Below are 70,027 nucleotides of genomic sequence, written 5' to 3'. Positions count from 1 at the left end.
TGTGTGTGTCTGGTGGTGGGGAGTTGTGTGTGTGTGTCTGTGGTGTTGGGGAGGTGTGTGTGTGTGTATGTGTATGGTGGGTTTGTGGTGTGTGTGTGTCTGTGGTGGTAGGAAGTGTGTGTGTGTGTGTGTGTGTGTATTGTGGGTTTGTGGTGTGTGGGGGGTGTCTGTGGTCGGGGGGTGCTGTGTGTGTGTGTGTGTCTGTGGCGGGGGTGGTGTCTTGGGCTGTCACGCAGTGCTCAGCCCTGGCGCAGGGGTCACGTGTCTGGACAGTGCGCAGTGCAGGGCGAGGCCTGGGCGCGGGGCAGACAGGGCCAGGCCCCCGCACTAGGCTGACAGCAGAGCTCTGTTGAGAGGCCTGCCGTTGTGGTCCATTTCTTGTCCAGGGAAGAAGCTGCTGTTCTGTTCACTCTGAACCTTTCGCTCTTTGTCCTGAGGCTTAAGTGAGCTTTGGTTCATGTCCCCAGGCCAGTGGCCTCTGCAGGAGGAGTCAGCGGCATCTGCAGCCCCCTGAGAGGGTGGCAGGTGGAGACTGCCCAGCTGTCGGCCCTTGGGGGTGCGTGGCTGCCTGTGTGGAATGGCAGTGCCTGGGGCCCTGCTGGGGTGGCTGATCCCACACTGCTGCCGGCGTCCTCGTTCCTGAGCTGATCATTTGTCACCTTGGCCAAAGATGGAGTTGTATACCCTGTCTGCCCTCCCACAGCAGAGGGGCCCCTTGAGCCTGAGGAGGGCATAGCCTGGGCACTGGTTGGGGAGCAGGTGAGACGGGAGGCTGGGCTGGCGGCAGGGGGCCCGGACCAGCCTGTTGGGCTACCTCTCTAACGGAAGCCCAGCGCTCTGTTCCTCTTTTTTAGGTTCACAACAGAAATCAAACAGCAAGGTGTAGAGATTTCCCATACACACTCAGCGCCCACTCACTCACCCCAGAGGAGGGATTGATCTGTGTATTTATTTATTAAAATTTTATTTATTTTTGGCTGCACTGCTCGCTGCTGCTCGGGCTTGCTCTGGCTGCAGTGGGAGGGGAGTCCTCTCTAGCTGCGGTGTGCGGAGTGCGGCCTCTGCAGTGCAGGCTGTCGCTGTGGGCACGGGCTAAGCCGCCCCGTGGCGTGTGGGATCTTCCTGGCCATGCCTCTTGCATTGGCAGGTGGATTCCTATCCTCTGTGCCACCAGGCGCCTGCGGTTGATATGATGCTGCACAGACTCGGCGTCCCCAGGGGCTGCAGGCTGCGTCTGGCCTCCCTCTGGGTGCTGGCGGCTCCGTGTGTGCTGCGGCAGCTCCCCCCACCTCCCGTCTGCACTCTTGCCTTCTCCAGAGCATCCTGTGGTCAGGCTCATACCGCCTTCTCAGGTTGGCTCCTACCACTTAGTAACGTGCATTTAAGGGGCCTCAGTGTCCTTTCAAGGCTTGATAGCTCATTTTTCTTTTTCTTTTTTTAGTGCTGAATAATAATAATAGCTCACCGTCTAGATGTTCCGCAGTTTATTTTCCCATTCACCTACTGAAAGGCATCTTGGATCACTTTATTGTCTCTCTGGTCTTCTCGGATGGGAAGTACACTGCTGACCTCTGAACTCAGTTCTGACCTCTCTGTGAACTGCTTGGAAAAGGGGGCGTTGCCACCTGGACACTTGTCCTATGCTGTCCTCCATTTCTGAGAGCCCTGGACTGTGCGGGATGTTGCTCCAGAACACTGCCGCCCTCCGTCCAGGGGACTCCTGAGGTGGCTCTCAGGGAAGCCATCCCCCCAACAGTGCAAAGCCGGTGATGGGCAACAGGGAGAAGGATGGCCCAGGCCCTGGTCTCCAGGGTCTGAGGGCACGCACCCCAGTCCAAAGGTGGTGCAGGGCCCTCACTGGGCCCAAGGGAGCCTGTGTGCCTGTCCAGTCAGTGTGCTTTGGGCCACACCACTGAATTTCCCTTTCAGAGACTAGACTAGCAGTATTTAGCCTGGGCTGAACCATGTAGAGTCATGAGGTCTGTAGCCATTTGCGTGCTGCCAGTCTCCAGACTCAACCCACACTGCGTTTTCGAGAGTGGGCTCTGCTCCCAGACTCAGCAGTGGGATTGATGCTCGGGGCCTGAGCCCTGTTCTGAAGCAGGTCTGCCCGGTGGTTCGGATGGCCAGCTCAGGGACCGTCCATCCGCCCCTGTTCTGCAGCTTCAGTGCAAGGCCTTCATCCCTGTCTGTAAATGACGAGATTCTGGACCCTTGCATCCTGACCCTCAGAGTACTGAGTGCTGGGTCTGCACAGGGGTGCTGGTCAGTCTGCTGAGCAGGAAGCACGCAGGCCCGGTCCTGCCTGCCCGGGGCACAGGCCCTCCCGCGTGTCAGGGGGAGGAGAACCGACAGACAGGCCCGCGTCCCTGCTCCAGTCTCCTCCGTCCACACGGCCTTGGGCACCAGCTACCACCAGGGAGACAGAAAGCCGGCGCTTCCTGGAGAGAGGTGCTCAGATTTTGTGTACGTCCATCTTCTACTTCTTCTCACACACACGTATTAAAGGGTCACGTTGTAGGTGTGGTCTTGGGAGGGTCTGTGATGGAATGGGGCCTGGAGTAGGCATCTTTCCTGCCCACCCGTGTTCCTGGACCCTGTCGTTTTGGGAACTCTTCATGTTGGGAGCCCCGAGGGGCCCAAATGAGTCCTGTCCGTGTAGGGACATCTATCAGTTAAAACGCTCATTTACTCATTTCGTTTAAAAAGTAGGAGTAATAAACCCATTGTACGTTATTCTAAATAGCACAGCTTTACTCAAAAACCACTGTATTTTCCAAAATGAAAAACTGTCATACGTTCCTTTGGTTAAAGTATACCAGAAAACATGTAGTTGGAATAAGGAAGAATATTTGAATAGCTTTTTTTTGGGCCACACCCTGTAGCTTGCAGAGTCTTGTTCCCTGACCAGGGATGGCACCCAGGCCATGGCAGTGAAAGCACCAAGTTCTAACCACTGGATCACCAGGGAATTACCTTTGATAGCTTTCTGGTACAGTTTTGGAGGTGTCGTTTGATACAATACTGAAACCTAACGGATGGCCATGTGGTGAAGGTCAGAGGAAGTGCAGGGTCCTGCCCTAGGTCCCAGTTAGTTCTTCTCAGCCGCGTTTGACCCTTTGGTCTTTTTTGCACTGTAACCAGACCTTTTACCTGTTTTGAGTTGTGCAGCAGTGCCCATGGGCAGCTGGGCAGCTGTGGTGCACTCAGTTCTTTCCATCTCTCGGATGCTAACAAATTTTATTTTGCTGCTTTTGTTTTTCTTACTAGCTCTCTCATCAGAGGAACCTTTAAGCCACCAGAAGCTGTCTGTTCATAGAGTTTTCCAAAATTCTGGTATTTGATCAAATACTTGAATTTTAGCATTGGCAAATTCCCAGTGGTTAGGACCCTGAGCTTCTGATACTGGGGGCCTGGGTTCAATCCCAGTGTGGGGAAATAAGATCTATCAAGCTGTGCGGCCAAAAATAAAAAGTAGAATTAAAACCAAAGTTCAGGTGTTTTCCTGGAAGTGGCAGTCTCATTTTGTTCATTTTCTAGAAGCAGTCTGCCAAATTCCTGTGTCTCTAGAGCCTGCCTGTCAGTCATTCTTCCATATAAAAATGGTGTTCCCTGAAAAAAACGCTTTTGCTGGAGGCGACTATTATTGGTACACAGAATAAATGTTTCATGTGCATTTCATATTTTGTCACATAGAATATGAAAAAGGCAGGTATGGAAAGGCCTGGTATTTAATGAAATTAACAATTACTACTTCATCATGGAGGTTCTTAAGCAATTGGACCATCACCTTTGTATCATGAGTGCAAATATCACCCCAGCCAAAGAGGCAGTGTTGCTATGAAAAAAGTTTCCAAAGTGGGTTGCCAAAATTCCTTTGGGTCCTTGGACCGCATTTTATAAACAGCTATACTGAGCTCTTCAGCCTGTATGAGAAATCGTAGTTTAACAAATCAAGTCAGCCTATATGCCTGTTGTTCACTCAGAATGTGACAGCCTCGGGAAACTCCCAGAGTATGCATTACTTCTCCCCAGTGCATCAGCACCTGAGTCTGTGTGCATTTTCAGAGGGCTCCTGATTCGGTAGAGCCTTGTCAAGGGGACATGAACATTGGCCCCCTTTAGGTGTCTGCATGTGTCTCCCGGGTTGGTCTTTTGGAGAGCACACATTCTTCGCTGTGGGTCAGTCCCCTAAGCTGCTTTCCCTTTCTCTGGCCTCCTCTTTCTTTGCAGACTGGCAGCAGAAAGGCAGCAGAAAGCCGAAGGCCAGGCATCCTGTGTGCCTCTGCTCCCGGGTGCCCGGGGCTGGAGGGGCACGTGGACTCTGCTCCCAGGACAGGTTGCTGGGCGCCGTCCCGCCCCTCCTCTAGAAGCGCCCGCCCCTCCCTGGGCCTCAGCGTTTCCTCGCATAATTCTACCTGCGGAGAAGCTGTCTCCAGACTGGCTGTGCGTCTCACAGCTTTAGACACTGATTCTCTTGGTCGTTTGAACCATGTAGCTCACACTTGGCTGACTGAAGTTTTGTCTTTTGTGGTTCAGCCTCGTCACTTGATCTAAAAATTTGTCTTTGTTTTTCCAGATTTTGCAGATCTTTTAAGATGATCTGGATTGTGATGACTCAGAATATACTGGTACACAGTTGCTGGTTTGGAGTTCTGTATGATGTTGTCCAGTCATTAGGTTGTGTCTGTTTGTGACCTCTTGGACTGCAGAACGCCTGGCTTCCCTGTCCTCCATTATCTCCTGGAGTTTGCTCAGATTCATGTCCCTTGGGTCAGTGATGCTGACTAACCATTTCATCCTCTGCCTCCCCCTTCTCCTTTTTGCCTTCAATCTTGCCCAGCATCAGGGTCTTTTCTGCATCAGGTGGCCAAAGTACTGGAGCTTCAGCAATAGTCCTTTTAACAAAGGAGCAAACATCTTTTAATTTCATGGCTGCAGTCACTGTCTGCAGTGATTTTGGAGCCCAAGAAAGTAAAGTCTGTCACTGTTTCCACTTTTCCCCTTCTGTATGCTGTGAAGTGGTGGGACTGGATGTCATGTTCTTAAGTTTTTTGAAAGTTGAGTTTTAAGCCACCTTTTCACTCTCTTCTTTCTCTTTCATCAAGAGGCTCATTAGTTCCTCTTTATTTTCTGTTATGAGAGTGATATCCTCTGCATATTTGAGGTTGCTGGTATTTCTCCCAGCAGGCTTGATTCCAGCCTGTGACTCGTGCAGCCCACTGCAGGCTTTTGCTCGTTTCGGCGAGTGGGGCTGCGCTCTAGTTGTGGTGCACGGGCCTCTCATTGCAGTGGCTTCTCTTGGTGGGGAACACGGGCTCTAGGGCTCCTTGGCCTAGTAGTTGTGGCACATAGGCTTAGTTGCTCTCATGCATGTGGGATCTTCCCAGACCAGGGTTATCAAACCCGTGTCTCCTGCATTGGCAGGCGGATTCTTTGCCACTGAGTCATCAGGGAAGCCCCAGTGAGTATAATTTCCGAGAAGTGAAGGCCTAGTCCTTTGGTTCTGTGTTCTTGTCGGGACCAGTTTATTTGCCCTCTTTCTTGCCATAGAGGGCAGCCCTTGGCCAGCCTAGGACATGGGAGCCTGTCTGAGCCTCCCTCCTGTGGACTGGGGTGTCTCCATCTCCAGCAGGGACGGGGCAGGCGGGGAGGCTCCTGGGCTGAGGTCTCAAGATGCGAGCACCATGGGCGCTGTAGCTGTCTGGGGAGTGCATTTACTCAGATGTTCTGGGTCCCGGCCATGGAGAATTGGCGTTTCTTTGAACCTTCTCTCTGAGCCTGTGTTCAGAAAAGCGAGAGTAGAGGAGCAGTAGGTTTTGTTCGTTAGGTGTTGGCTTCGGGGCTGCCTAGAAAGCATTTCGTTGGTGTTTTCTTTAACGCAGTGGTCCAACTAGAAAGTCATGAAGAGGCTAGAGGTTACAGGTGGCATACAGCATCTGTAGGTTGTACGGGATGTGGGGTTTAGCTGCGTTTCTGCAGCAGAGATGGCGGCGGCTTGGATGCTGCTGGGTGCCTTCCCTCATGCGGCTCATCTCTGGCTGGAATCCAGCCAGGCTTCCTGGGAGGGGTTCTCTCTGTGTGGGGTGCTCTGTGCCACACGCTGCCCTGTGCTGGAGGACAGATCTCGTTTCCTTTTTATGGCCTGGAAGCTCTTGCCTCTCTAACCAGCTCTGCTGTGAAAAGTGGCCTCTTGATGCGTGCTTGTCTGTGCTCATGCATGTGCACACACACAGGCTGTCACGTGGGCACCAGCAAACTCCTCACCGACCTTCCGTGATGCAGACACCCATGGGGTGTGAGGATTGAATTCTGCATATACTAAATGTGGGCTGCTGTAAAATGTTGTCAAACCAAAGGCCATGTGTTTGAGGCAAAAGGGAGGAAAAGATCATTCCCTGTCCTTAAGTTTAAAATTTTTTTATGTTTTATTTCCCCCCAGTGTTGTCGAGACACAGTTGACGTTTCACCTTGTGTAAGTTTCGGGTGTGCAGAGAAATGACCCCATGAAGTCTAGTCATCTTCTGTCACCTCACACAGTGGTAAATGATGTTTCTTGTGATGAGAACTTGTAAGCCCGCTCTGCCTTTTCTGCCATCTCCTTCCTCCACCATACCTGCCTCTCTGTGCCAGCTGCCTCTTGTGGTCTCCCTCTCAGCTCTGTGTGTGTGTCGATCGCTGTTGTGTTCTGCATCAGTGTCCATATGGAGCTGAGGCACACGCCTTTGTCTCAGAACAACTTCAGTGCAGGTCCCTGCATACGACAGGGGAGGTTGCAGACGGTCTCACCTGCTTCCTGAGATGTGCTTGACCTTCTGTGCGGGCGAGCAGGCTGTGGCCAGTGACTCCCTGACCCTCCAGGCAGGCTCTGGGTTTGGCTCAGGGCTAGACTTGCAGGTGTGTCAAGCAGCGGGCCAGTCCCTTTGGCATGCCCTGTCCCAGGGTCTGAGGCTGGAGTCTGGGACAGGCTTCAGCTTAGGGAATGTTCTCCTTCTGAGGGGATCTCAGGACTCAGGACAGGTGAGGTGCTTTAGGTTCTTTATCTCACCTGTGGCTCTTAGAGCACCTCTCTCTCTGGGAACAGAGCTCTGGTGAGTGTGACCACTGTCACCTCCCCTATGGGCATGCTGTGGGGGAGGTGGGAAGGCGGGTGGGTGGAAGGCTCTCTCCAGGGTCCGTGGGGCCTGCATGGGTGCACTTGGTGTCTGCTTCTTGACTCTTTCCCGTGGGCTGTCCACCCGCTGTGTCTGGATGTGTGGAGCACTGGGCCCCCACTGCTGCCCGCGGGCTCCACTGCTTCTGGCCCAGCTCTCACTGCAGACACAGGTTAAATGGCAGGTGTCCACATAGCAAGACAGGGAGGCTTGCAGTCAGACAGAAAGCAGCCTCAGGAAGGGCCTGTCCCCGCTGTTCCAGCAGAGGTGGGATGTCCGTGCTCCCTCAGGGCTGCCTCCTGGCAGGTTCTTGTTCTGTTGGAACGTTCGTCCACAGGCTCACCCTCTCCTGTGTGGCTCCTCCACTCCTACGCCAGGTAACCTCGGTCCTCAAACCTGTCTGGACCTTAGTCAGCACTGGGACATCTTCTGCCTTATGTCACAGGTGGGCATTTCCAAGTGGCAGGAGGCTACTGGAGAACCAGGCAGTGGTGGTCCGAGGAGGGGGACGGGGCTTGAGAGGGACTGTTTCCTGAGGTTGTATTCCAGGTGAAGAGAGTGCGCCCCACAGCCTGGGACGCACACGTTGTCCCCCGCTGCTCTGAACAGAGCAGTGGGGGAGGCAGGGCCTGATGACCAGTCCTGGCAGCTGCACAGGTTAGTGTGGAGCCCTGCAGGTCTGCGGACTCAACCGTGTGTTCCTGTGTTACTTTAGGGAAGGTTGCTCCTGAGTAACACTAGTAATCATAAGTGGAGAGGGGGAAACAGTGATTCATTGTTTCGCTGGAGACTTGAAGGTGGGGGATTTGTCTTTAGTTTTCTTTTAGTGTGTCAGTATTACCCAAATTTTTTACAATGAAGACAGATCCTGCCTCACCTATCTTACTGTCTCAAGCCCTGAGCCCAGCAACTGGACTGTGTTGTGAGGGGTTGGGGGCCTGAGTCCTTGGAAGAAAAACTACGACAAACCTAGGCAGCGTGTTAAAAAGCAGAGACATTACTTTGCTGACAAAACTCCATCTAGTCACAGCTATGGTTTTTCCAGTAGTCGTGTATGGTTGTGAGAATTGGACCATAAAGAAGGCGGAGCACCAAAGAATTGATGCTTTTGAACTGGTGCTGGATAAGACTCTTGAGCATCCCTTGGGCATCAAAGAGATCAAACCAGTCAATCCTAAAGGAAATCAACCCTGAATATTCACTGGAAGGACTGATGCTGAACTCCAGTACTTTGGCCACCTGATGCAAAGAGCTGACTCGCTGGAAAAGATTGCTGGGAAGATTGAAGGTGAGAAGAGAAGGGGACGACAGAGAACGAGATGGTTGGATGGCATCACTGACTCAATGGACATGAGTTCGAGTAAGCTCTGGGAGATGGTGAAGGACAGGGAAACCTGGCGTGCTGCAGTTCATGGGGTCCCAAAAGGTTGGACATGACTTAGCAACTGAATAAGAACAACATTACCTGTTTTAAGATAATTGACAGGGGTATGAAAGTTGAAAATCCAGACAAAAAAGAGTTATTTGACAGAGCATAGTTGAATAGATAAATGGCCTTGTGTTTTAAAGACTGCGCTTGTATTTTTGTGTTAGGCTAAAAGGCCAGGACAAACTGTTGATCTCTAGGTCTGGAGAGCCTGGTGCAGTGGAGCCTGCAGTAATGATTGCTTTCAGCTCCGCCTTGGCCCCTGCACTGGGCACGGTCTGACGCATCTACCTTGGCTTTCTGGGCTCCGGGGAAGGAGGAGGTGTGTCTGGGCAGGGGTCTCTGCCCCCTGCTGTCTCCCCGGCCTCCACAGTATGGCCACACGGCACCTGGACTCGAAGGGTCCCCAGTGGTCTAGGGGGAGAGAGCAGACATGGTCTGAACAATGCGGGGAGGCCACGCCCCAGAGGGCTGGGCCTGGCTGCACTGTGTCACCCGGTGGGTGAGCCAGGCCAGGGGCAGGGTGAGCCAAGCCAGGCCCAGCCGTCGTCCCCCCCGCCTGACATCCATTCCTGGGGCTGAAGATGTTCACCAACCCTGGATGGTGAAGTGAGTAACTTCAGGGTGTGTGTCTGTGTGTGTGTGTACACAAACATGTCTACCAACAGAAATTCTCCAGGCAGGATCTGAGTAGTCATGGGACATTCCTTTCTTGTGAAGAGAATTCTGAAGGTTTGGTTCTGTGGCTCGTGTGTCCTGATAAGCCTGTGGACAGGGCTCTGCCTGGCCAGGACAGGGGCCTGAGCTACAGGGCGGGCCCTGGGCCCCTGCTCTGGCATTGGGGCTACAGTCGGTGTGGCAGTGCTGCGGTGCGTCCCTGTTGGGCGCTTGACAGTCCAGCTCAGCAGGTCTGATTCAGGTGTGGCTTCCCCTTTGCACGAAAGGCTTCTTCTGGATGCGTCCCGAGGCGGCTTCACGTGGAACCAGCTGCCAGTGCAGACCCTGGAGACGAGGCGACAGCGACCGGCACGTGTCTGCGGTGAAGGGGCGGCGGGCGGGGCTGTGTGCTGACTCCCCCGTGTGACTGCCCCGCGGTCCTCGGTGCGGGAGCAAGTCCGCCCGCTTGTGAGAGCTGAGAGTGGGCTATCCCGTGGAGTTGCCTCACCTGGATTTTGGACGGAGTGCTTGTCTCGTGTGGCTCTTTGTTGACGGCGTACGACTGAGGGGCAGGCCGCAGGAGAGCCGCTGCCCGTTCGGACTGCCCGCCCAGGGGTGTTGCGGTTTCTTCCTGCAGCGCTCCCTCGGTCACCCAGGCCTGTGCAGCTGTGTGGGTCAGTAACTTGCTCTCCTCTCAGGGTTGGGCCCTTGGACCTGTTGGGGCCGTGCCTGGCATGATGTTTGTTATCGGGGCTACATTTCAGGCAAGACCCACTCAGCCTCTCTCCTCCTCTAGACAGCAGACCTCGCGTGGGTCACTCACGTGGAGACTGGCAAGCGCACTGGGCGGTGCCTGCGCGTCTTCTCTTGGCCCAGGAGCCTGTGTGCTCTGGGTCGTTGCTTTTCAACAGAGGCGGCTGTGGCTTCCCGTGCACACGGAGACTGTCCACCAGCCAGGGCACCTCCCTCTGGGGCCCCCGAGAACGCAGGTGTGGCCACCAGGGGCCCTGGCAGAGCCTGTGGCTTAGCCGGCCTGGGAGCGAAGGAGTTAAAATCGTATTGGTGTTCTGTACCTGGTGGCCAGAAATAACCATTTGTAGAAAGGAGGTGCTTTTATATACCTGTTGATCTTTGGACCTAAATTGAGTAGTTTTGGAGATGCAGAAAATGGAGTGTTTGGTAAATAAAGATGAAAGTGCACGATGAGGAAACTGAAATGGCACGTGTCTGTAGCAGGTCATTTCCTTCTAAATTTTTTGTTCTTCTGTTTACAAGAATCTTCGATGAAAACAATGACGTGAATGGAGCTGATACCTCGTTTACCCTCTACCTCGGTTCCCACTTCTGTAAGCGCAAGGGTGCGCACCACACATCACCAGGACCTAGGCCAGCACCGCGCAGCAGCCACTGAAGCTGGGCACTGGGCACGGCTGGCCTCCGCCCACCCGCGTCCAGGCCGTGTTTCTACAGCCCAGCGGCCTCCTAACCCCATGTTCAGTTTTCAGGGCAGACCAAGATCCCTGTTCACTGTTCGTTGACATTTGATTTTTTTTTTTTAAATAATTATCCTGAAGTTTTTCACTCCACTTAGAGTTCTTGGTGGATTAATTCTTTTCCTCTGTTCTGCTTGGTCCCTCAGTGCACACATGGAAGTCTAGCACTTTTGATGGTTGCTAAGTTGGCCGCAAGCGGCGCCCTGTGTCACAGTAGTTACGGTGGTGATTCATCGAGAAGATGCCTAAGTGTCGGGTGGCCTGGTTCTCTGTGTTCAAGACATCCTTTCTTCTTCACCTTTTGGGCTTTCAGAGCATCACCTTCTGAGACCTGTGTGGAGTGAGTGTGTGTGGGGCCTATCCCCAGCACAGAAGCCTCTGGGCCTGGGTGCTCTTGCTTTGAGAGATGAAGTTCAGAGAATGTCCACACAGGCCCCCTCTGCTCACATAGCAGAGCTGAACATCAGCTGCTGCAGTCTGACCTTTCTGAACAGAACACCCGCTTGGTTGAAGCAGAGCCTCTGTGGGAGGCCCGTGGGGAGGGCCATGAGGGAAAGGTCTCACCCAGGTTGCTCCCAGGGGCCCAGTGCCAGCCTGGTCTGGAAACCTGGTCCCAAGACCGAGGCACATGTGCACTGCTGCCTGTGTTGTCACTGATCTGCACACCTGTAGACACGGGGAGTAGGTGTGGGTGTGAAGCCTCTGTGACATGGGCAAGAGCCCAGAGGCTGCAGCCTCGCTGTTCGCAGGGGCCTGTGGAATGGGGCTGGAAGTTGCAGTGAGACCCACAGTCTCTCCTTCATTAAACCCAGCAGCGGGCTGTGGCTATGTGTGTGGAGTGGGTGGGGTGTGTTTATGTGAGGGTGTGTGTGTGGAGGGGGTGTGTGGATGTGTGTGTGTTGTGTTTATGTGAGGGGGTGGGTGTGTGTGGGGTATGTGTGAGTGGGGTGTGAGGGTGTGTGTGGCGAGTGTTCCTGTGGGGGGCCGGGTGTGGGGGTGTGGAGGGGTCTCTGGGACTCAAGGTTGTGGATGTGCTTGTTGCTGGTGGCGTGTGAGGAGGTCCCTGCACTGCATGCCCCTGGAGGAGCCTGGGGGCTGTGGTTGTGAGAAGTGGGTGTGGCCTCACAGAAGGAAAAGGACCAGACGTCAGCAGTCAGCACAGAAAATGCGCCTGCCCCGCGTTGTGAAGGGCTTGCTGCTTCTCACTGCTGTCAGCGCAGTGTTCTTCCCAAAAGGATGGAGCGGAGGAGGTGCGCTGGGGGAGGGCGGGGTGTCATCGGCCCCTCTCCAAGGTCCTTCCCTCACCCAGAGCACCCAGCTTGCTCCTGGCTCTGTCGCCCCAGTCCCAGGACAGAAGGAGCAGCTGGGGGCAGCCCCTTCCCGGCTCCCTTGCAGGGTCGCCTTCGGGAGGACCTCTTTGTGCTCCTCCTTGTCCAGAGAGAAGGGCCATCCTGCCAGGGAAGGAGGCGGGCTGGGAGGGACTATGATGCCAGAGTTAAAAATGGCCCTTTGTCATCCCCTCTCCTGTGTCTCTCTGTGGCTTTGACTCTTCCAAGGACCTCACATCCGTGGAGTCTTACAGTATTCGTCTCTGTGACTGGCTGCCTCACTGAGCATATTGTCCTCAATGTTCTCTGTTCCCCAAAATCCCGTGTGGTAGCATATCGCAGGATCTCCTTCCTTTTTAAGGTGGAATGATGAATATTCTGTTGTATAGATAAACCACATTTTGTCATCCATTCATTTGTTGATGGACACTTGGGTTGTGTCCATGTTTTGACTCTTATGAGTAGCGCTGCTGTGAACGTGAAAGAGCAAATAACTCTTTGGAACCCTGCTCTCATTTGTGGGGAGGGTATGTGCTCAGGAGTGGACTTGTGGGGTCACATGGTAATTAGGAGTTGGCCTTTTTGTGGACCTTCCCAGTGGCTCTGGTGTCTTACATTCTCCCAACAGCGCACCATGGGTCCAGGAGCCACCCCTGCCAATAGCGTGTCCTGGGCCTTGGAGGTGATGGCTGAAGGGCCTGGGATCAGCCCTTGCAGGCAACAGCCTGGCTTCTGTTGACATCTATTATGTGTGATGTCCTTTAAAAAAAAAATTATTTGGCTGCACTGGGTCTTAGTTGTGGCATGCAGGATCTTCAGTTGCAGTACATGGGATCTAGTGTCCTGACCGGGGGTGGGACCTGGGCCCTGCATCGGGAGTGCAGAGTCTTAACCACTGCACCACCATGTCCTTTTGGGGGAATCCCCAAAATTGCACCATACCTTTTTCACAGAACTGATACTTGAATCTGCACTGTTGTTCTGGAAACAACAGTTCAACCGGCATATGAACACTTTTATGCCAATAACTTTGACAACTTAGATAAGATGGACAAATTCCTTAAAAGACACAAATTACCTAAGCTCACTGAAGAAGAAATGGATCACCTGCGTAACCCTGTGTCTATTAAGTGAAGTCGCTCAGTCGTGTCTGACTCTTTGCAACCCTATAGACTGTAGCCTACCAGGCTCCTCTGTCCATGGGATTTTCCAGGCAATAGTACTGGAATGGATTGCCATTTCCTTCTCCAGGGGATCTTCCCAACCCAGGGCTCGAACCCGGGTCTCCCGCATTATAGACAGACACTTTACCATCTGAGCCACCAGGGAAATCCTATTAAAGAAATTGAATTTTTAATTAAAATCTTGACACAAGCCTTCAGTCCCTGGTGTCCTCACTGGTGATTTCTACCATTCCTTAAAGAGTGGGGAGCATCCGTCATACACAGGCTTCCCCTCTGTCCTTAAGGCAGGGTTACCTGGGTTCTGTAATCAGAGAAGGTCATGCTGAAAAGCCACAAGCCAGTTCCCACATGAATGTGGCTGTAAAAACCCTGACTTTGAAGCAAAGTAGATTAGTAATTTAAAAGGATAGTGATGCAGGTAGGATTTATCTCAGCAGCTCATATTGGATTTAACATTCAAAAATTAATCACTGTAACATGCCAGACTGACACCTAGAAAAGAAAAAGTGGGAGATCATTTTGAAAGACGCAAAGTAAAGAAAGTGGCAAAACCCCGTACCCCTTCATGCCGCGTTGAGAAGGCCTCCTTCCATCTGCTGAGCCGCCGGGGGCCCGACCATGGCTAGATGCGCTTACCTGTGAATAGCTCGGCTGAGTCCTCTCCTGACACCAGGTGAAAGTGGGCTGCTGCGAGCACCTCTTTTGTTCTCTTCTTAAAAATAAAAATAACCTTATTGCTGAACCAATACTCTGCATTGTGGAAAATTAGGAAATAGTAATAAGGAACGATAAAGCATAAAATACCATATTTTCATCATTTGGAGGAGAGATCTTGTGTGTGTGTTTACACATGTGTACATACATGCAGAGATGGGCACAATAAAGGGCAGAAAAGGTATGGACCTAATAGAAGTAGAGGAGATTAAGAAGAGGTGGCAAGAATATACAGAATAACTATACAAAAAAGATCTTAATGAACTATACAAAAAAAGATCTTAAAGTGATGGTGTGATCACTCTCCTAGGGACAGACATCTTGGAGTGTGCAGTCAAGTGGGCCTTAGGTAGCATCACTATGAACAAAGCTAGTGGAGGTGATGGAAATCCGGCTGAGCTATTTCAAATCTGAAAAGATGATGCTGTAAAAGGGCTGCATGCAATATGCCAGCAAATTTGGAAAACTCAGCAGTGGCACAGGACGGGAAAAGGTCAGTTTTCATTCCAATCCCAAAGAAAGGCAATGCCAAAGAATGCTCAAACTACTGCACAATTGCACTCATTTCACACGCTAGCAAAGTAATGCTCAAAATCCTTCAAACTAGGCTTCAACAGTATGTGAATTGAGAAATTCCAGATGTAGAAGCTGGATTTAGAAAAGGCAGAAGAACCAGAGATCAAATTGCCAACATCTTTTGGATTATAGAAAAAGCAACAGAATTCCAGAAAAACATCTGCTTCATTGACTAAAGCCTTTGACTCTGCGGTTCCCAACAATCTGAAAAACTACTACAAAGATGGGAATACCCGACCAGCTTATCTGCTTCCTGCGAAACCTGTATGCAGGTCAAGAAGTAACAGTTAATACTGGACATGGAACAGTACTGGTTCAAAATTGGGAAAGGAGTCATCCTGCTTATTTAGCATATGCAGAGTACATCATGAGAAATGTCAGGCTGGATGAAGCACAAGCTGGAATCAAGATTGCTGGGAGAAATATCAATAACCTCAGATATGCAGATGACACCACCCTTATGGCAAAAAACGAAGAGGAACTAAAGAACCTTTTGATGAGGGTGAAAGGAGAGTGAAAAAGCTGGCTTAAAACTCAACATTCAAAAAATGAAGATCATGGCATCCTGTCCCATCCATGGCAAATAGATGGGGAAACAATGGAAACAGTGACAGACTTTACTTTCTTGGGCTCCAAAATCACTGCAGGTGGTGACTGTAGCCATGAAATTAAAAAACGCTTGCTCCTTGAAAGAAAAGCTATGACAAACCTAGACAGCATATTCAAAAGCAGAGACATCACTTTGCCGACCAAGGTCCGTCTAGTCAAAGCTATGGTTTCTCCAGTAGCCATGTATGGATGTGAGAGTTGGACTATAAAGAAGGCTGAGCGCTGAGGAATTGATACTTTTGAACTGTGGTGCTAGAGAAAACTCTAGAGAGTCCCTTGGACTGCAAGGAGATCAAACTAGTAAGCTCCAATACTTTGGCCACCTGATGCTAAGAGCCGACTCATTAGAAAAGACCCTGATGCTGGAAAGATTGAAGGCAGGAGAAAGAAGGGGATGACAGAGGACGAGATGGTTGGATGGCATCAGTGATTCAGTGGACGTGAGTTTGAGCAAACTCCAGGAGATGGTGAAGGACAGGGAAGCCTGGTGTGCTGCAGTCCATGGGGTCGCAAAGAGTTGAACACGACTGAGCGACTGAACAACAGCAAACAGCAGCAGTGTATGTACTGTATGTGTAAGGCTGCAGGATCCAGGTGTTCCTGCACTGGTCCCGGTACTGCTGTGGAATGTGGGCAGCTGTGTGGACAGCCCTGTGGTCAGTGGTCAGTGGCTGGGGTGAAGGAGTGGCCTGATTGCATCTGGGGGAAGGCTCCTACTCAGGGCTGCACTCACGCTGATTCCTTGCAATAAACCTCTTAATATGCATATCTGTGTTTCTGACAGAACCCTGGCTGACGAGTATATAATATGTATTTATTAATTTTGCAGTCGGTGATTGTTGCCTGTGTGATAGCGAGCTCTGTCTCGTCTGCTGTGGGACTGTGGCGAGGCCTCCAGGGTGCAGGGTCCGACATCCGGCCTGCCCCCGGCCCTTCCCTGACACAGTTCCCGCCCTGCCCACCAGGCCCTGCTCTGCCTCTGCCCTTCGGCGCTAGTGCCTTGGCCCTGCCTTTCCATAGCCTGTTTCATGGGTCGTTGGAATGGAGTCCGCTTGTGACTGTCAGGCTCTGTTACATGGCCGTTTTTTATTGGTTTTGTGTTGCTACCTTCATCACGTTTCTTCTACGCTGTTAAGATATGTTCTGATTTGAAAAGCCTCTTTATTGAGATATTTTTTGGAAGTAAACCCTTTTTCCTCTTAAGAATCACTGTTATCGGTGTCTCCCAGTTAACTGTGTAGCATTTTGTCACCCCTGGTTTTAAAGACTTAATTCCCAGTGTAGTTTCCTCTCTCTCTGGCCCTTGTTCTTAGTTCTCTGACTTAAACTGTCAGTGGTCTCCCCACCCCACCACGCTGCACTCCGGTGTTAAGAGGTCGGTCCTTTCAGGTTGTTAGACTTGCTCTGTGGGCCTTGGTGGACAGTTTTCATGACTGCTTGTCCTGTGTCTTTGAAAAGCAAGGGCACCGAGTGATGACTGGCTGGGTGCTGTGTGTGCTCGTTGGTCGGACTGGCTACTGAGTCCCAGTCTCCTGTGTTCTGATGTTTGCTGGGCTGATGTCCGTGGCCCGTCAGCTCTTGTAGGGTGCTGTAGCGTCTGTTCTGTCATTGTATCAGGGTTTGCTCTTGACTCCAGGGCATCCTCCCGTCTCCTGAAGGGAGCCTCTGCTCTGCAGGGGTGGCTGCTTCCTCCCTGGTTGGGTCCAGGGCTCTCTGCTTGCTGTTTAGCCCAGGTATCTTTTTTGTCCTCTCAAAATCTTCCTGGGTTGTTAAGTTTTCAATGTCCCTTACTCATTCTGAGCTAGGCAGATGCATTTTCCATCCAGGCTGGCATACCCTGTCTTCCAGCTGTTTCTTAGTCCTCTCACTTCTGTACTTAAGAAACATTTAGTTTTGTCACACTGTCACACTTGACTTGTTTCTCTTTTCTTTCCTATTTTGCCTTTTTAGTTTTTTTCTCTACAAGTTTGGGAATTATACATTTTCGTGGTCACCTTGAAAGTGATGTGTGACAAACCAGCCTTTCTCTTGGTTTCCTGGTGGCTGTACGGCTTTTGGAGATTTTGAAACTTGTACAGCTTTGAAGAAGTTCAGTGTCAGATGTAGGGAAATGACCCCCTGACTCTTCGGCCCACCTAGGACCTACAGCCCGCTTGCCCTTTCTCATAGTTCTCATCTCCTCGTTTCCTGTCCTGTGTGTGCTGTGTGTGTGTTTATATATTTTCACCTGCAACTTCCACTTCTTCCGAATGATCTTTACTGAAGCTTCATGATGAAACCAGAGAAGTGCACGTCAGCGTTTCCTGAAGGTGAAGACAGAGTGGAGAGCCGGCGCTGACCTGTGCAGGCCTCATCTGGGCCTCTGCCTGCCTTTGATGCAGACCTTGCTCTCGCCCCTGGTTCTCCTACTCCCAGATGCCTTCTCCAGGCTGTAGAGGAATGCCTGCATTTGTCCCCAAGACTCCTTGATTCAGCATAATTTTGGAAGATGGAATTCTTTTATCCTCTCAAGTCTGTGTTGGTCGGTTCACTGGGAGCTGCTGGCCCAGCGGCCGTGGTCCTGAGAACTGATGCTTGGATGCCCTCCCTGCACAGAGGCCTGGTCAGTACCCCCACGATTACCTGAGCCTAGACAGTACCATCTGTTCAGCTGAGACTTGTCAGGGGCTGTAAATAAAATAACACTTGAGAATACAGCTCCATTCATATACAGGTAAAATGGATCGTTAAGGCCCACACGCTCCCTGAGGAGTGGGCGCTGTCATTGTTGATAGTTGCTGTGGGTCCCGGGCACTTGCCTGGGTCCATGTGGCCCTACAGGGCAGTGATGCCTGTCCTCATTTACAGACAGGGAGACGGATGGCGGGTTGAATGGCTTGCTCACGACTTCAGCCCGTGAGCACGAAGTGTGTGCCACGGCCACAGCCACCCCCCAGGCGGTGAGGGGCCCGACTCCCTAAAGCCCTGGCCTGAAGCAGCCTGTCGTGCAGGCCTTCACTCCCTCTACTTGGTCTGGTTTGGAGCCAGAACGGGAGGGAGCCTTCCATGGTCCTGGGATTGTCTCTCAGGGCCCCAGGCACTGCTGGGAACACCCGGAAGCAGGAGCAGTGAGTGCTGGCGGTGAACCTGGCTGGCCGCAGCCTCGCTCACGTGTGCTTCCTCCCTGGCGTGGGCTCGGGACCAGGTCCTCTCTCTGGAGCAGGCTGTTGACGGGGGGCGGGGGGCTTGCCTGCTGCAGCGCCCCGCCCCGCGCTGGCCGCCTCGTGCATGGGAACACCCGTGTTGTGACTTACACAGATCACACAGAAGGCAGTCTGAGTTGATACACGCTTTGAAAGAATTTGCCACAGATGCAGTTTAAATAGCTGAATCTTTAAAACAAAGCACTGGAGTTTTTAGCTGTTGATTTGTATGTCTGTTCAGAAAGTTAGGTATGTGAGTGGTCGTGACTAGAGGTCCTCCTGAGTCCAGGACTTGCCCAGGCCCCTGTCCACACCTCCTCTCTGTCTTCCACCCCTTCGCCATGTGGAGGAATTACTGAAGAAGACACTGAGGAAATGAAAGTTTGGTTAAAAAAAAAAAAAGAAAGTTTGGTTATTCTATAAAAACAATTTCCCAGAACATTTTTAACAACTTCATTTTAACATACAATTTTTTCTTCCTTGGAATATTTAGTATTTGATTCTAATGATGACTATACTGAGAAGTGTATCTGTAGGGCCCATAAATAGATTTTTGCAACATGAAATATCAGGTTTGTTTTTTCCTCTTAATAATGTGAACTCATGATCCAGGGGTTTATTTGCTTTGCGTTCTGTACAGTGGCGTAAAAATATGGTAGGAAGAAGATAGGAGAAAAGTATGTTTCTCTTCACCACATCTCAGACTGGAAGACCGAAGGGGACAGGGCAGACGCTTCCGATCCACGGAGACGGTGCTGGAGTCGCGCCAGGGCGTGCCTGCTTCCCTTCTGTGCTGTTTGGTTCATGTTGGGCTGTCTCTCTGCAAGCCTGTCAGGAGCTCCCCTGTTTATACCGCTGGTTTATCCTGGACTGAATGGTTTGGCTCCAAGGTCTCAAACTCTCCAAAGATGAAATGGCCTCTGTTTTCCAAACAAAGTTGAACTGGGTTCTGAGGCTCGAACCTTAGACAGTCTGGCCTGGGCCCTTCCTCAGGCTGTGCCTGCCCCCCTCTCTTCTGGGACTTCTGGCTGCCTGTGAAGCCGGGTGTGGAGCCAGTCCTGGGAACCTTGGACCCGGGCCTGGGGAGGCTCAGGTGATATGTGGGCAGGAGGACTGGACGCCTCTGAAGTGGCTCAGGCCCTGTGCCTCGAGGCTGCCGTCTCGTGGCCACTTCATGTCCGTACACGAGTTTGCACAAAGATGGTTCATCCAGGGGCTTTATTTTGCTTCTGCAGGTATATAATTTTGCAGTGTTCAGGGATTGGAAGGCATGTTTGCATACATGGAATTACTTTCACTGGTACCAGTGGGATTTAAGCAGTGGGCAGGGTAATAAGGGGAGGGGATGGGTGCTCCTTTAATCTGGAATTCCTTTAATCTGGAATTTTTGTGACATTATCCTCTATTTACAGCTTTCAGAAATCGTCTGGTGTCACGGCACATATGTTCAGAGCTGTTGCCAAGGTGACGAGCCTCTTCTCACCACCCACACAGTCCTGCTGGGAGGGGCTGCCTGGCGGGGTCTGTTCAACTAAGAGGTCCACAGGCTGCCCCCTTGTAGCTTGATGGCTCGACTGCTTTCCTTGGTAACTTAAGAAGAAAAATCCTGTGATGCGTTTCCCATGGAGCGAAGGGGACCCACGTTGCCTCTGCGGTTTTCAGCCGACCTCCTTAGAAACACACAAGTGACTTGGGCTTCATGTGTTTGTCAGTGGAAATATCCTTTAAACATTCAAAAATATTGCACATAAGCAACTTTAGTCATGGCCTGGGTTATGATTTATGGTTTTTTCCCTGGGTTAAAGGAGTCTGAAGTGGCGTCTATTGCAGCGCTGCTCCTCCAGTCCGCCTCTCTGAAGGCTGCTTGCACAGTCAAGTATACTTGGGTGTCATTCGGGGCCTTCTCCTGTTCACCTGCCACTTCACTGCACTTTCAGGAACAGGAAACCATCAACCGTGTTTGTGTCCTGAACCCTCTGAGGATTGGGGCAAAGCTGTGAATGGATCCTCTCACTGTTCCTTCAGAGTTTCTGGGGCCTCAGGGCCCCCCTGACCTTTGTGCTGTCACCTCTGCTGCCCCTGAACTTGGTCTCAGAGCTTCGAATTCAGTTTCTGTTTAGATGAAAGTTCCTGATTAGTGACTTTGGGTAGAACCTGGTCTTATTCCACAGAAGACTCTCTTACATGCAGAGTTCCTTTTCCCCTTTCTCAGTCAAGATCTCTTGATAGTTTTACAACTGAAGACATATGCGACCACCAGAAGTGACAGAAAGAGTGGTGTGAATGACTGTGCCAGTGTGAAGCTGCGTCAGGTCTTTCAGAGAAGTTTGTTTATTAGCTGTGCTGGGTCTTGGTTGCTGCGCGAGCGGGGGTCAGCTGCAGTGCTCGGGCCTCTCGCTGCAGTGACTTCTTCCATCGTGGACCACAGGCTCTAGGGCAAGCGGGCTTCAGTAGTTGTGGCCCCCGGGCCCTAGAGCGCAGGCTCAGTAGCTGTGGCACACGGGCTTAGTTTGGTAACTGCCAGGCACCATGTGGGGTCCTCCTGGATCAGGGATTGAACCCGTGTCTCCTGCATTGGCAGGCAAATTCTTTACCACTGAGCCACCAGGTAAGTCCTGCTTCAGGTTTTTACAAGGGTTTAGTTTCTTGTAGTTTGATTTCTAGTGGTAAGCCTTAAACTTTTAGGTATACGCGTACAGAAGTGTAGACGGCTGTTCACTGTAGCACTGTTTGTATTGCCAGAGTTGGAACAACACAAATGCCAGTCAACAAGAGAAAATAAATACCACACTGCAGTCATAATAAAGTAGAACTACGTTTAACAGAAGCCTAGATGAATCCTCAAAAGCATTCTGGAGGGCAAAGGTGTATGAGGATCTGTGCAACCTGTTTCCTGTAACAATACCACGTCATGTGTAGAGGCTGGCAGTGTAGCGTTAGCATGAGTGTGAAGACATGTATGGTGAGGATTAGCCTCAGAATCCAAAATCTTCAGAGAAGAGAGGAGGAGACAGCAGGCTTCATCGGGGCTGCAGCTACGCATGTATTACTTTATATAATGCATTCCAGACCAAATATGGCAAAATGAGCAGACGATGGACGCATCAGTGTTTCTTTAATTGCACCTCATACTCTTCTGTTTGCTTCTACATTGTTACTTTGTTGTAAGATGACAAGGATAGAAAATCCTTCCTGTGAGGAAATCACGAAAGCAACCAACCCGATTTAAACATGTTCACGGCCCTCCAGATTCCTGGAATGGTTTGGAAAAGAACTAAACCTCAGCACTGTGAACATGTGCGTCAGACAGTGGTGCTGTGGGCTTTGAGGATGCAGAACTGACCTCAGTTGCTGCTGTCGACTGGCTCGCCCAGCCTGTAATTTTTTAAATTAAAGTTTCTTAGGTTTTTTGTGATTGTTTGTGTGTGTGTGTTTTTTTTAAAAATATTTATTTATTCATTCCTTTTGGTTGCACCAGGTCTTAGTTGCAGCTTGAGGGAAGTTTTAGTTGCAGCGTGCGGGATCTGGTTCCCTGACCAGGGACTGGACCCCAGCCTCCTGCATAGGGAGCGCGGAGTTGCTGGACCACCAGGGAAGTACCTGTGTTTTGTTTTTAATTGGCAGGTGCTGCGGTTGGAACCAAGCTGGCCACTTGGCACACCTTGGCTTGTGTCCAGGGTAGTCCCCAGGTCCCGTTATGACCCAGCTCCAGCTCTCACTGCAGTGCTCGGACCTCACCTCGTGTCCCTGTCCCACCTGAATGGGACCTGTGACAGGCAGAGTCCCCTGGAAGCCTCTGGCTTCCCAGCCTGGAGGGGTTTCTGGGTGGGGCATGGTTCTACTCTGGACTCCCTGAGCTTCTCACTTGCTCACTTGGGATACTCATTCCCATAGTGCCTGTGAAATAACTGTCCTAGGGCCAAACTCGTAGAGTTTCTCCATATTATGTAGGTAAAATGATTAGTAAAACACAGAATCTTAAATGAGGTCTGTGGACGCAGTTTGCAGTTCCATCAGCTTGATTCTGTTAACTGGATGACAGAGGCACTGTGTGTGCATAGTGGGAGATTATGAAATACAAAAAAGACCAGAAACACATTCCCACTGGGATCCCTGTGTTACTCGCTTTTCTGGATTCTTGCTTTGTGGATTAATTATATTTTATTATTACCTGTTGAATTTTAGCAAAAACGAGATCCTGCTATCTTATAACTGCTTCTTTCTCACCCAACGGTCTCTGCCTTTCCGTCTTAGACCTCAGAGCAGCCGTGACCTGCCCTTCAGTGTGTCTGTCAGAGCTGGCACAGGATTGGCCCTCTTCTAGGGCCAGGGGAAATACCTCAGGCTTTGCCACCTCAGAGGTACCAGGACCACTATTTACAGGTATTGACATGCTGGTGGCTCCAGGGAGGGTCTCGCAGGGAGGAAAGCCTGCACGGGCAATGGGAGGGCTGCCAGAAGTCCTTGCTGGGTCCCCTTCCAGCTGTCCCTTTTCTCCAGGGAGGGGGCAGTAAGTGCTCACCAGCCTCTTCAGTTCAGTTCAGTTGCTCAGTCATGTCCCGACTCTGCAACCCCATGGGCTGCAGCGTGCCAGGCTTCCCTGTCCATGACCAGCTCCCCGAGTTTACTCAAACTCATGTCCATCGAGGCAGTGATGCCATCCAACTATCTCATCCTCTGTCGTCCCCTTTTCTTCCTGCCTTCACTCTTTCCCTGCATCAGGTCTTTTCAAATGACCAGCCTCTTGCTTTGGGCTAAACTGAGAATGTTGTTAATCTGCTGTAAACAAACCCCAGGTTCTGTGATAACCACTCTCTGGCTCGGACTAGCTACGCTCAGAGTCCCTTTCCCCACGCGAGGGGAGCAGCCAGAGAGCCAGGCCTGGGGCCTTCCTCAGGTGGAGGTGACTCTGAAGCCAGGGGTCTGAGGGGCCCCGGTGCACAGGACGTGGGGGGAAGCTGGGGGAGCGTGTGGCTGGCTGCTGTTGCATAGGTGTGTTAGTCCCTAGGCCGCGGTAACAGCGCCAGGCAGCAGGCAGCAGGCGCGGCACAAGCACGTCCTCAGTTCTGAAGGCAGACTTGGGAGTGGGGGTGCTGGTGGGACACCCCTCGCCAGGCCCAGCAGAGGCCCCGGCCGCCCCCAGTTTCCTGGGCTTATGGCCATGGTGCCGTCCCCTTTCCCTCATCAGGATGCCTGCGCTGGGGCGAGGGTCTACTCAGAGCACCTCAAGACCCTCACTTGGTTCCCTTTTACCCAGTCAGGTCGCGCTTTACAAGTGCCGCATGGAGAGACCTTTGGGGTCTGCCAGTCAGCTCCCTCCAGTGTCTCCTGGAGGGAAATGTGGGGTTTTTCTTTTGTAAACACACAGGTTTTAGGTGTGTGGCGTCAGTGTGCTCACCTGGGACTCAGCCCATCAAGAGAGCTCTTTGTGACCTGCAGGGACCACTGTGGGTGCTCCGTGTGCCGGGTGCTCCCAGCCGCTCACTGAGTCATGGACACGCTTTGTTTCCAGCCGTCATGCACAAGGACCCCTCCCACAGGAAGTGGGGTGTTTGGGCTGATGCGTTTCCCCTGTATTCTCAGTGCTCTCTCACTAAGGAACAATCACTGTTTCTCTGTGAGCTCCACTACCCTACCCAGGAGTGGCTTTCTCTTGGGTTTTGCCAAAGCCGGCTCTCCAGGGAGGAGGTGAGGCTGGACAAGCGTCTGCCACGGTCAGCATGTGTCCTGCTCTGAGTGAGCGGTGCCAGTGCCCGGGAAGGGCCCCCAGGCCTTCGGGGGAGGCAGAGGCCACGCCCCCAGTGTCACAAAGGCACAGGGTCACTACGAGCAGGGCTTGAGGCTGGGGTGTGCGCTTACAGCTCCTGTCTGTGGTGCCAGACCTGTGTTTAGAAGGTCTCAGCCAGTGCAGTTGCTCTGAGAGGTCAGCCGACGTCTCCTTGCTCAAGTTCCACAGTGACATGTCGGGAGCTGAGGACACTGTGTCCCTCCCTGGTCCCTCATCCCCAAGGCTGGCTGATAGTGACTTTTGGGGCCAAAGAGGCAGCTTCATTATGGGTTTATTTCTGGATGACTTATTTGTTAACTCACTAGGCTTGTTTTGTTCCATGCATCCCCCTGGCAAACCTTGCTATTAAAGGAGGGAAATAACCAGCCGATTATTTAAATGTAAGGAAAGCAGAGATGATCGTTTTTTTGGTAGCCTTTTTCTATTTCTACAAAAAGCTTTCTGTTTTAGGAAGCAGAGTGTATGTGGACACTGTTTCCAGCACAGATAGGCCCCTTCTAGGCTGCCATGAGTCTGGCAGTAGTGTCCCCTCTGACAGATGGCTGGGCCTGGGTGGCCTTGGTCCCAGGAAAACCTCAGCAGCACATGACGGGGGCAGCAGCCTTGATGGTGCCCGGCTTGGACAAGCAGACATGGAGGGCACAGGGGTGTTGTCATGGGGCCCAGCGGAGGACGTGTCTGGGGGCACTGCCCACCGCAAGGTGGGTGCTCACATCTGCCCAGTGACATGGACAAACCTGCCAAGAAGCCTCCTCCTCTTGCCTTTGCTCTCAGCCTGCAGCAGGAGCCCAGACCTGGTGAACCCGTCTCTAAGGCTCCTCTGCCGTGAGATGCGAATGCAGCTGCGAGTGCCTCCTGGTGCAGCAGCAGCAGCCTCTCTCACAGTGTCACAGGATAGGCGTGAGCACTCCCCAGACGTGTCCTCCGCTGGGCCCCATGATGACACGCCTGCAGCCCTGCATGTATGTCCACCTGTCCAAGCCAGGCACTGCTGAGGCTGCTGCCCCTGTCACGTGCTGCTGAGGTTTTCCTGGGGCCAAGGCCACCCTGGCCCAGCCATCTGTCAGAGGGGACACTGCTGCCAGACTCACAGCAGCCTGGACAGGACCTACATGCGCTGGAAACACTGCGTCCATGTACACTCTGCTTCCTAAAACAAAGTGTTTTGTAGAAAAAGGCTACCAAAAAGCAAGGCACCCTCCCAGGCTTGCTCAGAGGCCAACCTGCAGTCTTCTCCCTAAAATTCTCCAAGTCCACGTAGGCCTGGCAGACAACCAGCTGAGGTGCCGCCGGCCACACGGGGTGCGCGCACTGTCAGAGCACACGGCCCAGCAGGCTGACATGAACGGCCTTTTTAAAAGCAGTTCTAGAAGAGTGGGGGACTGGGCGACGCGTGTCCTCAGTGAGGGCGCTCTGCAGGAATGCACCGTGGGGCGCGTGGGCTGTAGGACCAGACCCCTGGAGAGAGCCCTGCTCGGTCACCTGTGCGTGGGCACCGGGCCCCCCGGAGGAAGAGGGGGCAGACAGCGGGTCCTCCTCCTGGGCTCGCCCAGACGGCACCCCACTCTGCAGCCAGAGGCCTGTGATCGCCATGCGCCACCGTGCAAGGCTGGGCAGCACCTCCTACCCTGGCGCTCTGCTCCGTGTCCATCCCTCTGCCTAGTTTCCTGACGGGGAGATGTCCCTTTATGTCCAAAATGTTAGGCTTGTACAGAATTCTTCTGTCAGCCGTCCTTCAGTTTGTCCAGCGGCGTAGGCCGTCCTGGGGGCACAGGGCTGTGCAGAGCAGGAGGGCCCCCAGAGGCCCCGGCTCTGGGCAGGCGGCCCCTCCTTTTCCTTGGAAGGCACCCTTTGTAGGCCAGGTGCCTTGGGGCTCCTGGGGTTTGTTTCCCACGGTGGTGATGGCTGTTATCCAAGCCTTGCGGAAAAGTGCCAGGGGAGGTGTTAGCACCCTCACGGGGCTGGTGGCCCAGACTGTAAGGTTGTGTGCTGTGTGCTCTTATGTGTGTGTATGTGTGTGTGTTCAGCCAGGCTGCTCTGGGCTGGTGGAGGCAGTGTCCTCGTCTCGACCTTGGGCCTTGCCCACGCCTGAGGATGGTGGTGCTGAGTCCTCAAGCCGCTTGGCTACCTGGTCACCTGGCCGGAAACCAATCATCAAAGTCACAATTAAGGCTTTTTCGAACCAACTGGCTGGAAGAGTGTCGCGTTTCCTGTGAAGCTGCCATCACGTCTTCATTTAGAAACTGATGAAAGGGCTGCCTAAGGGTGTCACGGGGGCCGGGGCACGGCCACGCTGTGATAAAGTGATCACAGCAGAGGCAGCGTCCGGCCTCCGGCTGACTTGGGTCTTGCTGCCCATGGTCTGCGTGTGACAACCTGGGGCGGCTGGGGGCCGGGGTGAGCCGCCGTGAGGCCGCTGGGTCCCGGGGTCTCCAGCACAAGACCCTCCTGCCCAGTCACGAAACTAAGGCTCTTTGTTTTCCTTCACTGACGCATACTTGATTTGCCACGTTGTCATGTATGTTCCCGGTCTACACGGCAGTGGTTCAGTGCTTCTATAGACCAGGCTCCAGTGCGGTGACTGTGGGCGCTGTCCATCATCCTCTGTGCCGTACAGTGCGTCCATGCAGCTAATTTCTGTCACACAGGAGTTGGTGTCTGTTAAGCCCACACCTCTCTCCTGCCCCTCTGCCTTACATCTGCTTGCTGGTGACCGCTGGTTTGTCCTCGACATCTGTGAGTCAAGTCACCAGTTTGTTGTATGTTTTAGATTCCATATAGAAGTGGCATCATGCAGTGTGTGTCTTTGCCTGTCTGACCTACTTGGCTTTGCATAATGCTCTCCAAATCCATCTATGTTGCTGCAAAATTTCATTTTTTATGGCTGAGTAATAGTCCATCGTGCGTGTGTGCGTGCGTGCGTGCGTGTGTGCGCCTGCGCATCACCTCTTCTTTGTCCATTCATCTGTAGATGTCCGCTTAGGTTGTCTCTGAGTCTTGGCTATTCTGACTAGTGCTGCTGTGAACACTGGGGTGCATGTATCATCTTGAATTAGTATTTTTGTTTTTTCCAGACATACTCCAGAGTGGAGTTGCTGGGTCATATAATAGTTTTGCCTTTAGTTTTTTAAGGAACCTCATACTGTTCTCCACAGTGGCCGCACCAGTCCACATTCCCACCAACAGTGCGTGAGGGCGCTCTCCTCCATCTCCTCCCCAGCCTTTGGTATCTGCGGTTTAATGACGGCCATTCTGAACAGTGTGAGGTGGCGCCGCACTGTGGCTCTCACTTACATTCTCTCGTCATTAGCCGCGTGAAGCATCTTCTCGTGTGCCTGTTGGTCATCTGTGTGTCTTCTTTGGAAAATGTCTATTCAGGACTTTCGCCCGTTTTCTGATTTTTTTAAAAAATGTTTTCAGTGTCTAAATTCTTTATATGTTATATATGTATTTACATTTAATATACACATATATCTATATTATATGTACCTATATTATATATATCTATATATATACACACACATAGGGCCGCAGTATGCAGCTTGTGGGGTCTTAATTCCTCTACCAGGGACCGAACCTGTGTCCTTAGCAGTGCAAGTGTGGAGTCCTGGCCACTGGACTGCCAGGAGGTTCATGTTTATCCCATTGGGATACTAACCCTTTTGGTTAGATCATCTGCAGGTGTTTTCTTCCACTCAGTACGTTGGCCTTTTTATGGTTTCTTTTGTTGTGCAAAAGTTTAAAATTTACTTAGATACCTTTTTTTTTTTTTTGCTTTCATTTCTTTTGCCTTTAGAGAGGGATCCAAAAAAACATTGCTATGACTTAAACGTCAAAGAAAGTTCTGCCTGTGTTTTCTTTTAGGAGGTGTATGGTTTGTGGTCTTACATTTAGGTGTTTAATCCGTTTTAATTTATTTTTGTATATGGTGTGGGGAAGTGTTCTAATCTTTAATCTTTTACATATGGCTGTCCAGTTTTCCCAGGACCACTTATTGAAGAGACTGTCTTTTCTCCATGTGTATTCTTCATCATAGATTGATTGCAGTAGGTTTTTGGGTCTCTGTCCTGTTACATTGGTCTGTGGTCTAAATGTCTGTCTCTCTGTCAGAGCTGTACTGTTCTGACTTCTGGAGCTCTAGAGGCTAGTCTCAAGTTAGGGAGCAGGATTCCTCCAGCTTTGTCCCTTCCCCTTAGGGCTGGTTTGGCAGTAACTCCCTCACCATCCAGTGGTTAAGATTCTGTGTTCCCAGGATAAGGGGCAGAGGTGTGATCCCTGGTTGGAGAAGCACACTCCTGCAGGCCACACAAAGCAGCCTGGCAATTTGGCAAAATTTGTGCTTCTGTGTAAATTTTAGGGTTATTTGTTTTAGTAGTGTGGAAAATGTCATAGATATTATGATAGAGATTGCGTTAAACTGGTAGATTGTTTTGGGTCATGTGGCCATCTTAACAGTATTAATTTGTCCAACTCAAGAGCACACGATATCTTTCCATTTTTTTTATATCACCTTCAAATTTCCTTCACCAGTGTTTTATAGTTTTTACAGTGTAGATCTTTCATCTCTGTAGCTAAGTTTATTCCTAGGTATTCTTTCATGCCATTCAAAATGGGGTTTTTTTCTTTCTGACAGTTCATTATTAGGGTATAGAAAAGCAACAGATTTCTGTCCTTACCCACTTAGGCCAGTGTTTCTGCAATGTCCTGACAGCTTCTCATAGTGAGGAAAACAGTCTATTTCTGTCTTTGCCCTTAACATACCCTGGAAACGTGCTCACAGGTGACTTTCATGAGATGTGAGTGTGATGCCTCCTGGTACTCTGTGTTGTGGGCTATTCCACTTTCTAAAACATGGCTGTTGAACATGCTGCAGCAGTGGGGGGGCCGCGGATGGTCAGGAAACCCGCAGGAGGTGAGCTGCATCTCGGGGCATGTCCCCAGAGTCCCTCTCATGCTTGTGTTTCTCCTTTGGTGAAAAGTCTGCTTGTGTCTTTTGTGCATTTTCTGTTTGGATGTTGTCATTTGTCTGACTTGTGGTGGGCAGTCTGTCCTTTCATCCTGTAAATCAGTCTTCCCTGGGCAGCTTTCAGTTTGGTTGAGATGCAGAGGACAGGTGTTTCCCTTTTTGAATGAATGGCACTGCTGGTGTCGTGTCTAAGAACGCTGCCTACCTGAGGTCTCAAAGATTTCTCCTACTGTTTTTCCTAAAATTTGTACAGGTTGTTATAGGTTTTTTGTTTTTTTTTAAAGATGCATACCTGAGCATTCCATTATTATTTGGAGCGCTTGTTAATGATACTGTGCTTTTGTTGTTTTTACGTGTTCTTGCTAGTTAGCAGACACAGCGTAGATTTTTGTGTGTTGCTCTGCTATTTTGCAGCCTCTTTGAGCTCACTGTATCTTGGAGTTTTTGGTTGATTTCTTGCAATTTTTTAGATAGACAGTCATGTCATTATCAAGTAGAATGTTTTATTTTCCGTCCCAGTTAGTTTGTCTCTCTTCCCCCTTTTCTTCCTCATTCGCTGACTGGTTGTTCAAGGACGATGTCCAGAAGCGGGAGTGGGAGGGAGGCGTGTCCCGTGTCTCACTGTCAGGGTGATGCTGGCTGACAGTGCTGTCCACGCCCCTCCTCTCTCTGAGGGGTTCCTGGATTCTGTGGTGCTGAGGGCTTGGGCCTCAAAGTCTTGGGCTTTGAATGCCAGACACATTTTCTGCATCAGTTGTTAGGATTGGGTGATTCTTCTTCCCTGACCTGTTGATGTGGTGGGTTGTGTTGATTAGTTTTCAAGCACTGAACCAGGTTTGCAGGTTTCTGACACTGGCGTCACTGCCCACCCTCTCTGGTCACCTTCTCCACGTGGTTACCCTGTAGGGGTCACTCTGGACCTGGTGCTGGCTCTTCTCCCCATTTTCCTGCAGCTGCCTAGTGGGTGGGCTTTGTGTCCCCGGCTTTTGGCAGTGCTGCAGGACCATCCAGGGCCACTTTCCCTGTCCTGTCTCTCTCCAGAGCTGTCCTCCTCTGGGTCTTCAGGTTGGTCTTCCTCTGGCTTGTGCTTTTGTCTCTTGGTCATCTCTGTCACTTTCTTTCTCCGTGGATCAGCCGTGGAGGTGTGTGGACTTGCCCCTATGCTCTTGGTCACCTGAGTTCTCAGGCGGGTATCAGCCTGTCCCTGTCTTCTGCATTTCCGGTGCATCTTGGTCCCTTCTATGTAAGATGGCTGTTTTTCCTCCTGTGTTTCCAGCGCCTTCACCCCCCATCTTCCTAGAGCTGTGTGATCAGGTTTCGTTTCCATTCTGGCCGCAGTTACAGTGGCTTGTCGTGTGCTCTGTGCAAGGGGCAGGTCTCCCTGCAGCCTGGGAGCCCTGAGCTGCTGCCCCTTGTGTCCAGTGACCTGCCCTTCTGTATGAGGCATGGGGCCCCCTGAAGGGAGATGGTCTTGGAACAGAGCCTGGCAACCAGCCCCCCACTTTCTAATGACCTCCTAGGGTGCAGTCTGTCCATAACCAGCATTTTAAACTTTATTACTGTGAAATGTAACATAACATCTAAAAGTCTGCAAAGTATCGATAAAAATGTAGGATCTCATTCTCACAAAGTGCACGTGGGTGTGGCCTTTGTGTAGAAAACTCCTGTCACACTCCCGGGCATGACTCCCCTCCACACTTTTACAGCGATCACCGCTCGACGTCTTAGCCGTCCTGTCGCCTCAGTCAGGCGGACAGACAGTATGCCCTTTTCCCCCCCGTGACTTGTGAGACGGTCGGGCCTGTGTGACTCAGTTGCCGCTGGGGCCTGTGTGGTGGGGCTGTGTGCGTGGCTATGCCTGCGCTCCTGTCAGGATGTCAGTTCTTCTGCTCTGCGTCCTTGCTGATGCTCTGTATCTTGTTTTGGTTTTGTGTGGATTTCTCATCTGGATTTCCTCTCTTGTGAAGGGCCTATTTAAGTCTCGCGTCCATGTCCACAGTGGATGTCTACTCTCTGGCTTGCTGGTTTGTGGGTGCTCTCTGCAGAGGTTGCCTAAGGGCTTGCTGGCAGGTGTGTGTGTAGGAAGCTCCCTCTTCTCCTGTGGGACGGCGACCTTTAATGAAAAAAATGTGCTGCTTTCCAGGTGTCAGAATTTGCAGGCTTGGCCGTTATGGTCAGTGTTCTGGCTCTGCAGGCGTCTTCTTTACCTGGAGGCTGCGGAAGTGTTCTGTCTGTCGTCCAGGGCATGTTCGTGCGGTCTGTGGGTTCTGTGGGGGGATCACTGTCGTTTCTGCACTGCACTCCTCGGTGGGAATGCAGCTCACCTGCACACGGGCTCAGCCTGTGGGGGGCCCATGTCAGCGTCAGGCTGTGTTAGCACTGTTGTTCAGCTTTTTAAAAACTGTGACGTTAATTTTTTAAATTAATATTTATTTATGGAACTTGAGGTTCTCTGCTTTCCTTGTTAGGTTTATTAGCAGGGTTCCTTCCTTCTTTCCACGAGACTTTTCCCTACTTTACTCCTGCCGACATGGCTTCTGCACAGGGATCACTGTGTGGTTTCCTGACTGTGCTCCCGACAGCAAGTCCTCCCGCTTCTCCCTGGGCCCGGGGTCGCCACACAGGTGCTCAGTGGCAGGGCCTGAATCCTCACATGTCTGAGGGTTCGCCACAGTAGACCTTTACTGAAAAGTAACTATTTTACAAAAGGAAACAAGATGAGTGAAGAGTGGCCTGGCTTTGTGCAACTCAGATCCACAGGGCATGTACTAAGACGAGTTTTGAAAGTGTGGACTGGCCTCTGCATGCCCTCGTGGTCTGGACACCATGAGATCAGGGTCCAGGACTCATGGATCTGTGAGGTGTCACACACACTCAGAGGTACCCATGTCTTGGAGCAAGAGGGGCGAGTGTCTCAGGGCTCCTTGGCTCAATTTTTCTCATCTTGAGACTAGGCAGTCAGTTTTTTAAAAATTTATCTTCTGCATAATCTTTTAAGTTTTTATGGAAACATTACTGATGCGTTCCCAGGTAGTGTGGAGCTTCAGCCACTGTCTTGAGTCAGTTTCTGAGATGCCATAGTTCAGGCTGAGATGGTCCAGTTTTGTAGTAGGAAAGTAGAAGAAAGCTTGGAATTCCCAGTTTCAATTATAGACAGGAAATGTCACTTCTGGCCGCAGCCCTGGGATGTGAGGAGGCAAACCTGGGCCCTCGGGCGGTGCTGTGCCACCAGATTGTGGCAGCCAGTTACGAGCCGGGGCTCCTTTGTGAACTCTTATCAGTTGACATGGAGACAGAAGACAGGTTCTTGGGAGGCTGGTGCTCCCAATCCAGATGCTTCCGAACAGCATGTTTGCAAAGCTGTTCAGAGCAGAGGCTGATTTTGATTCTAATTCTGGTGAGTTGTGTGAGACCCTCGTCCAGCACGGCAGGCCCCCGGGCATGTGATCTGGTTGGTGTGACATGCTCTCTCTGACTGTGAGGATGAGGGCTGAGGAGGGCACTGCCAGGAAGACAGAGCAATGCTTCTTTTCCCTGTTCCTTCTGCCAAACACAGTGAACAGCCTGGACGTGATGGACGGGATGTGCGGCACTGTCCATGCCCGGCAGGCTCAGCTTGGGTTGAGTCAGTGCGGCCGCAGGCAGAAGAGACTCGTAAACAGGTGCAGAGAGAGGCTGGCGCCTGCCAGGCGGTCAGGGAGCAGCCCACGGTAGTGAGATGTCGAGTCGGGCAGAGCCTCCGCTGGGTTTCTGCGGGGAGGGGGCTGGGGGGACTGACCAACTCCGTGTGATGCAGTGGGGTCTCTAGTTGCCTGGTAGCTGGACTCCCATGTGAACCCGAAGGCCCCGCCGTGTTCTCTATCGTGGGGTGTAGACAGTGCCCTGTCGGGCTGGCCACTGGGTAGTATGTCAGGAGAAGCCCTGTTCTGGCCCTGATGGGGGAGCGGACCCCTTCAGAAGAGCCACCGCACCATGCATCGTGCGACGCTGGCTGGAGGTGCCTGGGTTTCCTGTGGGGTCACCGAACCTTAATCCCATGTCCTTTGTTTTGAAGCAGACGGTTGATGATGAAGCGATGGCGGCGTGAATGAAGGCCCAGTGAGGAGAAACGATGCCCAAGGGTGGGTGTTCTAGAACCCCACAGCAGGAAGAGCGTTCCCTGAGCAGCGACATGGTGGAGAAGCAGCCCGGGAAAAAGGTGAGCTCCCACATCTGTGCGGGGTCAGACCTGGGTGTCGCCCGCCCGGGCTGCTCTGCTTGTCCCAGCGCAGGGCGCTGGCATTGGGCCCCCTCTGGGCCCAGCGTGGGAGGAGCTGCCGTGGTCTGGGTGGCTGTGGACGACGGCACCAGCTTCCTCTGGAGGATGTGTTTGTCGTTTGGCAGCAGAGTGCTTTCAGCACTAGGTCCATGGACAGAAGCTGGTACCTGTCTGAGAGACCCCAGGACCCCGGGTTCTGACCTCAGCCGTGGGCAGACCAAACGTGACAGGCCGTGTGAGTGGTCCTAACCGGGACGCTGCTGGGCAACTGGACTCGCGGTTTTGCTCGACCCAGTGTGAACAGGAAACGGAATGTCGGCCTGCACCCTTGTGTCCTGTTCACGTGCTGGTGCCCTGGGCTCGGGGGTGTGCCGTGTGCTGCACGCACTGTGACCCCAGTGTCCCCTCCAGGCTGGTCTGCAGAATCCCAGACTCACAGCCTTCCCGAGGGAGAGCCACCTGCGAAGGCGGTCTGTGGCCCGTACCCTGGCTCCTGTCCAGGAGGAGGGGCCGGTGCACAGATGACCTCATGTGGAAGCTGGGTGTGGCTTGATGCTGCTTCGTCACGTGGCTTTCAGGCAGGTCTTGGATGAGGCCTCAGACTCCCTGCTCCTCTGAATGCTGGGAAACTGTAGGTGCGCTGATTCTCAGGATCCACGTGCAGATGCTGAAGCCCAGGAAGGGCGGCAGGGGCAGGGGTCTGCCAGATCTTAGTTCCCCGTTCAGGGGTTGAGCCTGCGCCCCCTCCAGTGGAAGCGCAGAGTGTTCATTTAACCTCTGGACCACCAGGGAGGGCCCCAGACAGGCTTTCTGGTGGCAGCGAAGGGACAGGGTTTTGCCATCCTGGATGGACTCCTGTGGTCCCCATGACCTGTGAAGGCAGATGTTGCCTGGGGACCACTGCTTGTCTGTGAGGGCACAGAAGGAATGGAGAAAAAGCCTCAAGGAACAAACTGTGCCCAGTGTGAGCCCCTTCTGCTCCCAGTCCAGGCCGCACCCTGCCCTGCTCTGCAGGACCTGGGCTGTAGCTCCCTGTGCTCACCGGGCACAGCTGTGTGACAGCCACACGTGCCCACAGCAGACTCCATGAGGGAAGGGATGGGTCCCACCTTGAGAGCAGTGAGCACCCAGACTTGGGTTGGGGGGTGTCTGTGGAGGAGTGCCCAGGGGTGTGGCAGCGGGCATGAGGAGGCAAGCCCACAGCCCAAAGCAGTGTGCACGGTGTATTCTGCACGCTGTTAGCCAGCTGCTGGGGACTCAAGTTTGATTGAAGTAGAAATGCACCTTTCATTTCTAGAACCTGGGAGCATCATGATCGAGACCAGGTTTCACAGCACTGCCAGTGTCCTTGGGGGCCATCCCGCCCCCGTCAAGCCTCTGCGCTAACCATGCCTCCCCACCCACAGGGCATGTGGACCCGTGGCAGGAATTTCTGCTGCTTTCTCGTGGATAGGCTCTTGGTGTCAAGAAGGAGGTTTTCCCTCTGGGGCTGCGTGGTATCCGCTGTGTGGATGTTCAGCTCCACCTCCGTTGTGCGGATTCAGGTCTGGGATGTGAACACACGTACATTGAGGGGTTTTCTGCAGAGGTGACAGACAGGGTTTACTAGTTGGTCAAAATGACGGCTCCTCTGGTGGCTCAGATGGTAAAGCGTCTGCCTGCAATGTGGGCGACCCGGGTTCGATCCCTGGGTTGGGAAGATCCCCTGGAGAAGGAAATGGCACCCCACTCCAGTACTCTTGCCTGGAGAATCCCGTGGATGGAGGAGCCTGGTAGGCTACAGTCCATGGGGTCACAGAATTGGATATGACTGAGCAACTTCACTTTCACTTTTCAAAGTGACTGCAAAGTTCTGCTCCGCAGAACCTGGTCGAGGTGGACCCAATCCATGCTGACACTCAGTGATGTCTGTAGACAGACAGGGGTTTTCCTACTGTCTACAGGCTCTCCGTGATCCGTCTGGACTCAGTTTTGTTTTGAGCTGTGAAGGAGGGTCAGTGTTTATTTTCTTCCCATGAATGTCCACCTGGTCACTGTCATTGGAAGGCTGTCTGTTCCTCCTGGATTGTGGCGGTCAGGTGGGGCTCACTTGTGCTCTTTGCTCTGGACATTTGGCCTGTAGCTTAGGGCCACCTGTTGTGTGATCTTGGTGCCTGGTAATTTAACTTGTCCGCTTTCATTGTTCTCCAGCATTGTCCTTGTTAATTCTTGTACCTTTGGTTTCCATGTACATTTTGGAAAAGCTGGTTGATCTGCTGGGCTTTGACCGCTCTGAATGCAAAGATGCGTTTGGGAGATGTGCTGGGTTAACAGTGATGAACACAAGTGGCCTCCATTTTATCAGTCCTGTTTCTGTTCTCAGGGATATTTGTCATCTGCATAGAGGCCTTGAGCATCTTTTGTTAGGTTTATTCCTGTGTGTTTGATGTCTCTTGATATTAACACGGCCTGCTTCAGCGTGACTTCCTGGTTGTCTGTAGTGTGTCGGAACCGCCCACTTTCTGTCCAGCAGCCTCCCTCACCCGCTCACCAGTCTGAAGAGTTGGACTGTGTATTCCCATGATTCTTTCAGGTGTCCAATCCTGCTGTCCCTCAGGAAGATCAGGGTTTGGGGGGACTCTGCTCTGACTGGAGGAGCCACCTCCCAAGGCTGTTGTCCGGGTGGGCGCCCCCACCCACGGCTGTGCTGGAGTGGGGGCACTTTCTTAAGTGCATGCTCGTATTCTTTTGCTCATTAAAAAAGTGGTTTTGTTTTTCAGCAGTTGTGATTATAGGTATTCTCGCCTTGAACCCTGTCTTTTGTAGTGGAGCCTGTGTCGAGTGAGGACACCCTTCTCACAGTGACCTGGGCGGTGGTGTCAGGACGACTCAGGCCATTTCTGCAGTTGAGAAGGTCGTGATTTCTGTACTTTATTATCTTAATGTGAATTACATTCATTTTTCAAATGTTTTGCATTTCTGAAATATTTTGATTTGGATTATCTTTTTTCTGTCTAAAGATGAGAGTCATCGGCTGGGCCAGGAGTTTCTTGGTGGGAAGGTGCTGAGGCTTCTCGGGCTTAGCTGGTGGGTCTGCTCTCCGGTGGGGGTGGGGTGCAGGTGGGGACAGGCGAGCCTGTATTGGGCCTTGCTTGCTAGCCCCTCTGCACACTCCAGATGCCCTTGCAGCTTGTGGTGTGCTTTGGCGGGACCCCTGGTCACCGAGGGTGTCTTGTTACCTCCCGAGACCGGAGGGCTGTTGGGGCCCCAGGAGACGAGGCTGTGCAGCGTTCAGGCCTCGGTGTACCCTCCCAGGATCACCTGAGTGCCTCAGTGTTGCGAAGGTGGTGTGTGTGGGGAGGATTCCAGAAAGAAAGCTTGCCGCTGGGGAAGGGAGCTGCATGGCGGTAGCAGTGCTGTCTTCCATGTCAGTGCGAGCCCAACGGCCTGTGCGGCGCCCTGTGGGCCAGTGAGCCGGGCACTGCGTAGTCGGAGGTGCCACCGAGTGTGCCCCGTCCCACCCCACTTGCAGGGCTCTGTGTGCTGCTCTTTCTGGGTGGGGCCTTGTGGAGTCTGAGCCCTCCACCCCTCCCACGAGGCAGGCATCACCTCCGGTTCTGCAGATAGTGACACCAAGGCAGACGCGTGACTGGACTTCCCAGGACGGGGCTGGATTGTGGGCTTCTGGGCCTGTAACCTGCCGGGAGGCCAGCAGGGCTGGGAGTGATGGCCACACCCCACCACCGTCTAGGCCAGCTCCTGCGCTGGGGTGGGCTGCCTACCCTGGGGCCACCCGCAGGGTCACAGGCCTGTAGTGAGGCCAGAGATGACAGGGGGCTGCCCATGGACAGGAGGAGAGACCAGGCTTCACGCAAAGGGGAGCCCATTGTCTTGGGCAGACATGCTTCTGTCCAGTGGGAGGCTTTACAGCGCACAGTGGGCGCCATTAGTCAAGCCTCTCTGAAGGTATGCTTGCTCACCTCCGAGTCCGTCCCACGAGCAGTGCCATGGCTGGCGGGTAGAAGGCTCCATTGCCAAGTGTGAGGTGTGTTCTCCTGACACAGGAAGTGAAGTCCTTGTAGATGTGAGGACATTGAAGCTTTAATTTGGGGACGCTGTCTGAAGGTGTTACTTTCTTTTCCAGGACAAAGATAAAGTTTCTCTAACCAAGACCCCAAAGCTGGACCGCAGTGATGGTGGGAAGGAGGTGAGAGAGCGCGCACCCAAGAGGAAGCTGCCCTTCACCGTGGGGGCCAATGGAGAGCAGAAGGACTCGGACACAGGTACCACTCTCGCCCACCCTCGCAGCCTGGGTCTGCGCTGACTCCGGGGGCTCCTTCTTGAAGGCCTGGGAGGGGTGCTGGGCGAGACTCTTTACTGATGGCAGGGTGACTGGGAGCCGATAGGGAAGGTTTCCTGCAGAGAATCGCCCCGGCCCAGGGGCCTCCCGTGTTGTCCACCGTGTGTGTGTGACCACCAGCTCCTCTTCCTCTGAACTCCCAGGCATCTGCACTCTGTTCAGCCTCCGGAGAGCTTTACATGGGAGGATAAATGGGTTCCCCTCAGGGCTGCCGACGCACATAAATTAACCTAGTTGTTTGAAGTAAAAGCCAAAGGCTACTGTGAAACGGGCAGAAGCGAGTGCCGTCTTCCCTCACGTGCGGTGGAGCGCGTGCAGGAGGACCGGAGACCGCCGCGTGGTGCCCATGCTTCCAGGGCCGTTCCGTCTTGAGCTGCACTGGGACGAGCTGGGTCCAGGCAAGAACCTGGCCCCCCTGCTGGTCAGCTCACTCCCCTCCTCTTGGCCCTGGGGCTGGAGCCTTCCCAGCCTGCCGATCATCTGAGGGCAGGCCCCTGAGCCAGGGGCAAGCATGGGCGAATCCATGGTGCCGCGAGGGGGTCCTGCTTCCCCCAGGATGCAGCCATGGGGGAAGGAGCGGAGGATGAGGTGGGGCGCAGGCCCTGCTGTGTGAGAATTTGCGTCAGTTCACAGGACAAGTACAGGCACAGAAATGAGACAGATGGAAGAAAGTTGGGAGAAGTGGCAGAGGGAGAAGCCTGAAAGGAGTCTCTTTCCTCCTCAAGCTCCTGCACAGGCGCCGCCCCCCCACAGGCGGCGCCCCCCTCCCCCCCGCCAGCGTGTGACCCCTGGGCTCCCAGCCCTGAGTAAGCACATGGGCTCATGCGCTGCAAGCGGGTGGTGCAGGGTGGTGGAGTTGGTGGTGCCAGCTGGGGTACGACTGGGTTACTGGGAAGATGGTCCAGCCTCCATGAGGTCCTTCACAAGGAGAGTTGTCGGCATCCTCCTAGGAACCCTCTGGGTCAGGCCTGGTGCAGAGGACACAAGCTGGCCCAGACACGTGCTTAGGCTTGAGCGCCTTGGCCAGTTCTGGTCTGTGCAGGGCGCAGTGTTGCTGTTTAGTTTCAGTCATCTTGGATGCTGGGCAGCTGCAGTTCAGTGTTCTCCTGCAAGGCCTTCCTGTCACTCACAGGAAGACTGCTGCCCCAGGAGGGGGCGGCCGGGGGCTGGGAGCACCTCAGCATGAGGCCTGTGGGGTGACTGCAGAGGCCCAGCACAGAGCACTCACCCTCCTGGTCATCATCGCCCATTTGGGGACGGGTCCTACTGGACCAGTGACCCTTCAACAGCAGGGTATGAGCTGCCTGTGACCCCTAGGGGCCCACCGCGCAGCTCTGTTACCTGTTTGGTTTGTTCATGGGGCAAACCAGACTCCAGCAACAGGGAGTGTCATGTCCTTCGAGTCAGTACTGAGCACATCACCTGCAGCCCTGGTCACTGACCCCTGTCTGCCTTTCCTGGTGAGCAGCCATCTGGGCAGGATTATGTCCTTCCCAAGAGGCCAGGGGCTGCAGTCATCCCCATCCCTGCCCGCTGCAGCCGGGGCTCCCTCTTGCGTGCCTGCGTCCCTCTAGCGCCCTCTGCTGGGAGATGCAGCCTGGTTCCAAGCTACCAGTGGCATCTCCTCAGCTGTGCCCCAGACCCCCGCCCCCCGCCCCCTGCCCCGGGGGCTGGCCTGCTGAGAACATGCACCCAGGACAGTGTGGAAGGGGCATCCTCCTGCCCGCTGCCGTTGCCCAGTGCCAGTTTTGGTGGGACTGGGACCTACTTCAGATTATTCTGTTTTTTTTTTTTCTCCAGAGCTTAACTCTACACACACCTACCTGACCACCACACAGCAGCCTTCCTGCTTAGTCTCACGACGGTCTCACTCCCTCCACCTGGGGACATAGGTGGCTGCACGTGGCTTCCCTGAGGGGCAGGGCCTGCTCTGGGGGGATGTGCTGGGCTCTGAAATTTTGAGAACATGCCCTGCTGAGTGCTGGAGGCCACTTGTGTGACCACACAGGCGCTCGGCCACCTGCTGGGCATGGACCAAACCAGAGTAACGCTCTGAGAGCCACCCATGCCATGACCCTGGAGTCCTCAGGACCCCAGTGAGAGCAGGACTGGTGTGGGGTACTGGCCAGCTCCATCTCAGGCTGAGTCTGGAGGGTGTGGCTGGGCCCACTTGGTCTGGGTCAGGTGGCTGCTCTGCCTACTGGTCGCCAGGGTTTGGGGATGGGGGCCCGAGGGGTGCTTGGAGGCCTCCAGATGGGCTGGACCAGCAGAGTGGGTGGCCCGTCCATGTGTTGCTGGAGTCCTGGTTCAGTTTGCAGGTGTTGCTGGAGTGAAAGCTGGGGTCGGTGGTTGGGAAGCCCTGCTGTTGGTCCATTCATGCTGGCCTTACCTCACAGACCCTGGCCTCCTGATCACGCTCTGTCGCCCTTGCCAGGCGCTGAAGAAGCCTTAGTCAGGAATAGGGAGGAGAAAGACTGCCCCCCACGCGCCCCCTCAGGTCAAGGACGTACTGAAGGCCACACAGGTCTCCTTTTCGCTGGTCAGTGATGGTGATTTGCTTTAAACAAAAGGAGACACCAGGAAACCGGAAGGAAGCAGGTCCTCACTGCAGCCTGAATGACAGGCCTGTGGTGGCCCAGGGCACCAGAGGGCTGGAGCGTAACAGGGGGACCCCGTCACGTGTGGACGGTGCCCAGGCTGGCTGCTTGGTCAGGAGCCTGTCTGTGACTCTGTCCTGCATGGTGGACCGTGTGCTTCTGAGACCAAGAGATAGGACACTCTCTTGGATGGCAGGTTCTGGCACTGACCCCACCTCCTGCCTGCTCCGACTGAGCCCTGTGACTTCGTGGGGACTGTGGATGCCCACCCACCCTTCAGGGGAGAGTGTAGGTGGTGGTGACATCTGAGAGGGTCATCAATTCCCCACTGTTGTGCCAAACCAGTCTCCAGAGAGGCTCCTCTGCTGGGAAGCCTAGGACTGTGTGATGATGGGGACTCACCCTGTGCCCCAGACACAGGCTTCTGGTGGCAGTGACAGGCCGAGGACAGCCTGTCTGCTGTATGATACCTTGGGCCGGAGGACGCCGTCCTTCGCTCAGGGTCCGTGTGATCTCCCAGGCTCGTGCCATCCTGCCCCTGCGGGATGGCCTCTGCTGGAAACAGCTGTCGTCCACTCTGTCTGGAGAGGTGGAAGTGAGGACAGACCCCCAGGTGGCAGCAGCGGGAGGGGCTGCACGGGGAAGCCGGCTTGAGATCAGATGGCGTCCCGGAGAGGACGGGGCTCCCGCACTGGGAAGCCACACAGGCAGCAGGGGGTGAGCCCTCCCGGTGCTGGCACCCTCGCTGAGGCGCAGCAGGGAGCTGGGGCATCCAGCCTGGCTCTGGAAGAGCACACGGTCGCCCGGTGGCTGTGCAGGTGTGAGAACGGCCCACTCAGAGTGTCAGGTAGAATCGGGGGATGTGGAGGCGGAGGCATCTGCAAGCTTGCCCGAAAGCCAGAGGTGGCCCTGGTTTCACAAGGTCTTCTCGAATCTCTGAGTCCTTGCTGTCAGTTCTGCTGGGGTCAGGGAGCACAACTCTGCATGCCAAGTTATGAAACAGAGGTGCTAAGGGCTGCTCTCTCCACAGCCCCAGCTGGGCAGTTGTGGGGGGAACAGAGCCATCTTCCAGAGGCCTCTTGGGACACCAGCGAAGGCCTGAGGGCTGCTGGAATCCTTGCAGCTGCGGCTGGGTGACCACGTCCCAGGAAGAGATGATAAATCTGCACCGACATCACAGAGGACCAGCAAGATGACCAAGCTTGAGACTCAGGGTGCCAGGTCACATAGTTGCGCTTTCCTAGTGGTGAGGGGACATTCAGCTCATGAGACCACCCCCTCATCAGCCTGGGAAGAGGCATGTCTCCATAGAAGCAGGGCACGGTGCCTCCAGCCCCCACACATCACCCCCTGGCCTGCCCTTGCTGCTCACACGCACCTGTCAGTATCCATGTCTCTTAACTTGGCACCTGCCGTCTGGGCTTCTGTAGGTTCTGTTTTGCTTCTGGGTGGATGTAAGAAACAAAACCGTAGCAGAACACCCAGGGGAGTGGCCACTGCCTGGGACACTTCCTCTGCCGTGTCCTTGTGGTCGTTGCACAGGGCAGGAAGGAGGCTTTGCAGGTCTTTCTGGGGTGGGCGTGTGCTGACAGGACACGGCGGTCAGGCAGGCGGGCCCTCCTATGGCGCCAGCACCCCAGCCTCCACTCCTCTGTGGCCAAGCTTCCAGAGGTGCCCACTCCATCCGGGACTCGCAGCCCAGCCAGACGTGGGCTCCTCTAGATACTGGCACCCGCTGCGCCTGTAGAAAAAAACTGCACTTTAGTGTGGAGAAGCCAGCATCTCAGGAGATGGGATTACATTTAGGGGTTCCTTTGTGTTAAGCCTTGGGAAACCTCCACCTGTGGGGTGAGAGCTCCTCACACCCGGCACCTGAGGACTCCTGCTAGGGTGCCTCAGCCCTCCAGCTCTCCCATCCCCTAGGGTGGGGTCCTGCCTGCCATGTGCTTGGTCTACCTGTGGGTGGCCTTTGTTCTTCCTGAGACTGCAGGCCTGGGTCCCCAGGGCCCTGCCCTGCAACTGGGGTCAGTGTCTGGGCAGCAGGTGCTTCTCAGCTGCCACTAACAGCTGTGCAGGTGGAGCCCTCGAGGCGCACCCCTGGCCCTGGGTGTCACTGCCTGCACAGCCACTTGAAGACAGAGTCAGCTGTGGCCCTTCTGCCAGGTTCCTCTGGTGTCTTACAGTCATGGGCACGGCCTCTGTCCCAAAGACTTCTGTGCAGCAGCAGAGGAGTGGTGCTGGTCTGTGTGCTTCCAGGGTGACCTCGCGGACTTGGCAGGGCAGCCTGGTGGGAGGCTGTGCGTCTGTTCTTGTCTCTGGGGAATTCGCGTCTGTATTGTCCCTCGGCAGCAGCTCTTGGGAGGCCACACACCTCGATTGTCTGAGGCCCTTCGGGGCTCGGGTTCTGACACCCAGGGCTGCCTTTCCACATTGTGAGGCTGTGCCCAGACAGATGCGTGTGACTGCTCAGTTGTGGCGTAGCTTCTGGGCCGGGCCCTGCGGCTTGACTGTCGTCCACCATGGCTTCATTTCTCAGGACTCCTTGGAGCCACCAGGTCCCTACTCTGCCAGCTCTGCCCGGTGCAAGGCTGGGTCCCCTGCGCCGCCCCCTCCTTGCTTCCTTCACAGCTTGTGGGGAAGCAGGGCTCTTGGTCAACGATAAGGAGCATCTTTTCTGAATTTCCTTTCTTGGGCCTCTGCCTTGTGGGTTAGTTAAAAATCAGTAGTTGGTGGGGTAGCCTGGGGAGTGATCATGTAAGACACAGATGAGTACTGTCAGCAAGTCACAGCTGTAGTTTTTATAAACAAGCAGTTTAAGGAAGTAGCAGTGAAAACTCTTAAGAACATGGAAAGTGATATACTTGCAGGGCCTGAGGTGGTGAGCGGTAAAGGTATGTGGTTTTGGGAGTGGCGATGTTGCCTCTCTCTGGGGTCTGACCCAGCCCAGGGGTGCAGGGAGAACCTCTCAAGCATGGCCCCCAGTGGCGACCCGGTGGTCTGCACCCCATGACCTAGGACACACCACACAGGGGCTCCCTCGGAACACACAGGGACGCAGGGGAGGGATCTGAGACTTGGTGGATCCCCGGTTCCCATGAGCTTTTTTTTGGACTCCTGATCCCAGGAGTCGGAGTGCTTTTCTCTCCATCGCCCCTGCCCCGTGAAAGACACGGGCACTGTGGCTGTCTGCGGCCACCAGGGTGTGTGTGAGGGGCCCGAGGAGCGCAGTGCTTGTCGTGAGGAGGCTGAGGGGTGCCGGGCTGGCCCCGTATCTTGTTAGTGCTCTGTGTTGATGCCTTTAGATGCCTCCAGCTCAGTCCACGCCGTGGTACTGCAAGGCTGGTTCGCTCCTCGAAGCGCCATGGCATGAGATGGAGGCTCCTAGAAGCAAGAAGAAAGGTACAGTACCGCCCAGTCAGCCTTGACCTCTCCATGGGTCTCTAAACTGTGTTTGCATTTTACATCTGAACTGTTTTGGAGGCGGGTGGGGCGGAGGCCGTGGACCACAGGCGCGAGCAGTTGCTAGACCGAGGCCCGTCCTGTGTGAGCGGGGACTCGGGTCGGCCGTCCCGCCGCCTGGCGTGCAGGGAACGGTCTGGGGAGGCACCTGGAGCAGTGGATGGTCGGTGGGGGCCAGGCTTGGCTTCAGTGGCTGGTGACGAGGTGTTGGAATCGTGTTCCCAGCACGGTTACTGCCGGAAGAGGTGATGCCGGGCGGCCTGTGTGCCGCCAGCTGCCCCTTCCCTTCCCGCGCGGCCAGGTGAGGCTCCGGGGTTGAGGGCCCCGTGGCATGAAGTGTCCCCTCTCTCCCCCACGCCTCACAGAGAAGCAGGGTCCTGAGCGGAAGCGGATCAGAAAGGAGCCCGTCACCCGCAAGGCCGGGCTGCTCTTCGGCATGGGGCTGTCTGGGATCCGCGCCGGCTACCCTCTCTCTGAGCGCCAGCAGGTGGCTCTGCTCATGCAGATGACGGCCGAGGAATCCGCCAACAGCCCAGGTGAGCCCAGGAGGTCCAGGGCTGGGGGCGGCCCTCCCTTGGACGGTGGCAGATTCCGCCTGCTAACCTCTGCCATCCTCTCCTTGGCCTGCAGTGGACATGACACCAAAGCACCCCTCTCAGTCAACAGTGTGTCAGAAGGGGACGCCCAACTCTGCCTCAAAAACCAAAGATAAAGTGAACAAGAGGAACGAGCGTGGGGAGACCCGCCTGCACCGGGCGGCCATCCGGGGGGACGCCCGGCGCATCAAGGAGCTTATCAGCGAGGGGGCAGACGTCAACGTCAAGGACTTTGCGGGTGAGCGCTCGGAGGGTGGGACCAGGGCAGACTCTGACACAGCACCCTCTTCCTTCTCCTGTGTGCCCAGAGCTACCTCCTCAGGAGGCCTGGGACGCCGGAACACCTGCTGAGCATGATCCCCACATGTCTGACCCAAACCTGATTTAGGAATACTGATATTTTAAGAGGTGCTACCTTGAATTTTTCCAAAACCCTGGGACCAGTCCCTGGGGTGGCTTGCTGCACAGAGGCCTGTCCAAACCCACGGCCTGCTCTGTTTTCCTGTGTGATGATACTGCTCACCTGTCTGGACCCTTCACAGCTTCCTAGTCTATAGGGTTAACCACTAGCGGTCATGGGCAACCCAGAGGTGCCCCAGGAAAGAACACCCAGGCTGGGCACCCGTCCTTAAGAGTTTCTGGTGCCACCCGAGGTTGAAGTGGCCTTGAGGGTTAAGTCACATACGTGCTGAGTGTCTGTTTCCAGGCTGGACGGCACTGCATGAGGCCTGTAACCGGGGCTACTATGATGTCGCGAAGCAGCTGCTGGCTGCGGGCGCGGAGGTGAACACCAAGGGCCTGGATGATGACACACCCTTGCACGATGCTGCCAACAACGGGCACTACAAGGTGGGTGCCTCCCCGCAGACCCCCGGGTGGGCCTGCTGCAACTTCCTGGTCTCTCTCCTTCCTGGTGGCAGGGTGACCAGGAAGTGAGTCTTTAACCACCCCCGACCCCAGCTCGGCCCAGCTTTCTGCACACCTGCCATGGCTTGTGTGTCAGGGTCCTGCTCTGGCCACACAGGTATGGTTGGATATTAGAAGGTTGAGTGGCCAGCCCCAGAACGGGAGCTCTGTCCTCAACACTGTGCTGTCAGACCAGGCACCTTGGACGGGTGCAGCCACACGGGGTGACCCGTGAGCTATGAGCCCCTGGGGTGCCGGCCCAGCACTGGAGACACATGTGTAGGTGAGGGTCTGGCCACTTCCACACCACGATGTCTTGAAAAGGTCCCTGTCTATAGAGACGGCAGGCAAGCGTGATGGCATGTGACATCTGGTCTTTGGTGGTGGCCCTGCTGGTCACTGCTGGCAGGTGCCAGGGAACCAGCAGCTTGGCCAGGGGGATGGGCACACCGGGACAATGACACATGGGTGCCGGGAGAGGTTGGGAAGGGCTCTGGGCTCGAGATGCCAAAGCTTCTGTGGACACCTGAGTGCTGACGTCAGAAATTAGGTAACATTTTAGGGAAGATGAGAGGGCTTTTGTTTTTCTTTCTTAAGAGCCCTTTTAGAGAAATAGGCTGAAAAATTCATGAAATATCTAGGATTTGCTAAAAATATCCCCGGGGCAGTGGGCAGGTATACATGAAATGAGGCCTGCATTTGTAAGCTCATCTTTAAACTTGTTGTTAGAGAGTGGTCAGAGGCCTGTGGACATGGGGCCTCAGGACGGGGGGCCTCTGCAGAGGGGAGCTGGAAGACCAGGAGATGGGAAATGACCCTGGACTGTACAGGTGGACAAGGGTGTGGACAGCAGAGACCCTTTCTCCATGTGAAGGGGACTGGCCTGCATCGCTAGTCCTAGAGGGAGGGCCCATAGCGCTGGGAGCATGGTGGCCTTCAGCGGCTGGGGTGGCTGGCCCCCAGCTGACAGACAGCAAGGGCACGGCCTTGGAGCCCAGCCTCTGGCCCCAGGGTTGTGCACGGTGGTTGTCCCCAGGGCAGGGGAGCTTCCGCAGTGGAGATGCCGTTACTGCTCTCCCCTGTCCAGTCTGCCAGCCATCGAAGGGAGGCCACCGGAGTGGAGTGAGGATTGCAATGGAGCAGTGGTTTCCTGATGCACCTGAACACTGTCTGCTCGCTGTTGGGCGTGCAGTAGTAGTGTCTCTGAGCAACCTGCACTTGTTGGTCAAGACAGACACATCAACTAGGGGACTTGCTTGTGGTCAGGACTTTGCTTTTCAATGCAGGGGACGCCACATCAGTCCCTGGTCAGGGAATGAAGATTCCACATGCCTCACAGCCTAGAAAAACAGAAACAGAAGCAAATCTTAACAAATTCAATAAAGACTTTAAAAATGGACCACATGAAAAGAGAGTGTAAAACATTAACTACACCCCACTTAAAAAATATGTTATTCCAAGACTTGCCTGGGGGTCAAGTGCTTAGGACTCCATGCCTCCTTGGCAGGAGGCATGAGTTCCACCTGTAGTCAGGGAACGAAGATCCCAAATGAGGCGTGGCAGGGCCTGAAAGAAAGGAGAAAAATACATTATTACTAAAACTGTAACTGTCACCTGCATCTCCAGCTAGTCATGATCTTTTTGCTGGTTCAATTCAGTTCAGTCGCTCAGTCGTGTCCGACTCTTTGCGACCCCATGAATCGCAGCATGCCAGGCCTCCCTGTCCATCACCAACTCCCGGAGTTCACTCAGACTCACGTCCATGACGGTTTGAAATATCGTGACAATCACCAAAACGTAACACAGAGACACCAAGGAAGCAAATGGCCTCAGGGAAATGGTGCCAATAAGACTTGCTGGGTGCATCACAGGCCTTCATCTCTACACAGTATGACAAATCAAGGTCTGCCTGCCCTTGGGTTCAGCGGTCCTGGGCACAGACTAGAACAGGCAGTCTGACTTTTAAAATAAAAAACATGAACTACACCTGCTTGTGGAAGCTTGGTCTTTGTTTTCCCTACTCTAACAGGCCCCCCCACCCCACCCTTACCCAATACAAAACTTTGAACCAAATACTAGGAACCTGTGTGATGGGTCTGTGGTGAGGAGAGGCCCAGTGGGCAGCATGCACAGCCTGTAGCCCTCAGCCTGGTCGCGCTCAGACCCTGTGAGCAGGCGCTGGTGTGGCTGCTCCACGGTCCTCACGTCCCTGACGTGCCTCTTGCTGCTACATAGGTGGTGAAGCTGCTGCTCCGGTATGGAGGGAACCCTCAGCAGAGCAACAGGAAGGGCGAGACACCGCTGAAGGTGGCCAGCTCCCCGACCATGGTGAACCTGCTTCTGGGCAAGGGTACCTACACGTCTAGCGAGGAGAGCTCAGCTGGTCAGTGCTGGGGGCGGGGAGCGGGGAAGGCCGGGGCGAGGGGCTGGCTGAGGGGCAGGACAGGTGGTTTCACTTCAGGCAGCCTGCTTGGATGCCCAGCGCTGATGGGAGCTTCCGGACTGAGAGCACCCGACCCTGGATGGGGGCTCTGGTGCAAGGCCTCCAGCCCCTTGTCTGTGGAGACCCCTATCTGGCCACTCGGCCCAGGGTCAGCCTCAGTCAAGTTATTCAAGTTCTGGGCTTGTCTGCCACTGCCCCTGCCTGAACAGCTCCTGACTCCTTTCTCCCTGTTCCTGCAGAGAGCTCCGAGGAGGAGGAGGAAGATGCCCCGTCCTTCGCACCTTCCAGCTCGGTCGATGGCAATAACACAGACTCAGAGTTTGAGAAGGGCCTAAAGCACAAGGCCAAGAATCCAGAGCCGCAGAAAACCGTGACCCCAGTCAAGGACGAGTATGAGTTTGACGAGGATGACGAGCAGGACAGAACCCCCCCAGTGGACGACAAACACTTACTGAAAAAGGACTACAGAAGAGAAGCCAAGTCAAATAGTTTTATTTCTATACCCAAAATGGAAGTAAAAAGCTACACTAAAAACAGCACGATTGCACCAAAGAAGGCGTCTCATCGCATCCTGTCGGACACGTCTGATGAAGAGGACGTCGGCGTCGCCGTGGGGGCGGGGGAGAAGCTGAGACTCTCAGCCCACACCATGCTGCCCGGCAACAAGACCCGGGAGCCTTCGAACTGCAAGCAGCAGAAGGAAAGAAATAAAGTGAAAAAGAAGCGAAAGAAAGAAATAAAGGGCAAAGAAGTGCGGTTTGGGAAGAGGGGTGACACATTCTGCTCGTCCGAGTCTGAGAGTGAGTCCTCGGAAAGTGGTGAGGATGGCGGGGACTCGGTGGGCAGCCCGGGCTGCCTCAAGGAGTCCCCACTGGTGCTGAAGGACCCCGCCCTGTTCAGCTCCCTGTCCGCCTCCTCCACCTCATCCCACGGCAGCTCCACCGCCCAGAAGCATAATACCGGCCATGCAGACCCACACGCCAAGCACTGGCGGACAGACAATTGGAAAACCATTTCCTCTCCTGCCTGGTCCGAGGTCAGCTCCTTATCAGACTCCACCAGGACAAGACTGAGCAGTGAGTCTGATGGCTCCTCTGAAGGCTCCAGCGTGGAGTCACTGAAGCCAGTCAGGAAGAGACAGGAGCACAAAAAGAGGGCTGGCCTGCAGGGCACGCTACCCGACAGGAAGAACTCCTTCCACCCGAGCGGGGATGGTGCCATCCCCAAGCTGGACAAGGAAGGCAAAGTCATCAAGAAACACAAGACTAAACATAAACACAAAAGCAAGGAGAAGGGGTTGTGCTCTGTCAGCCAGGAACTGAAGCTGAAGAGCTTTACCTACGAGTACGAGGACTTGAAGCAGAGGGCGGACAAGGCCATCCTCCTGGACGACGTGCCTGCTGAGAACAAGCTGAAGGGCCTGAAGCATGAGAGAGACCACTGCAAGAAAGAGGAGAAGCTCAGCAAGATGAAGTCAGAAGAAAAAGACTGGCTGTTTAAGGACGAGATGATCAAGGTCTCCAGAGAGGAGAAGTCGCTGAAGAGAATCAGGGACCTGAACAAGGACGGGGGCAGGGCCTTCCGGGAGGAGAAGGACCGTTCAAACAAGGCCGAGAAGGAGAGGCTGCTGAAGGAAAAGTCTCCTAAAGAGGAGAAGCTGCGGCTCTACAAAGAGGAAAGAAAGAAGAAGTCCAAAGACAGGCCCTCAAAGTTAGAGAAAAAGAATGACTTTAAGGATGAAAAACTTCCCAAAGAGAAGGAGAAGATCTTCAAGGAGGATAAAGAAAAACTCAGAAAAGAAAAAGGGTATCGGGAGGACTCTGCTTTTGACGAGTACTGTAACAAAAGTCAGTTTCTGGAAAACGAAGACACCAAGTTCAGTCTCTCTGACGACCAGCAGGATCGCTGGTTCTCAGACCTGTCAGATTCCTCCTTCGATTTCAAAGGGGAAGACAGCTGGGACTCCCCAGTGACAGACTACAGGGACATGAAAAGCGACTCTGTGGCCAGGCTGATCCTGGAGACGGTGAAGGAGGACAGCAAGGAGAAGAGGCGGGAGAGCAAGGCCCGGGAGAAGCGCGGTGACAGGGACATTTTCTCTCGGAAAAAGGACAGGGATGGCCTGGAGCGGCGGCGAGAGCACATGGCCGACAGGCACAGGGCCGTCCCCAGCTTTCTCTGCGAGAAGGACAAACGGCGGCGCGAGTCCACAGAGGGCAGCCGGGACCGGAAGGAGCCCCCTGAGGCTGCTAAGGAGCGGAGAGACGGGCGCGTGAAGCCCGAGGAGGTGCACAGGGAGGACCTGAAGGAGTATGGCTGTGACTTTGGGAAGAGCCTGGAGCCCTGGGAGAGGCACCACCCGGGGAGAGAGAAGGAGAAGAAGGAGAAGCTGAAGCTGGAGAAGCACAAGGAGAAGTCCAGCGACAAGGACAAAAGTGAAAAACTCATCCTTGAGAAATGTCAGAGGGACAGAGAGTTTGATAAGTGTTTTAAAGAGAAAAAGGATGCCAAGGAAAAGCATAAAGACGTGCACAGCAAAGACAAGGAGAGGAAGGCGTCCCTTGACCAAGGCAGAGACAAACGGGAGAAGGCCTTCCCTGGAATCCTCTCTGAGGACTTCTCCGAAAAAAAAGATGAGAAAAAGGGCAAAGAGAAAAGCTGGTATATTGCAGATATCTTCACAGATGAAAGTGAAGATGAAAAAGACGACTACACAGCGAGCGGATTCAAAGTCGGGGAGGCGAGTGAGGGGCGGGGGGATGGCCCCCCCGAGAGAGAGGACGGGCGGGAGGTGCACCCCCCTGACCGGCACCGGAAGCACTCAGCCGACAGGCAAGCCCACGCTGAGAAGCAGAAGGACAAAGAGATGAGGGAGAAGAAGAAGGAGAAGGGGGCCGCGGACGGGGGGAAGGACAGGAGGGAGAAGACCTTTGAGAAGCACAAAGAGAAGAAGGACAGGAAGGACCGCACGTCTGTGGACGCTGTGCAGGACAAGAGGAGCAAGCAGAAGCTACCCGAGAAGGGGGAGAAGAGGCCCCCTGCGGAGGATAAGGCCAAGGCCAGGCACCGGGAGAGGCCGGACCGTGAGCAGGGCCGCGAGAGGAGGGCCAGCAAGGGCGCTGAGGCGGAGAAGAGCCTGCTGGAGCGGCTGGAGGAGGCGGCCCTGCAGGACTTCCGTGAGGACTCCCACGACAAGGCCAGCGAGGCGTCCTCCGACGGCTTCCCCGACCGCGGCCAGGACCCCAGCCTCAGCGCCCTCCTGGACGTGTCCTTCCCGGAGCCCCCAGAGGAGCGGGTGCGGGAGAGGGAGCGGCACCGGCACGCCTCGTCCTCCTCCAAGAAGAGCCACGATCGAGAGCGGGGCAGGAAGGACAAGCTCGAGAAGAAGGACAAGAGCGACGACTACAAGGACGCAGGCGGCCGGAAGGACGCCGGCCAGTACGAGAAGGAGCTCTTGGACAGCGACGCTTACGGTGCCTCCTACGGCTCCAAGGCTGACGCAGAGGATGAGCTGGACAAAGCCCTCGAGTTGTTTTCTACTGAAAAGAAGGAGAAAAATGATCCTGAACGAGAGCCCCCCAAGAAGGTGGAGAAGGAGCTGCGGCCTTTCGGCTCCAGCGCCCTCAACCTCCTGAAGGAGAAGCGGCGGCGGGAGAAGCACCGCGAGCGGTGGCGAGAGGACAAGGAGCGGCACCGGCACCACCGTGAGGAGCCCAAGCCCCCGGCCAGGGACACCGCCCCCAGCGCCTTCCGAGACAAGGCCAAGGACGAGGGGGGGAAGCTCGGCGAGGCCAGGTTGAAGGAGAAGACCAAGGAGAATCCCGAGAAGGAGAAGGGAGACCCTGCGAAGCTCAGCAATGGAAATGACAAGCTGCTCCCGGCCAGAGACCCGGGCAAGAAAGATGTGCGGCCCCGGGAGAAGCTTCTGGGCGACGGGGACCTGATGATGACCAGCTTCGAGCGGATGCTGTCCCAGAAGGACCTGGAGATTGAGGAGCGGCACAAGCGGCACAAGGAGAGGATGAGGCAGATGGAGAAGCTGCGGCACCGCTCCGGGGACCCCAAGCTCAAGGAGAAGGCACGGCCCGCAGAGGACACACGCAAGAAGAGTCTGGATGGCCCGCCCAAGAAGCCACCTGGGCCCGACCTCACCCCAAAGGACAGAAAACCAAAGGAGTCCGTTCCTCCTGCCCCCGCCACTGAGAACAAGCCACACCCGGGACTAGGAGTGGACCCCCGGGACTGGCTGGCAGGACCCCACATGAAAGAGGTCTTGCCTGCGTCCCCCAGGCCTGACCATGGCCGGCCCACTGGGGTCCCCACCCCCGCCTCGGTGGTGTCCTGCCCCAGCTACGAGGAGGCCATGCACACGCCCCGGACCCCGTCCTGCAGCGCTGATGACTACCCCGACCTCATGTTCGACTGCACGGACCCCCAGCCGATGTCCAGCACCTCTGCCAGCGCCTGCTCACCCTCTTTCTTTGACAGGTTCTCTGTGGCCACAAGTGGGATTTCAGAGACCCCAGGCCAGACACCAACGAGGCCACTGTGCACGAACCTTTACCGCTCGGTCTCCGTGGACGTCAGGAGGACCCCCGAGGAGGAGTTTGGCCTCGGGGACAAGCTGTTCAGACAGCAGAGTGTCCCCGCTGCTCCCAGCTACGGTTCACCAGGACAGCACCCCGAGGACAAGGCCCCTGGCCCTCCAGCACCCGCGGAGAAGTTCGCCTGCCTGTCTCCAGGGTATTACTCCCCGGACTATGGCATGCCCTCCCCCAAAGTCGACGCCTTGCACTGCCCGCCTGTGGCCACAGTCAACCTCACCCCCTCCCCAGAGGGTGCCTTTGCTGGTTTACAAGCCAAGTCCCCCCCTTCACACAGAGATGAGCTTTTGGCCCCGTCCATGGAGGGGGCCCTACCCCCTGACCTTGGCATCCCCCTGGATGCCACAGAGGACCAGCAGGCCACTGCAGCCATCATCCCCCCGGAGCCCAGCTTCCTGGAGCCCCTGGACGAGGGCCCCTTCAGCACAGTCATCACGGAGGAACCGGTCGAATGGGCGCACCCTGCTGCTGCAGAGCAGGGCCTGCCCCCCGCCCTTATTGGGGGCACTCCTGGTGACACGGCCAGCTGGCCTGTGGGGTCGGACCTCCTCCTGAAGTCCCCACAGAGGTTCCCAGAGTCCCCGAAACAGTTCTGCCCTGCCGAGTCACTCCATCCCGAGCCCCCTTACCCGGCATCCCCCGTCTCATACCCTCTGCCAGTCCCCGAGCCGGGACTGGAAGCTAAGGACAAGGCCGAGGGAACAGTCCCAGCCACCGTCTCTGCTTCTGAGGAGTCGGCCCCGTTCGCCCCTCCCTCCCGGCTGGAGTCCTTCTTCAGTAACTGCAAGTCCCTTCCTGACGCACCCCCTGATGCGCCCCCAGAGCCTGCGTGTGTGACAGCCGTGGCTCAGGTGGAGGCACTGGGGCCCCTGGAGAATAATTTCCTGGAAGGTGGTCACAACCTGTCGGCACTCGGCCCGGTGGAGCCGGTGCCCTGGCCCGGTGCCTTCCCCGCTGCCGAGGACGACCTCGACCTGGGGCCTTTCTCACTGCCAGAGCTCCCTCTTCAGACCAAGGATGTTCCCGACGTGGAAGCAGAGCCTGTGGAAGAGAGTCCTCTCGTTCCTCCAGAGAACACCCCCTTGGGGGCCCCTGTGCTCCCAGGCAGTGGGGAGGCTGCTGGGGCAGCTGCTGACCAACAGCTGGTGTCGCCTCCTGACCAGGCGGCCACCCGGCTCCCCACCGAAGCCGCGTCAGAGCCCCCAGAGGAGCCAAAGCCAGCAGCGCTGCCTGAGGCCACGGCAGAGGGAGGGTCCGGGCCAGAGGGGAGAGCCCCTGAGGACTCCCACCCTGGCTCAGGGCTCACACCAGCCCTCTCAGAGCAGCGTCCACCAGGGAGTGGAGATGAGGAGCCCGAGGGCCAAGATCCCTCGGCCTCGCCCCACAGCACCCTTGATGCCCCTGTGGATGGCTCGGCTCAGGCCCACGTGGCAGATGGGGCTGGCCCTCAGGACAGTGCCGGGCCCGAGGGGACCCCGGACAGCGTCCAGCCTGAATCCACCGAACCAGAACCTAAACCAATGGCTGAGGCCCCGAAGGCACCCAAAGTAGAGGAGATCCCTCAGCGCATGACCAGGACCCGTGCCCAGATGCTGGCTAACCAGCACAAGCAGAGCTCACCACCCACTGAAAAGGAGCCCACACCCACGCCCACGCCCACGCCCACCCCCAGGGCCAAGGGTCGCGGCTCTGAGGACGACGATCCCCAGGCCCAGCACCCACGCAAACGCCGCTTCCAGCGCTCCAGCCAGCAGCTGGCCCAGCAGATGCACACATCCACGCGGCAAACACGCGAGGTGATCCAGCAGACGCTGGCCGCCATCGTGGACGCCATCAAGCTGGACGCCATTGAGCCTTACCACAGCGACAGGTCCAACCCATACTTCGAGTATCTGCAGATCCGGAAGAAGATTGAGGAGAAGCGCAAAATCCTGTGCTACATCAGCCCACAGGCGCCGCAGTGCTACGCCGAGTACGTCACCTACACCGGCTCCTACCTCCTGGATGGCAAGCCACTCAGCAAGCTGCACATCCCCGTGGTGAGTGCCCGCCCCGGAGGTGGGGAGCAGCCCCCTCCGCACTGGCCTCTGCCACTCGCCATCTGCCCATGACACTGCCCAGTGTCACCTCCCTCCCCGCAGCCGCCCGGTCACCTTGCGCTTGGACCCCGGCCCACCCGCCTCAGGCACACCCAGCCCCCTCTGCACCCCTTCCCACAGCATGAGGCTTTACAGAACCCGGCCCTAGACCCCTCTTCCCCAGGGGCCAGAGGGCGCTGCTCATGCCTCCTTGAAGCAGGCCCCCATCCAGCAGGCCTACCAGACACAGGCCCCACCCTGCCTGTCAGCCGTCTGCTCCCCACATTCGTGCAGCTGTGACCATCCAGGCCCCGCTGCGCATACCCCTGGTCCCATCCTCATACTTGCATCTGGGCCATGGGCAGGTCCTGCCACATGGACCTCTGGGGAAGCATGTCCTCCATGTTTGGCTGCCCCCCACCCCCCACCTGGGAACAGGCACGGGGTTCATGGCCGTGAGAGCCCACCTGGGCCACTTCTCTCCATCCGCAGCCAGAACTTGGCCACTTGAGCTTTGTGATGCTCCCCAAGCGCCACCTGTTCACACATGAGCATTACCTCGCCTCGCTTTTTGACACCATCCCCTTCTCTGCAGAAAACCCAGCTTTCCTCTTGTTCTGTCCATCAGGCTCAGGGCGGGCTGTGTCCCATGTGTGTGGCCTGTCCCCAGACAGTCGGGGCCTGAGGCACTAGGTTCAGGAACCTGTCCTGGGATCTCTGTTCAGGGAGAGGGATTTTCTGCCAATTGTCTGTAGAACACTTGGAACTAGAAAACAGGCAGCAGCTGAGGATGCTGTGGCCCTGCCACCCGAGTTCACCGACAGCAGCCTGCGCCTGTGCCAGGCTCAACCCTATCTGGGGTGCAGGGCTTGGGGTCACGGCAGGCTGCCCCGCAGGTGGGCCTGGGCTTCCGCCCTCAGGAGCAGGAGGAGGGGTTCTCAGGGCCGGGACCCTGACGGGGACATCTGCCAGGTGCCCTGGGCCCTGAGGGGGCAGGCAGGCAGCTGAAGAGACCCAGCTGGGGTTTCCCTTTTCAAGTTTTGAGCTAATTTTAAACCAAAAGATTGGAAGATAGCACATACCTCAAGTGCGGGCCTCAAGTGCAGCCCTTCAGATGGTCTGTGGCTGGGAGCTCTTCCTCCCTCCTGCCCCCTCCAGCCCAGGGTCAAGGCCACACGTTTCCTGTGTGACTCAGAAGCACTGGCTCTTCCCTGTGGAGTGGCTGCCGGCATCCATGGGCTTCTCTGGCCTGGCGGTGTCTCTTCAAAAGTTGCCAAAGCGGCCGGGCAAGTCCTCCACCCTGGGGAGACGGGCAGGCCCACTGTCCTGTTTGTGTCGCTTCTCGGCAGCTGCGTCCCAGTGCGCCTCACGTTGCTCGGAGCGCGTGAAGCCTGTGGTAAACGGGACCCTGCCAGTCCCCTGCTCCTGACCGCACCAGGGCAGCGCTGCAGACACCCAGTTCTTGGCTTCCCCTGCCGCCTCCCCCCGCCCTCTTCACAGGTGCCTGCAGCTCTCTCGGGGCAGGGGGGCTCACTCACCTGCTCCCGGGGATGCGTCCAGCTGCCGCGGGCTCCTGCTTGGCATCATGCGACCGTGGCGCGTGGGCTGGGGCAGCACTCAGCCCCCAGTGAGCCCTTCTCTTCTGTGGCCACAGATCGCGCCCCCACCCTCGCTGGCGGAGCCCCTGAAGGAGCTGTTCAAGCAGCAGGAGGCCGTGCGGGGGAAGCTCCGCCTGCAGCACAGCATCGAGCGGGTGAGTGCGTGCGCCCTGCCCCGCCCCGTCCCGCCCCGCCCCGTCTGCGCAGCTCACCCGACCCCTCTCCCGCAGGAGAAGCTGATCGTCTCTTGCGAGCAGGAGATACTGCGGGTCCACTGCCGGGCAGCGAGGACCATCGCGAACCAGGCGGTGCCGTTCAGTGCCTGCACCATGCTGCTGGACTCAGAGGTGTACAACATGCCGCTGGAGAGCCAGGTGGGGCGTGGGCTGGGCGTGTGCTGACCATTTCCTCTGAAGCTCACATGAATTTCGGACACGAGCAGCCAGAGCTGCTGCTCTGGGGCTTCCTGAGCAGAGGACCCTGAGAAACTGTCGCCCTGGGGACGCGGTGCTGCCACTGACGGCAGGCGGGCCCAGGGGCCCGTTACCAGTGACTTGCCAGTCTGGGGCAGGGCCCAGGGCACCACCTGTCAGAACACACAGTCTGCCTCGTCGGTCCTCTAGAGTGGCCCTGCATGTCCACTCCAAGGGTCCAGCCTGCCTCTGTCCCAGTAGGTGGAGCCTGTGCCCCTCAGGGCCCCTACCCCATGCATGGACATGTCAGAGATCTCACGTGCAAAAAGCAAGCTGACTTGTGTGCACCCTGACCTACTCTCATCAGCCGCTACAACTCTGAAAACAGCCCAGAGTGTGTCCTTCCGGGCCTGCCTTCTGCCTCTGTCCCTGTTCAGGCCTCGGCACCAAGTTCCCCAACAGGCTTCCATCCCCTACCCACTGGGCAGATCATGTGGAGACTGGCCACATGTGATGCAACAGTGGTTAAAGATTTTCCATTCACTTACCTATAATCTTTAAGGATACAAAAGCTTTAAAACTTTCTTCAGGTGATGTGCTAGCCGTGACATATTTTTCACAAAACAAAAAGCATTTATCGATAGAAGTTTTGCTTTTTGCATCTAAAAGAAAACAGGATCTGCTGACCTTGAAAGGGCGTTGTTGGGCTTCCTCTTGAAGGTCTAGAGACGGAGGTCTTGGGCCAGGGCTCCTCAGGCAGGTGGCTGCCTGCGGCTCTGGGGAGAGGCCCTGCCAGCTAACCAGCAGGAGCCGGTGGGGAACCTGGTCCACTCCTAAACCACTGTCCACCGCAGGGGCCCTCAGCCACCTCAGGCCTCCCAGATGTCCTTTTTAAAGAAAAAAACCACTTGCAGTTTTCACAAAGAAGAAACTGGACAGATGCCATCGTGGGCTCACCCTGAGGGGGTGTCCAGAGTCACCCGCAGGGTGGCTCCACTCTGGACAGTGTTGGGGGGCAGCTGCCTGGGCCCATAAGGAGGGTGGGGGTGTGTGTCCTGCTAGTTGGTCCTTGATGTGGGGACACGGGGTGGGGTTCCAGAAGCTGCACCCCAAGTGAGGGGGGCGGTCTTGACTGCCAGGAAGCTGCCCCTCCCTGATGCTCCCATGCACTTGGCTCTCCCTGCAGGGTGATGAGAACAAGTCAGTGCGGGACAGGTTCAACGCCCGCCAGTTTATATCCTGGCTGCAGGATGTGGACGACAAGTACGACCGCATGAAGGTGAGCCTCCCTCCCTAAGCGGCAGCGGCGGGCTGGGCTCTCCGGGTGGGGGCGGCTGCTGTGGGGCTGCGTGTGGAGGAGGCAGCTTCACACTGGCTCTGAGCCCAGCTGGCAGCAAGCGAGCGAGGCCTCCCCGCCCCCATGTTGCCTCTTAGAGTGTCTTCCCTCCTGTCCAGGTGTGCGGGGAGCAGCTCCTGTCACCAGCTGGCGGTCAGACCTCTGTGGGACCCCACCTTGACCCTCCTCAAAGGTCACAGCATCCACCAGCAGCCCTGCCCTGGATGTGCTGACCAGTGCAGCAGGCAGAGGACAGGGGGGAGATAGAGAGCTTAGCAAGTAAGAAGCACATCCTCCTCTGTAGGCGCGTGAACACACACCGGCAGTGACGCGCCTGCTACAGAGTAGGGCCCATGAGGCAGGGCCTGCTGAGTGTGGAGTTGATGGAGGCGAGACCCAGGTTCCACGCTGGGCTGCCAGCCTCACCCCCACCTTACCTCGGTGACCGCCCCTAGCACCATACCCAAGGGGGTGGCCAGGGGTCCAGAGGAGAGAGGCAACAGCTTACAGGGCCTTCAGGCTTGGCTGAGGCCACGTTTCTGACAAGCTCCAAGGTATGGAGGTCCCATGGTCAGTCCTCCCACCACCAGCCTGCCTGAAGGGAGCTGCCTGGAAAACTTTCCCATAGGGAGATACTTTTTGACCAAAGTAAAATGAGACTTGGTACATTAAAAAGACCACGTTGAGTCTAAATTTCCTTAATGTGCCAAGAACTTAAAAAGTAATAGAAAAAGAAACTGGTGAGGTATAGAGAGCAGGGGCAAGGGATGGCCACACCCCCGTGGAACAGGCTCCTTGCGCATGGCTGCTCGCTTGGGACCACAGGATGGATGAGGTCCCGCACCTTCAGGGCAGTTTTCTGGGTAAACAGGCATGCCTGTTGGGTGTCACGGGGTTTCAGCCTAACAGTTTCATTTCAGTCACTGAAAACTCGGACTGTACAGCAGTTCAGAAGCCCAGGAGTAGCTCAGGCTCGGGAGCACCCAGAGATGGAGACCCTACGTAGTACCTTAAATTAAGTAAGAGCAGCGGGACTCTGAGGGTCTTGAGTGACTGTGTGTGCTGAGGACGCCTGGCCTGCTGGTGCACACAGGGCTTATTTCTGAAATAGGTTTTTAAACTGAATTATTTTAAAGCACTTTAGAGATTGTGATACCCTGCCCTGAACGCTTGTGTGCTCATCTAAGAAAATAAGATGAGCTTCCTGCGCAATCACTGTCACATCGTTAAGTCTGTTAACCCGAGTTTGTGCTCCCACCCGCCATGCTGCTATCTCCCATGTGTTCCCAAAACGTGCCCCGCACCCCCACTCCCTCACACCTCCCCCACCCCGCAAGCCCACACTGCTGCCTCGGGTTATGACCCGTCTGGGTAACCCAGGTACTGTCCTCATTCCAACATTCTGCATTCTTAACATGAAACACACAGCACAGACTCCAGTCTGTTTGCCTTGGTACCTATTTCTAATGCTGAGAATGCGAATGAAGCCAATCTCACCAGCCATAAATAAAGTAATTGTAAAGTGAAAACAGAAAAGCAAAACTGTTACAAGTTCTGACTAGAGGCGAAACCCCCAGGCGTAGGGGCATAAAGCAGGAATGGACAGACGCCTGTGTGCTCAGCAAGGCCACTCACTGGGCAGAATGAGACCCAGATGCGAGAGGCCGTCCCAAGGCCAGAGCTTAAAAGAGTCCCCTGCCCCGACCTCGCAGAAGTGCCGCGGCAGGGGGAGTGGGCGGCAGGGTCTCTCCTCCCTCCTTACCTGCCACATTTCCCGTGCAGACGTGTCTCCTGATGCGGCAGCAGCACGAGGCGGCGGCTCTCAACGCCGTGCAGAGGATGGAGTGGCAGCTGAAAGTCCAGGAGCTGGACCCCGCCGGGCACAAGTCCCTGTGCGTGAACGAGGTGCCGTCCTTCTACGTGCCCATGGTCGACGTCAACGACGACTTTGTGCTCCTGCCGGCCTGATGCACAGGGACAGCTGCACAGGACACAGGCGAGCCCCCCTGACGTCTGCTGCCGAGTCCAGGCGGCGGGAGGAGACCATGTCCCCAGTGGGGACGCCTAGGGAGAAACCGCACTGGGTCCCTGGTGCGCCTCCTTCCCACCAGCCCCCGCGGGAGGACGCAGAGCCGGGGGCACAGGCACAGGCGCGGTGGCCTCGGGCTCTTCTCTGGCGGCTACGCAGGCATCTCAGGAGCTGCAGGATGGAGAGCAGTCTTTAAATTCCTGGTTCCATTTTTGATCAACTCAAGAGAACAAAACTAAGGCGTCTACCCCTCAGCAACAGCGGTCTCTGGTCAGAGGGCGGGGAGAGCACCGGGCCGGCTGCCATCCTGTCACCACGAAGCTGCCGATGGCTCGGGCCTCAGACTGGGGCCAGGACGCTGGGCCGGGCGAGGGCCTGGCTGCGCCGCCCGCCGGCCCGCCTCACAGGGATACGGAGGCAGGACACTCAGTTGTGTTTTTAATGGAGTCAAATCCACGTGGTTTGTATATTTTTTCCTTTAATCTTGGGCATTTTGTTTCTCTTTCTGAGAACATAACTTGAAACACTACAGAGCCAATAATCATATAAAAAGTGTACCCGTAAACGCTGTACAGTTTTATACACGTTCACAATGTACTTTTGCTGCCTTCTAGATAATTTATTTTGCAACACATTACTGCACAGTTGTAAATAACTTATGTACTGTAACATCACTTCAGTTATGTGTAAAGAAATAAATAAATTAATTACATGCTCTTTGTACACAACCCCTCTCAGGAGGGCAGATGTGGCTGTGAGGGGAGGGGTCCCTCCCTGGAAACCCCAATGCCTTCAACCTTTTTCCTTTTGAAACAAATTATACTTGCACCTCCTTTCCTGCCCTTACTGGGACCTGAGTGGCTGTCCTCTGCTCACAACTAGATGGCTGTGAGAGTAGGGGTCACCCAGCTGCTGTGTCCCCAGGGCCCATCAGAGCGGGAGGAGACAGGCGAGGCGTGAGCCATGGGACGGCTGGTGGCCTGGGCGGTGCAAACATGGATCCCTGGTCTCCCAGCTCCCCATGGGACCCTGCCATGCAGGGCACCCACCTAGGACGCGGGTCCCGCCTGAAACCACATACTCTGATCTCGTAATTACGTCTTGGGGTCTGTGCTCCTCTCAGGCCAGGGGTGTCTGTCTGTCTAATGGCTGGCCCAAGGTGGAAGGCGACGGGTGTAGGCCGCAGGGCCGAGCTGGGGCCAGCCTGGCCTTTGGGGATAACCCTGGGCACCTTGACCCCCACTCCCGTGCTTTTCTATACCTGGTAGGGGTGGGAGCTGCAGACACAACCCCATTCAATTTCCTCTTTGTGGGCTCCCTGGCCTAAGCTCTCACCAGCCCCCCAACTTTGTGTTCCCCCTCATCGCCCAGCACCTTTCTCAACATCAGGAATTAGGCCACACGTGTTCACCTGGTCCATCCTGGCCTCAGCACCGTCAGGCCACCCCTATGGAGATCCTGCACCTGGTGGAGCCCACACCTGGTGTCGGTCCCACCTGCTGAAGGTGCTGGTTCTGCACCAACGAGCCTGTGCAGAAGTGCGCCCCATGTTTGGCATGTCTGAACCACAATGACGTGACTCCCAGCCACGAAAGACAAATGTCATGGATGCTGTCATTAGCATGCCTGTGCATGAGTGGGACCCAGAAGACAAAAAGGAATTAAATTTCAGAATATGTAGAGAAGCCGTAAAACTCAACCATAAAAAATTCTATTAAAAAATGGGCAAAAGACTTGAACAATTCTTTCTCCAAAGATGAACAAATGGTCAATAAACACATGAACAAATGCTCAACATGACTAATCCCTGGGGCAAAGCAAATGAGAACCACAATGAGATACCCCTTACACCCATCAGGATGGCTGCTAACAACACAATAACAAAACAGAAAACAGCAGGTGCTGGTGAGGATGTGCAGAAAGTGGGATCCTCCTACACTGCTGGTGGGAATGAAAAATGGTGCCGCCATGATGGAGAACACTGGAGGTTCTTCAAGAAATGTAAGTAACATATAATCCACTGATCCAACTTCTAGGAACACAGGCCACAGGAACTGAAAGCAGGGTTTCAAAGACTTGTCTACACCCCAGTGTTCACTGCAGCACTGTTCAAAACAGCTGAAACATGGAGTCAACCTGAACTATCCATTGACAGATGAATGGATAAGGAAAAGGTGAAGTAGTTTTTCAGCCTTTAAAAAGAAAAGAATGAGGTATGATGGATGAACCTTAAGGACACTATACTAAATGAAATAAGACAAATACTGGACAATTTCACTTATATGACATACTTCTGAGTAGTCAAAATGAGACAAAATATGACACACTTTATTTTCCTGGACAGCAAAATCACTGCAGGTGGTGACTGCAGTCATGAAATTGAAAGCTGCTTGCTGCTTGGAAAGAAAGCTATGACAAGCCTAGGTGGCATATTAAAAAGCAGAGACATTACTTTGCCAACAAAGTTCCATCTAGTCAAAACTATGGTTTATAGTCATGTATGGATGTGAGAGTTGGATCATAAAGAAATCTGAACACCAAAGAATTGATGCTTTGGACTGTGGTGTTAGAGAAGACTCTTGAGAGTCCCCTGGACTGCAAGGAGATCAAGCCAGTCAATCCTTTCAAAGGAAATCAACCCTGAATATTCGCTGGAACGACTGATGCTGAAGCTTAGGCTCCAATACTTTGGCCACCTGGTGCAAAGAGCTGACTCACTGGAAAAGGCCCTGATGCTGGGAATGACTGAAGGCGGGAGGAGAAGGGGACGACAGAGACAAGATGGTTGAATGCTATCACCAACTCAATGGACATGAGTTTGAGCAAACTCCAGGAGATAGTGAAGGACAGGGAAGCCCGGGCTGCTGCAGTTCATGGGGTTGCAAAGAGTCAGACACGACTTAGCGACTGAACAACAATGGTATCGACACGTAAAGGGAGAGATGGACAGGAATACAGTAATAGCAGGAAACAAACACGCCCATTCACACCAACGGACAGATCCCCAACAGAGAATCAATGAAGCAGTAGAGTCCCAAATGACACAAGAAAACAGACTTTAACTGATCTTTTCAGGACAGTACATCCCCAAACCCTGAATACACATTCTTTTTCAAGTGCACACAGGGAACATTCTGTAGTACTGCCGTGCTGAGTCACTTCTGTCGTGTCCCACTCTTTGTGACCCTATGGACTGTTGCCCGTCAGGCTCCCCAGCAAGAATACTGGAGTGGATTGCTTTGCCCTTCTCCAGAGGATCTTCCCGACTCAGGGAGCAAACCCATGTCTCCTCTGCCTCCTGCATTGGCAGACAGGTTCCTTACCACTAGCCCCACCTGGGAAGCTGCTAGGAACACATACCAGGGCATAAAATAAGCCTCAACACATTTAAGAGGACAGAAATTACCCCCAAGCATCTTTTCTGGCCACAATGGCATGAAACTCAACCACAGAAAAATAAATGACCACTCTCTTCTGTGGCACTTTGGAGGTGCTTCACCATTTCAGGACAAAGCTGAACATCACTTTCCTGGTGGATGATGAATAACACTTTGCACCTTTTATGAGAAGCGTTTGGCCAAAGAAGTTGCTGCTGACCCTCTGGGTGAAGAACACAGGAAGCTCATGTGGTCTGAGTCAGTGGGGATGACAGATAAGGCTTCTGAGTCTGCCTGCCCCTGAGTAAGGGGTGTTCCTGTCCCAGTCTGCACCGAGCTGCTTTCTGGATGCCAATCTGAGTGTTCTTAATTTGGTCATTGTTAAAAATAGGAGGGGTAGAAAAATATTCCTGGACTCCCTGACACTACTGTACCTCACTGCCTGGGGCCCCCAAAAGCTGCACAATCTACAGATTTTTCAATCTCTAAGTAATATGATGTCCGCCAGGACACTGTGAGAAAGCTCCTAAACAGAGAAGGTAAGAAACCATCAATGCACCCGAGGTTCAGTGTCTTTCTAGTCCACTCCATTCTGCAGCCCAAATGTCAGTGTCCTGCTCTGAAGAATCAGCGTATCAGGAAAAATAAGGAAGAGGCTGCAGAATATGCTAAGTTCTTGGCCAAAAGGATGGAGGCCAAAAAAATTGCCAGGAGTAGACTGCCAAGAGGAGGAGGCTGTCCTCTCTGATAGTGTCTACCTGAGCCCAGTCAAAAATGAGATATTCTAAGAGTAACAAATAAATAAGCTCAGACATCAGGAATAAAAGAAAGAAAGAAAAAAAAAATCACACGGAGGCTAAACAACATGCTACTGGAAAACCAATGAGTCAGGACTTCGAGGGGTTGCAGCTCCACCGGCCAATGCAGGGCACTCAGGTTTGATCCCTGGTCCAGGAAGATCCCACATGCTGTGGCGCAACGAAGCCCATGTACCACAGACACTGAGCCCACACCCTGCAGCTGCTGAGCCCATGGCCTAGAGCCCGTGCTCCACAGCGGGAGTAGCCCCTGCAGTGAGAAGCCAGCCCGCCGCAACGGTGCGTGCAGTCCCACTCGCTGCATCTAGAGGAAGCCCACACGTGGTGGCAGAGGCCCAGCACAGCCAGAAAGAAAGGATTTGTTAAAAAGATAGGTCAACGATGAAATCAGAGGAAATTTAAAACTACCTTGAGAAAAATGAAGATACAACCATGCAAAAGCTACAGAATGTAGTAAAAGAAGTTCTTAGGAGGAAGTTCATAGTGATGTTGGCCTTCCTCCCAAACAAGAAAGATCTCACAAACAATCTAACCTACCACTTAAGAGAATCAGAAGAACAAACAAAAACTAAAGTCAGCACAAGGAAGAAAATAAACATCAGAGAGGAAGTAGGTATTTAAAAAACCAGAAAAAAATAGAACAAGAGTTGTTCCTCTTTAAGGATAAACAAGACTGACAGCTCTGACCAGGCGCACCAAGAAAAGAGGACCCAAATGAACAAAAACAAGCAAAACAGCTCATACCACAGAAATACAGAAACCGTTAAGGGGATACCACGTACAATTACATGCTAACAAATTTGACAACCTAAAAGAAACGGATAAGTTTCTAGAAATATACAGTCCACCAAAACTGAAGAAGAAACATAATTTGAAGAGACCAATCATTAGAAGTAAAAAGGAATCTGTAATTAAAAAAAAAGAAAAAAAACCTCCCAGGCTTCCTTGGTGGTTCAGTAACAAATAATCCACCTGCCAATGCAGGAGACATGGGTTTGACCCCTGATTTGGAAAGATCCCACACGCCGTGGAGCAATCGAGCCGCAGCTACTGAGCCTGTGCTCCGGAAGCCAGGAGCCGCAGCTATTTAGCCCATGTGCCTAGTGAGAAGCCCAAATACCACAATTAGAGAGCAGCCCCTGCTCTATGTGGCAACAAAGACCCAGCACTGCCAAAAATAAATAATAATTTTAAAAACCCCTACAAATGTAAGTCCAGAACCAGATGGCTCCAGAGATGGATTCTACCAAACATATAAAGAACTTTTACCAATTCTCCTCAAACTCTTCTTTCCCCCAAAAAACAGAAGAGGAGGGAACACTCTCAAAGACATGCTATGCAGCCACCATTACCCTGATACCAAAACCAGACAAACACAATTACAGGCCAATGTCTTTGATGAACACAGATGCAAAAATCCTTAACAAAATATTAGCAAGCCAAATCAAACAACACATAAAAAGAACAAACCAAAACCAAGTGAGATTCACCGCAGGTTCTTAAGGATGGTTCAATATAGGTAAATCAGTCAATGTGATATACCACGTAAAAGACAAAAACAGTCATGTCAACAGATACAGAAAAGCACTGACAAAATTCAACATCCATTCATAATAAAAACTCTTAGCAAAGTGAGTATGGGGGGAACATACCTCAATATAATAAAAGCTATTTATGAGGCTTCCTTGATGGTCCAGTGGTTAAGAATCCACTTTGCAATGCAGGGGACACTGGTTTGACCCCTGGTCCAGGAAGATCCCACATGTACGTGCCTCAGGGTAACTAAGACCGTGTGTCACCACCACCGAAGCCTGCACATCTAAAGCCCCTGCTCCACCACAAGAGACGCCATCACAGTGAGAAGACCACACACAGCCACAAAGACCCAGTGTAACAATAACAACAAAAATACATATATGTGTGTATTTTTTTAAACTATTTATGACAGTAAACTGTGGAAAATTCTTCAAGAGATGAGACTACCAGACCACCTGACCTGCCTCTTGAGAAACCTATATGCAGGTCAGAAAGCAACAGTTAGAACTGGACATGGAACAACAGACTGGTTCCAAATAGAGAAAGGAATACGTCAAGGCTGTATATTGTCACCCTGCTTATTTAACTTATATGCAGAGTACATCATGAGAAAAGCTTGACTGGATGAAGCACAAGCTGGAAACAAGATTGTCGGGAGAAATATCAATAACCTCAGATATGCAGATGACACCACCTTTATAGCAGAAAGTGAAGAGGAACTAAAGAGCCTCTTGATGAAGGTGAAAGAGGAGAGTGAAAAAATTGGCTTAAAGCTTAACGTTCAGAAAACAAAGATCATGGCATCCGGTCCCATCACTTTATGGCAAATAGATGGAGAAACAATGGAAACAGTGGCTGACTTTATTTTTCTGGGCTCCAAAATCACTGCAGATGGGGACTGCAGCCATGAAATTAAAAGACCCTTACTCCTTGGAAGGAAAGATATGACCAACCTAGACAGCATAAAAAAGCAGAGACATCACTTTGTCAACAAAGGTCCATCTAGTCAAGGCTATGGTTTTTCCAGTGGTCACGTATGGACGTGAGAGTTGGACTATAAAGAAAGCTGAGTGCCGAAGATTTGAAGCTTTTGAACTGTGGTGTTGGAGAAGACTCTGTCCGTCCTAAAGGAAATCAGTCTTGAATATTCATTGGAAGGACTGATGCTGAAGCTGAAACTCCAATACTTTGGTCACCTGATGTGAAAAGCTGACTCATTAGAAAAGACCCTGATGCTGGGAATGGTTGAGGGCAGGAGGAGAAGGGGACGACAGAGGATGAGATGGTTGGATGGCATCACTGACTCAATGGACGTGGGTTTGGGTGGACTCCGGGAGTTGGTGATGGACAGGGAGGCCTGGCGTGCTGCAGTTCATGGGGTCGCAAAGAATCGGACACGACTGAGCGACTGAACTGAACTGATGACAAACCCACAGCCAACATAATAATAATGGTGAAAAGCTGAAAGCCTTCCCACTAAAATCTGTAGCAAAATAAGGATGCCCACTGTCAGCTCTTCTATTCAACACAGAAGACTGGATGTCCTAACTACAGCAATAATAAAAGAAAAAAAAAAGTACCCAGACTGGAAGGGAAGAGGTAAAATTAACTATATCAGATAATATGCTACTGTATACTGAAAACCCTAGACTTCATGCAAAAACTACTAGAGCTGATGAACAAATTCAGCAAGGTAGGCGGGATACAAGATTAACATACAGAAATGGGTTGCATTCTTCACATCAACAATGAAATAGCAGAAAGGGTATTTAAACAATAGCTGTTAGTTTGTTTTGCCATGCCATGCAGCATGCAAGCACCTTAGTCCCCCGACCAGGGATCAAACCCATGCACCTTGTAGTGGAAGTGCAGAGTCCTAACCACTGTTCAGTGAAGTCCAACAATATCTTTAAAACTGCACTCACCAAAATAAAGGATTCGGGAGTAAACCTGAGCAAGGAGGTGAAAGTCTTACACACTGAGACCTGTAACACTGATAAAGGGAATCAGAGATGATTCAAAGAAATAGAAAGATATCTCATGCTCTGTGATTGGAAGAATATTGGTAAAGTGGTGGCATTACTCGGGACCAATCTACAGGTTTAGTGTGGTTTCTATCAAGTTACCCATGACGCTTTTCACAGAACTAGAACAAAGCAATCCTGAAATTCACGTGGAACCATAAAATACCCAGAACTGCCACAGCAAACCTGAAGAAAAAGACCTAAACGGGAGGCATAACCCTTCCAGACTTCAGACAATACTACAAAGCTACAGTGATAAGAACAGTGTGGCACTGGCAAAAAACAAGATGTAGGAATCAGTGGAACAGAACCCAGAACCCAGAAAGAAACCCACACAAGTCAGTCTTTGACAAAGGAGGCAAGAATATGGGAAATGGGGAAAAGTGTCTTCAACAAGTGATGTTAAGAAAGCTGGACAGCTACATGTAAATCAGTGAAGTTATTTAGCACACACTCTCTCACCTTTCACAAAAATAAACTCAAAAATAAAATATCTTAAATATAAGATACCACAAAACTCCTAGATGAGAGCACAGGCAAAACGTTCTCTGATATAAATCTTACTGAAGTTTTCTTAACGTCAGTCTCCTAAGGAAATAGAAAACAAAAATAAACAAATGAGACCCAATCAAACTTTTGCACAGCACAAGAAACCATAAACAAAACAAAAAGACAATCTACAGAATAGGAAAAAATATTTGCAAATGATGCAACCAACAAGGATTTAATTTCCAAAAGATACAAAGAGCTCATACAACTCAACAACAAAAAACAAACCACCCAATTGAAAAATGGACATTAGACTTACATAGACATCTCTCCAGAGAAGAAATACAGATGGCCAATAGGGACATGAAAACATGCTCAACATTGCTAGTGATCAGAGAAATGCAAATCAAAACTACATTGACGTACCACCTCACACTGGTCAGAATGGCCATCATTAAAAAGTCTACAAAACAAATGCTGGATCTGATGCCCGTGTGCCACAACTACTGAGCCCACACGCCACAAATAGCTGGCATCTGCAATGAAGGCTCCCACATGACGCAACAGATGCCCCACGTACTGCAACGAAGACCCAATACAGCGAATTGAAAATACGTGCCGGAGAGGGTGAGGGAGAAGGGAACCCTCCTGCACTGTTCGTGGGGATGTGAGCTGGTGCAGCCTCTGTGGAAAACAGCACAGAGGTTTCTCATCACCCAGAAATCCTGCCCCTGGGTATATATCCAAACAAAACTGCAATTTGAAGAATTAAGACACATCAGCCACTGTGTTCATAGCAGCCTATTCACAATAGCCAAGACATGGAAGAAACCTCAATGTCCATCAGCAGATGAATGGATAAAGAACATGTGAGATAGATATATATATATGTGTATTTAGTATATACAATGATACTACTGAGTATATACAATATACTACTCAGACATAAAAAAGAATGAATAATGACAACACAGATGCAACTAGAGATTATCATAATAAGTGAAGTAACAAAAAACCAAGTACCATATGATATCACTTAATGTGTGCAATCTAAAACATGACAACATGAACCTATCTGTGAAACAATCAATCACAGATACAGAGCACAGACTGGTGTTTGCCAAGGGGATGGGGGCTGGAGGAGGGACGGAGCGGGAGGTTGGAGTTAGCAGATGCAAACTATTATATATGGAATGGATAAATACGGTCCCACTGTATAGCGCAGAGAACTATATCCAATGGCTTATGATAAACCATAATGGAAAAGAATACAATAAAAAGAATGCACATCTGTTTGTATATGACTGAAACATTTTGCTGACAGCGGTTACTAATACAGCATTGAAAGTCAACTATACTTCAAGAAAAACACATAGACACACATAGACACACACACGCACACACATGTATGTACGCACACACATGCATGCATCTACACACATAACACATGTACATGCGTATACACATGTACACATACATAACATGAACACACACATATACATGCACACACACAATACACCCACACGTACACAATACATATCCACACACATGCACACACATGCACATGCACCCACACACATGCACACACGTGTGCACACAATCCATACATGTACACACATATACACACATGCAGACATAGACAATGTACACACAGCACACATATGCACACACACATAATTGCATACACATTTACACACATGTACAACATAATACACACATACCTATATGTATGCACACAGACACATACATACATATATGTGTATATATGTATGTACATACATACATGCATACATACATACATACATACAAAGTTGGCGGGGGAGGAAGACCCAGGGAATAAAATGCCCCTAAATACTCTTAAATGCTCTGACATCCCCCTGGGATGTCAGAAGGCCATACACACGTGCACGTCTGTGTGCACATGTAGGAAATAACAGAACCCTGAGATCGCGTGAGGCAGGAAGTGAAAGCCAACCGGAGGGAATTTAAGAGCCTTTGGGTAAATGGGAGACGACTTACTGGATCACAGACGTCTCTGTCTAGTCATCAG

At 53.6% G+C, this 70,027-nt stretch overlaps 1 protein-coding gene across 2 annotated transcripts; it reads left to right on the top strand.

The window, feature by feature from the left end:
- Nucleotides 1–33,188: 33,188 nt before the first annotated feature.
- Nucleotides 33,189–60,415, top strand: ANKRD11 (ankyrin repeat domain containing 11). 2 transcript variants are annotated; one of them, XM_068991813.1, is made up of 12 exons: nt 33,196–33,275; nt 37,459–37,597; nt 44,096–44,266; nt 44,361–44,564; nt 45,033–45,175; nt 47,468–47,615; nt 47,915–54,318; nt 56,012–56,110; nt 56,186–56,329; nt 57,555–57,647; nt 57,824–57,983; nt 59,487–59,603. In XM_068991813.1, the coding sequence occupies exons 1-11, from the start codon at nt 33,249–33,251 to the stop codon at nt 57,935–57,937; spliced, it is 7,686 nt and encodes a 2,561-aa protein (XP_068847914.1). In that variant the 5' UTR covers nt 33,196–33,248; the 3' UTR covers nt 57,938–57,983; nt 59,487–59,603. The 2 variants fall into 2 exon arrangements, with proteins under 2 accessions (XP_068847913.1, XP_068847914.1); XM_068991812.1 differs by lacking the exon at nt 57,824–57,983 and having other exon boundaries at nt 33,189–33,275; nt 59,487–60,415.
- The last annotated feature ends 9,612 nt before the right edge of the window (nt 60,416–70,027 follow it).

The sequence above is a fragment of the Capricornis sumatraensis genome, chromosome 20 (assembly GCF_032405125.1).
Source record: "Capricornis sumatraensis isolate serow.1 chromosome 20, serow.2, whole genome shotgun sequence".
In the NCBI taxonomy this organism is placed as follows: domain Eukaryota; kingdom Metazoa; phylum Chordata; class Mammalia; order Artiodactyla; family Bovidae; genus Capricornis; species Capricornis sumatraensis.
This window is presented reverse-complemented; position numbering and strand designations above follow the sequence as displayed.

Coding starts and splice junctions, on each gene's coding strand:
- ANKRD11 (XM_068991812.1), top strand. CDS start 33,189: ATGCCCAAGGGTGGGTGTTCTAGAACCCCACAGCAGGAAGAGCGTTCC. Junction 45,176..47,467: donor CCAACAACGGGCACTACAAG/GTGGGTGCCTCC, acceptor GCTGCTACATAG/GTGGTGAAGCTGCTGCTCCG. Junction 57,648..59,486: donor ACAAGTACGACCGCATGAAG/GTGAGCCTCCCT, acceptor TTTCCCGTGCAG/ACGTGTCTCCTGATGCGGCA.